General features: G+C 45.7%; 1 protein-coding gene across 1 annotated transcript; it reads right to left on the bottom strand.

Moving 5' to 3' along the window:
• Positions 1-2980: 2980 nt before the first annotated feature.
• On the bottom strand, positions 2981-42265 carry REEP1 (receptor accessory protein 1). Its single transcript, XM_010178506.1, has 8 exons — positions 42231-42265; positions 40017-40089; positions 37134-37210; positions 35192-35312; positions 33468-33581; positions 26023-26073; positions 20040-20208; positions 2981-3770 (listed from the first exon to the last, which is right to left on the bottom strand). Exons 1-8 carry the CDS (start codon positions 42263-42265, stop codon positions 3760-3762), a joined length of 651 nt encoding a protein of 216 aa, XP_010176808.1. The 3' UTR covers positions 2981-3759.
• Between the last annotated feature and the right edge of the window lie 21276 nt (positions 42266-63541).

Below are 63541 nucleotides of genomic sequence, written 5' to 3'. Positions count from 1 at the left end.
CACAGGTACGAGGGTTTCATCGCTATGTGCGAGCACCAGAGAGCAGCCAGAGGCAGCGGGTTGTTCACGTGAGGCTGGGGAGCAGCGCGTCTCTCCAAGCAGCTTTCTCCCGCTCCTTAGGAATAAATAACCCCATTTGCCTTTCCTTGTGTGCTGAGTTTGCACTTCCACAGTTGAGATTGGCGTGGGATTAATTCCAAGGTGACAGGGATACGCGTGAAGCCTGTCTTGTCTATTTTGGATGTGATCCTGATTCGGCAACTGGCGGCTGCTGTAACTGCGCTGGTGCTGGCCCCTGTGACAAGAGAGGGATGGGGGCTGCACTGAGCTGCTCAAGCTTATCCTCTTCATAACTGCGGTGAATTTATGGTAAATGGGGGAGATAATTCACAGGCCCATTTACCATGGACCACCTTCTGCTGCAGTTTCCTTCCCCGCAGCCTCAATTTTACTTTTCTCAAAATAATGCAACTCAGTCTGGTCAAAGGCTGTGTTTCCTAGGGCTGTTTCTTTCAGGGTTCCTCTCCAGCCCATCTCTGAGCAGTCAGGAGGTGCCTGCCCACCCTACGGGACTGACCGTAGAGGGCAGCTGCTCGAATGGCCCCTGTAACCGGGCTTCTCTTAACCCAGATCTGTTGCTATTTTAAAACAGCAGCTGAAAGATTGCTTGCTTTTAGGAGGAGTCAGCTGCAAGCAGCTGGCTTGTACCCTTAGAGCCTGAGCTGTGAGGACCGCAGGACCTGCAAGGAGCAGCTGAGAGAACTGAGACTTGCTCAGTCTGGAGGAAGCTGAGGAGAAACTCTATTGCTCTCTACAACTGCCTGAAAGGAGGGGGTAGTGAGGCGAGTGTTGGCCGTTTCTCCCAATTAACAAGGAATAGGGTAAGAGGAAATGGCCTCAAGTTGCACCAGGGGAAGTTTAGATTGGGTATGTGGAAAAATTTCTTCACTAAAAGGGTTATCAAGCACTGGAAAAGGCTGCCCAGGGAAGTGGTGGAGTCCCCATCCCTGGAGGTATTTAAAAGACTTTTGGATGTGGCACTCCAGGACATGGTTTAGTGGTGCCTTGGCAGTGTTAGGTTAATGGTTGGACTCGATGATCTTAAGGGTCTTTTCCAGCCCAAGCGATTCAGTGACTCTCAGCTGAGCACTGCTCCCCATCGGCACACACCGTCCACGTCCTCTCCTCGCTTAGGTCCTGCAAGCTCTGGTTTGCCAGGAGGGGTCAGCAGCAGCGCAGGAAGGCGACTCACGAATCGGGCTTGTTCCTCGGCAGGGGCTCAAGAGAAAAGCTGCAAGGAAAGCCTCGGTGTGTGGAGTTTGTTCTGGAGGAATTCAAGTAGCCGAGGAGTGAAATGGCAGCACCTGTAAACGACCTCTGCGTGGAAGATGAGGGACCAAAAGCAAATGACCGTTGTCTGCTGCATACAGAACACTACAGCACTCGGTGTACGGGGTCGGGCAGTCACATTTCTCATCTGTCTATACACAAATACACAGCTCGGTTGATGAATTGATACGTTTTTGCCAGAGATATGAAAAGGTTTATTTTTTTCTCATTTATACAGTGAATGTTTTGAGAGATCTAAGGCAACTCCCTTGTCAACAATTTCACCTCAGCACTTAAGAAATGCTAAACAGTCGAGTTTACAGTAAAACAGCAGATTAGACGCACATTTAATAATTGTAGTGAGAATCAATGTTAACGCAGCATGTCTGAGAGTAGAATTTGTCAGATGTTGTGTAGCTCTATGTTGTTGGGTTTTTTTGGCATAATTGAGTGCAAACTTGTCAGCTTCTTTTTTATCTTACGGCAGCCCATTGCATAGCAGGGAAACACAGCTTGCTTGCAACAGGGTTTTATTTTCTGCTAACACTGCAGGCAGTTTTTCTACTTCTTTTTAATGTTTGCCAAAAGAAATCAAATAAACTCTAAAGCTGCTTAAAAATAAACCACGCAAGCTTAGCTCCTCAAAGCTTTTGCTGAGTATCTTCCAAGGACTGACTCTTCTGTTATTTAGACAGGTTTGTTGGGTTGGTTTTTTTCTCAATTTACTTTCTGAAGACTTTTTCCTTCTTACCCATTGCAAAATACGATTGCATTAGCACACGTAAAGGAGATAAAGTTCTCAGGTAGTGAGGCCAAAATACTGTGGCAGGCACAGGAAGTACCTGCTTGCATTTCCCACTTCCTAGCCAGGGCAGATGAACATTTGTGCGTGCGCGTAACTTATTCCTCTCTTCCCCAGATATGTGGGAAGCTCCGGGGGAAACCTCAGGGATCCGTCAGACAGGGACAGCTGGGATGTCGATGCATGTCCGGCAAGGAAAAGGTTTCCAAGGCCACTTGAGTTATCTCTGAGCCTGACGCACTCCAGCCGGCTCTTGGCATCCTGGGCTGCTGCACCTGGACTACACTGACACCTTGACCACTGCTCATCGTCGAGCCCGTGTACTGATCCGTGAGTGACGGCGCGCTCTACGTAATGCTAAAGGGTTTTCTAGTCTATGTGACAGGTCTGAGAGCAAACACAAAGGGCCACGTAATTAACTTATGTGCGAATCTCACATGCTCAACACTCACAAGAGACACCAACTTGAAGCACAAATACACAAACCCTACCACGTCTTCCTCTTCTTTTGTATTTCTCATTTATATATGGATACAAATACACCACTCCATCTGGTTCTTGTGGTTCTAACCAAACTCCATGCTACAGGTGAAACTCCAGGCTTCAAAAAGCAGCTCAGACCCAGCGCTCTGCTCTGCTCGTGCAACAGCAGCACCTCACCAGGAAAGCAGAGCGCTGGGACTGATGCCGTGGCAGGCAGGGGAGAAAGCTGCGTTTTCCCCTGGAAATGCATCACTAAAGCGATTCTAACTCCTGTGGCTGCAGTCAGTAGAAGCCTGGCTTGCTCACAGTTTAAAACTGGCAGCAGAACATTTGCCACAAGCGATCCGGTCTAGTTCTCCTAGCCACCATCATTTTCCACACAATACTCTCCTGGCTCAGGCTGATGAAAATTAAGACTCCCCCTTCATTACATGGTTGAAACCATTTATTTTCTCTCGCATGTCTCTTCCTCGTCCTCTGTAAGTGGTTCTGTCCCTATGGTTCTTAGCACAATGATTTTCTCAGAACACACGACTGACTTGCAGAAAGAGAAACGGAGTTGCAGCTCAGCTTTCGCTATAAATCTTGGACATTTTGTACAAAGTACTTTGACATTTGTTACATCATTCAGAGTCTTGAGGAGGAAGGGAGGAAAGAGAAATCCATGGCTTCTGCAAATCCACTTCATTAATGATAAAGCCATAAGTAAACACACTGTCGATGTATCATCATGAGCAACCGACTATTTTTGTTTCCGCTGTGCATTCGCAGAGCTAGAGCTATGCAGACACGAAGGGGAACTGTACTTGTACAGCCTTACGGGATTTGTGTGTGTGGGCGCACACTGCAAACGAAACAAGGACGCTTCACCTGCAGGGGTCTGCCAGACCCTCCTACCCACGTCACGGACACACGTGAAGCGTGTGACAGAGGGATACAGAGAGAGGAGAGAGAAAGGCCATGTCTACGCTGCTGTACATCAAAGCACATCCATCCCACCGCTGTTTCCTACGTTATTACCCAGTAGCTCTTTAAGGCAGAAGAGAGACATTCTGTGGATCTTGGTGCTATTGGCTCATTGCACTCACATTGTTTCAGTGGCAGAGGACGAGGTACTTTTCTTCCTGATGCGAGGTCTAAGGGTCCTAGGCGGTGCCTGCAGAAAAGCAAGAGCAAACTTCAGTGGCATAATAGGAAACATCTTTGTCCTTCCTTAAAATTCATCCATCTTTGTGGCACCTCTGTGGTAATGATCTCGTTTCAGCCATGAAGTAAAGGAGAAGGCTAAAAGATCAGCCCTTCTCTTGGGAGACGGGCCAGCCACTATCCGCTGAAATTATTTTAGAAGCCAACTACTGCAATTCTGCCTTGCAGTCAGTGGATGCAGAGAGCTTTAAACAGGAGCTCTGGATGCCCAGGAGGAGCCAGACCAATATAATGAAATTGGTTTACTGTGATTAACCCCGCTCTCCAGACTGAGACAGAAATTAGTCAGACCAGCAACCAACCAACCAAAACTTAATCTGCAGTGGGTACTTCTCTCAGAAGAGCTGTGGCACAGCATTGTGTCTTGTGAGCGTCTCAAAAAGAACAGGTTACCAGATGTTGTGGAGAAGCACAAATTCCCAGTGTGGAGGCCTGATAATCTTTTCTACTCCATTTACATAAATATCCAAAGCTTTATTTTCTTTACAGCATCAACCTATTTACCTATCAGACTATGACAGGACCTTACCATTCATCAGGACACCATCATTTCTAGTTTGCAGGCCTCTTCAACACAAGACTGTGCTGTTCCTGCATTCCCATGATGCAGCAAGCTATAAATATTCACACAGATAAGGAACTGCAGTGCAGTGAGGTTTCATTTAGACTCCATCTAAATGTCCATCTCTTCCAGCTTGCCCATAAACCAAGGGGTTTTTTTTCCAGATATGGGACTAATCCAACACCCTCATCCCATCTTCCAAGCCTGAAGCTTTACCCCAAGTCTCCACATACCCCATCTCCCATGGAGGTTTTATTTCCTCCACAACAAAAAGTTGCTAAAGTTGCTTTTGGCAAACCGCAGTGTGAGATCTGCGTTTCCTTTAGTTCTTTTGTTTCCATGAAGCAACTTAAAGCCCACTTGTTAATGCAGTGCCTGATGCAAAAACCTACTGAAGTCATGAAGGGAGAACTGCCACTGGTTTTGGTGGGGTTTGGAGAGGTGTGAACTCAAGCTCTGAGAGCCCTGAACTGTGGGGGCTCTGTCTGTGGGTGCTGTTCTCACCGTAGCTATCCTGCCTTGGGGGTGAGAGTTGATTTTCCTCTACAGACATGAAAAATCAACTAGCAGTTGACATCCAAATTCCTTTCACCCCAATACTTCCACATTAGCACATGGTTTTGGTCCAAGTTTTGCAATTCAGATCCAACTCTGAAGCCCTGTGTAACTATTATCTCCAGGGGCACTAATTCACACTTCTTTCAGGAAATCCATGCATGCAGAAAAGTGAGCGAACCCATAGCAAGACCCACCCCTGAAAGAGCAGAGATTTATTGTTTGGACTCAGTGTTTTTAGACCAAAGAGGGATGCTCATTCAGTTGAAGATGCAAGGAATGTCATGGGAGGAGCCTTGACAATAAGGAAGTACCTCAAGGGGTTGATCCTTCTTTTTGGGCCTTTTGTTCATGGATGCACAATCCAATGAATCGTTCTCTTCATCATCTGAGAACACAGAGTCTTTTGGTTCACAGTTTGCCTCAGGTGGCTTTTCATATTTATTGTCCACAGCTGTTTAACACGGCCATTTGCAGTCTGAAGGTGAAGACAGAGGATGAGGAGGAAATGATGAGGGTTTGGGTCACACTCTGCCAATCACTGCAAAGCCATGCATCTTCCAGGGATTAATAGGCAGAAGATTCACACACCACACTCTGGTAATAGCAGCTGTGGGGTTAGAAATCAAAAGGGTCTTATTTATGAAGCCATTATAAGCTCAATTTGGATTATTTTACATAGAATTGAGACTAAATTCGCTGCCTTGGATGCTCCAAAGGTTGACTCTAGAAAGAGATATTTTATTTGTTTGGCTGAGGGATAAACAAAATAGCTGATTTTGTGAATCGCTGAGTCCATCCATAGTTCTTGCACCTACAGCCTTCAGAAGGAACGTCCTCTAGAAGACACCAAGTGAGTGCTGAAGCCCTCTGGACACTATGGGGAGAGCTGCCTGGGATGCAGAAATGTGAAGCACGGCAGCCCCAACTGACTCGAAGCTGAGAGAGCTCAAGCCTCCCACCCAGTCTGAGATCCACTGAGGTCAACCAAAAGCTTCATCAGGCAGTGAACGGACCCTCAGTAAGTGGGAGCGTTGCTGCAAGACCAGGGTGGGGAAAAGTCTCTCTTCGGTCACTTTAGAGTAAATCTCATGGAGCATTAACTCCACTGATGGATCTGAAGGCAGATTATGGCTCTGTGACTATAGACCACTAACACCTGCTTGGTTGTTCTTAATCTTTGTAACTTATGGTGAGATCTCTGTGGGACGGTTGTGTTGCACAACACGATCCACTTGCTGCCTTAAATCCAGACAGTGAAGCCAGATGGTGTTTTTAATGGCCAGTCCAAAGCAAGAGGTTCAGCAAGGGACACCCAGAGTGAAGAAGTTTTGTGCATCTCCAGTTTCTTATCAGCAAAGCTGGAGTTTTCTTTCTTTGACTAATACTTAGCCTTTTTTCATTCTGAAACATGCCGGGGTGAAAGCATTTGCTGTTTAGATGCATTAACCACAATTTTAGACTGTTGTATAAACTCACATAGAAATAATGCTCTGTGCTTCTTGTCTCAGCCTGACTGTAAGACTCTGCTGGACCAAAGAGGATTCTTAAATGTCTAATACTTATTAATCCATTTAAATGCTTAAAGCATGAAAGAACTGAATTCTCCAACAGCTCTTTCAGCTGGGTAATGGACAGACCAAAGGAAAGTGATTTGGCTACAGCAACACCACAGGTCACTGGGGCTCTCTCCGGTGCCAAATTCAAGTCAGCAGCTGAAGTCCTGTCCCTGTCCAGTCCTCAGTCCCTGTGTCAGCCCACAGGATGCGGCTGCTGCTGAGGGAGCAGTGCATACCCTCCTCTGGCCACTGACCCTGTGTTTCTACCCCTTCATCACCATCTGCACGGGCAGGCTGGAGGACACCATCACAGGTTTCCAGGAAGAGCTGAAGTCAACTTTTTCCCAGCTGTACTGAAAATGCTGATAGTCACATCGCAGAGAGGCCCGGGATAATGCTGAGCCATCTTTTTTCTATATACGACTGTGGTGTTAAGACTACTCTTGGAGAGAATTTAATGTTCTCTAGAACACTAAATCACTCTAGGAACATTTTATTTTAATTACTATTTTATCCTTCCATTTGGGAAGTGAGATATTCAGGAGAAGCTTAACTTAGATCATCTTGGATGTGGCAGTTGGTCCTTGCATCTCTCTAAGCCAATGAAAAATGGAGTCAAATTTAGTTTTAATGCTGTTTGTTCAGAGCTTGAGCAAAGCCTGAACCAAACATGCCCAAATCTGCAGGCTGGAGGCCAAGTGCTGCCCCAAGAGCAATTCACATGACTGCTCCCAGCTGCCCTCTGCCACAGTGGTCCTTCAGATGTGGACTGCAGGCTGGCTCAACCACACACCCAAACCATGTGCTGCCGTGAGGAGACAACAGCTTTGCCCATTAAAAAAGAGGACTTCAAAGAGGACAGGACAGAGAGTTGGAGAAGTTGGAGAACCAGAGTTAGAGCATTCAGTGACCAGCCTGTGGAGATGCTGAAGCTGAGAGCACACAGGACTAGGCACATGTGCCCTGCTCCTGTTCTCCTACAGCAGCCGCTCCGCTGCAAAAGGAAACAGAAGGAGCTGTCAGCCCTCATAACGCTCCTGGGAATCCCATGCTCTTCCAGTGTACGCTGCTTTCTCTGGTATTATTCTTTTATTCTTTCTCTTGAACTGGGTGCCAGGTGACACACATATCCAGGCAGCTCTGCCACCGGCGCTGCCCATCTCCATGGCAAGCACAGCCTCCATCAGGCTCTTTTGTTCTCCACATCAGCCCAAGTGTCACATCCATGTCTTGGAGTTGTGTCCACGAAGACCAAAGGAGTGCTCAGCCTCCAAGCTGGCACATTCTTCTTTGACCCCCACAGCAGAGAGGTCTGTAAAGTCCTGAAGCTGAGGCCCTCTTCTCCTCTGCTCTGTTTCATTGTGAATGAAGCACTGAAAAGCAGCCAAATAAGAACCTGTTTTGCTTCAGCCTCACTGAACTGGAAATGGGAAGAAGTGGATCCATCCCAGGCCTTTCCACTACATCTCTGGCCATTGACAAGAGCAGATCTTGAATACACAGGGTTGTTTTTTTTAAGAGGGAGGATTCCTTGCCCATCCTGCCTCAGGAAGGACATCTGTGTTGTGGGCAATCCCAACCTCATATTGATTTGGGGTGCCAGACTTTGTCCTATGTTTGTGGAAACATTACACTCTGGAGACAACTCATCTCTGAAGGGCTGCTGCTGCTTGAGTGCCAACCCTGAAGTTGATTATTTTTGTGAATAGAGTGATGACAGCATAAAAAAACTAATTTTCCTACACTGTGAGAGTGAGTCCTCTGCAGGAGAAAATGTAAAGCAGGGGATTAACCAGAATAATAAACACACAATGTGAGGAGATGGAGGCTTAAAGTGAATGGATGGGTCTGGGCACCAAGGTTTGTTTCTGAAGAAGGTGAAGACTGAGGAGCAAAACACGTTGTCAGGGCTGGCACAGGCTTCTGGAGGACAGCAGTTGGCCTCAGGTGACCTCCTGTGTGTTTTCAAGAGCCACCTTTAGGATCAGAGGCTGTGGGGCCTCAGGGCACTATCGGATGTCCCCAGAGTGGCAGAGCCAGCAGTGTGTGCTCCAGGGAGGCAGCTGACAGCCCCAGGGATGGTGTCACAGCCGGGTGGTGGCTGTGTGAAAGCACGGACCTTACGCCAGACGTCTCCCCTGCTGCTCTCGTCTTTGGGAAGCTCTCACACTCCATCTTGGAGCAGGCTGTGTTTTGGGTGTCTCCACCTCTTACATTTATGGCTCCACACCTTTGCGTGGAGGGGCAGAATCGCTGTAGAAATGGGAAATCAGCTGTGGTGCCAGGGCTGATGCTGCTGCTGCCTCTTGCAAACATCTTTTTAGTAGCCAGACCAGATCACACTCCTCTCTTCACTAAGGCAAGACAGAATCTAACCTAGGAAAGGGACTCCTTAATTCCAGTTCCTATCGTCCCATCCTAATTCCTTCAAAGGGAACCCATGCAACCAACACATTGGGTGGGAAGCCCTGAAGCTGGGCATATTCCAAGTTAAAGTAGACAGGGTTGGGATCTCAGCTATTAAATGTACCACAGGGAACAACCCAGCACAGACAAGGGAACATAGGGCCAGAGCATCGTCATCTTTAATCTCTGGGATTCTACATGGGCTAAAAATCTCACTTGCAAAACTCTTTCTACAGCAAGAAGTGGGATCCAGTTGCAGGCTGTTTTTTCAGCAGTTGCTTTGATCCAGGCTCTAATCTCTGCTGCTCTTTAAATCCAGGGAAACTCCTATGGATTTTCATGAGTGCAACAGAGGTCAGGGCCTGGCCCACTCTAATTACAGAGGAGCAAAGGACTTTGATCTAGATCCTCTGAAAAATTTGGACACTTAAATATGGTTACAGTGGGAATCAGGCACCTCAAAACCTTAGGGAGAATCTGGACCCCCCTAATTTTCCCAGGCAATATTTCTGTCTCTGTAATTCTCTGGGAGCAATGGGGAAAACCACAGTCACAGATTACACGAACCAGGAGCAAGATATTGTATTATTGTAATGGAAGATAAAGTCACTGCAGAGCTAAGCCTTTCCAGGGGATAATTCATATAAGAAGGTTTGCACACCACTTAATAAGAGCAAGAGAGCAGATATTTATTACACGATGGCGATCAGCTTCTTTTCCCTGCAACAAAGACAAATTTGCCATCATTTCCACAAGCCATTGACCCAAGTCATGTACTTCCCCAGCAGTTTCCGTTGCCAAACCAAGGAGTTAGGAGCAGCCAACTCCACCAGCACACACTGCCCAGAAGCCAAAAAACAGAGGCAGAAATCCTTTCCGAAGCTGAAATCAAGTGCAACCAAAGCAAACAAGTCTGATCACATCAAGAAAGTCACCCGTTAATGAAAGCACATCCCACAAAGGATTAAGTTGTTAAGTGCAAGTCTATGCCAAACGCCTCAGAAGAAAACTCATGCAATCTGTAACACTTACATCAGAGTCCCATAATATTTACATAGAGAAAAGGAAAGAATAAACTGTTAGGGGAAAACATTTGGGTGTAGAAGGGGAAAGAACATTGTTTCAGAGCACAGACATCTTCACCTTTGCTTTCAGAATATCTGTGGTTCAACTGGAGTTTATTGAACAACAATTAATGTTTTACCTTTCTACTGGTAAAATGCAAATAAACTTAAAGGACCTGCTGATTTTCTATGAAAATTTTTACTTTCCCTGAAATAACCAAAATAACGATGAAAGTGTTCTTAAATACCCAGAGAAACTCCCAAACTGCCATTCAGAGGTACTGTTGCAAAGCGATGCAAATCATCCTTGTAAGAATCCGATGCAACATTTCGTGAAGGGAAGTTTTAAGGAACAAAACACCCAGAGCAATGGGAAGTTGTCGTTTGTTCTTTCAGCTCAATGAGAGAAAGGTTAAAAAAAACCAATGTGTCGATCCCCAGCACAAGAGCTGGGAGCAAATCTGGCTACAAACAAAAATGAAACCACCTACACCATTTAATTGAGTTAGTTCAGAGACACATGAACAGCCCCCTTGATGCAAGGCCAATTAGTTTTTCAAGAGTACTTCCCACCGTAATAATCTCTTGTGCCATTTGTAGCACGCCACAGCGAAGGGGTTGGTTACATCTAACATACCAGTAAGGTGATTTGGTTCAAACACAATTAAGTGCATGTCCCATTAAGGTCCTCGCTAAGCTGTACTGCAGATTGTGTGTGATCTGCCACCTTTTCTTCAGGGTGACGATCACATGGAGGAAAATATCCAACATTATTTTAGTAGAAACACTCCAGGAGGTGGCTTTATGCTGCATCACCCCGTGGATGGCTGACTGTCCCCGCCGAGCTGTAGTTTTTAAGGCATATATAACTGTATCAGTCACTGCCATGGAGCACAGCTCTGCGGTGAACACTCGTACCCAGTCTCATTCGTCACGAATATTTGCACATTTCTTACATTGCCTAAGGCTCCTGATCAGCATTTTAGTTTTAAATTCCCCCTTAAATACACACAGCTGCAACAGTTCTCCTGACACACAGCTAATTCTTCAAATATCTGCCAGATATATTTATTCTCTGCAAGGATTAAAATCATTCCTCCCTCTCAACCACGCCACAGATCTTTGCAACAGCACCTAAGAGACGTTAGTTGAGAGAATACCACCAAACATAATATTTGTTACGTCTTAAATGCCAGTTCCAAGCAAGCTTGTTTAATACTGACCAATGCTTAAGCATTTACCAGGCACTGCCAAAAGACAAACAGATATCTCTGGAGATTTTCACCCTGTCCTTTCTGAAGGGGAAAAAAGAGCTCTTATGTAATTGTACCACTGCTCTCTGATGCTGCAGCCTGACTTTCCACAGGCCACGAACACAAAAGAGATAAACCAGAAGCTTGTGTAAAGACCTGGAGAGGGTTTTGCCAGCAAAAAAGGTCTGTAACTGAACAAGGGCTGGCACAGAAGATGTCAAGACGACACGCTGGAGTATACGTAGAAGAATATGCCTGCGTTTAGTGAAGCTGCCCAGAGCAGCGGAGGATGAATGTCCTGAATTGTGTCAACACTTTGTCATGTGCAGACTGTGAGGCCGCTGGAGTGAGCCCACTGGGCAGAAAGGACCTGAAGCAAACAGCTTCAGCAGCAGAGGAGCCCACCACTACTGAGAGTGATGGATCTGCTCCCAAAAAGTGGTGCTCATGCTGCACCCAGCCTGGCCTTCAGTCCCTGCATAAATGCACGCTCCATGGCACCTGCAGGTCACGTCCTCATGAAAGCACCATGTTTTGGGCCAAACTACTTTTATCTTGTCTCAGGATATTGTTTAGGGAGCAGGATGGGCAGGAGAGCCTGTGCTCTCCTAAAAGCTGTGGGGGTTTTTATGAGTCAGCCAGCAAGAGAAACAATAATAGAGTTTCACCAGCAGGAGCATTCAGGCAACTCCTCCTGCTAAAACAGCTGCACCATGGTTCTAAACCGGCCTTGAATAACTCCTGAGGTAAGGCTTGACTATCTGCCCATTTAGATTATGAACTCTTTGGAAATGAGCACTGTTAACGACTGTATGCTGAAACTGGCTATACAGAAGTTTGCACCAAGGAAAGACAAGTGCCAATAGTTTAGGACAATAGTTAGTTCTAGCTAAAAAAAATCAGCTTCTTTCTTCCCTCTGCTTTCCGTGGCATTGAGAAGACGTGTTCACATTACGCAGTCAGCTCTCCCAGCTACCAAAGCTGCACTTACAAAGGAGCATTTTACACGACAGGCCGTTGTCTGAGAGTGCATTAATGCATCTATTGCCTTGGAGACAGAGAAAAGGCAGCCTGTGGAGGCAGAATGAACCTTATATATGAGACAGAGCCTCAGCATATCCCTATTGACAGAGTCCAAGGGAGTGGATTATGTCAGAGGGGGGAGAAACAGTAAGACAAGCCAATCTGAAAGACAGGGCACACAATTAAACCAGATCAACAGGACTTCAGGCCCAATTTGTAAACATATTAAATGACTTTCCTAAGATTAAACACTTCAAATGACTTTCCTAAGATTAACTCACGACTATTTAAGCACTTAAGGAGTCAGTGATTCTTTTTATAAATAACACTTTGAAGTCAAATCCATAAAATCGGTTTAGGCTAAAGTTAGAAGGGTGCTAATAAATTGCACTGTGAATATGAGTGTTTCATGATACTTACACAGAGACCGCCTTAAACAGGCTTCATTCTCCTGCACAGTGCCACACACACCCCAAATGTGCTAGTGCAAAGAACCAGAAGAGGACAACAGGGAGGGTGACAAACCAAATATGAGGCAGTGTCAGGCTGGGATCACCAGCCTCCAAGCAGTAACGCTGCACAGGGCTGCATGGAAGGGACACAGCCAGCAGCACGGTGGCAGCACTGCGATCCTTCATCCCTTTGCTGCCGTCCCCAGGTTGATTACAGTGCACAAAATAAACAGAAAGCACATGAGATGAGAAGGAGTTACAAAGGTCTTTTGCTTCCACCAATGTGAGATGCTGCCAGGCTGGATTTCTTCTTTCTCCCTAGACAAGCTGCTTGGCAGTCCCATCCTCTGGCATGTCCAAATCAGAGGCCTCCCTCTCCTTTCATCTGCCATTGGGACAAAACGCAGAAGTGACACAGCTCAGCTCTTAGCAACTGAGCTAACTGGCATGGCATTGAAAAACCATTGGCAGCTAAAGCATTCACTACGCTCCTCGGTTTGTAAACACAATAAATGCTGGGGACAGTGGGGATGTTTTTCAAAAATGGCTCTAGCACAGACTGAAGGGTCTGCTGAAGATCTGTTCAACCCTATTCTGTTGTAGCAGATTCTGCTATTGGGCTTTGCTGTTTACCCTGCTCATCCCAAACGCGAGCGTCCTCTCCACCAACAGAGAAACATGTGCCAATCCTTAGGGAATGGAGCAAAACATGGCTGAGACTGCGGGAGGTTTGCTCTTGCTGCTTTCCTAGTGGTTTTACACTAGTGTTGGGGGATTGAGGAGTTTCACTAGTGCAGCAAGGACAGTGGCACATCGTCCAGAACAGAAAAGACTGAGGCTTTTCTCCAGAGAAACACTCCCCAGCCTTGGGTAAGAGGTCAGTAAGGTGAGAAGCATGGCAATACTTGCCATCCGCACACACAGCTCACTCGCAGCCTGGCCTTCCCCTGGTTTGTTCCCCTGGTGTTAGGAAACCCAAGTGAGTCAGAGCAGCAGGAGCAAGCCAGGCTGGGGAACGCAGCCATGCTCAAAAGGGACGCGTGGGTATCGGGGCGCAGGAAATCCAGCACTCACCTCTGAGGAGTCGGCACACAGAGCAACACGTGCACACTGAAAGAGGAGCCGAGCATTAGAAACTCATCAGGCTAAGCTACTCTCAGAAAACGCTTGGCATCATTTTGAGGCGGACTTCACGGCCCCCGTGGGCACAGAGGAACCATCACCTCTGTTCACCAGCGCGGAGCACAGACCCAGGAAGGCGCCTTACCCCAGGCTGTGTGCCTAATGGGTGTTAAGGCTGGGATTATGCTCCCTGGCTCTGCTCTCAGGTCAGTAAACAGAAATAACTCCTGACCAGAGGAGCCGGGAGCGTGGATAAGCAATGGGTAACACGGTGCAAAAGGTTGAGTGATAATAAACACGAGGTGCAATACTGGGACCTGTATTGCTGCATGCCTGGATTTTTTTCAGTAGATTTAGACTTCTACAAGCACTGATGCAGCCATTCACATGGCTTCTGAAGGAAAACTATCAACAGATCCCTCATCTTCCTAAATCAGTAACGTGCTGAGGAGTCCTGCAGGAATTGCATTTTACAGAATTGCCATAAGAAGGAAAGCAACCCAGGCAAATGCATTGCACCCTTCGGTGCAAATGCAGGTGATTCACAGCTGTTCATAAAAGTGCGACCTTTACAGCTTCATCTTGCAAATAATTTCCAGTTTGAGCCTTCCAATTTACTCCTCACAGTGGCATCAGTGACTCCAGGTTCAAAAGCTTCTGAAGAAAAAAAGGTCTGAGCTCTGTGTGATTTCCTTGGTCACAATTACCCAGCACTGCAGGCACTAAGGTTCTTCCATAGTTTCATAGTCATTTTAAACCAGTATAAACCAGTGCTGCTGCTGAAAGCAGATGTCCCACTGCCCCTCACCTTCCCTGTGCTGTTGCCAATGTCTGTGGTGCTGCTCTCTACTGACTTCAGAATCTAACCCAGGTCAAGAGCACCTGGAAGCAAGGAACAGCATCTAACTTGATACAGCTCCCAGGCAGAGGTCAGCATATATAAACAAGATTTAAACACGTCCAGGGGAAATGATGGTATGGGCAGAAGCAAGTAGCTGGGTCATACCTTTCAACAGGAGTGCTGGCTCATATCAGCTGGATGCTGCCATGAAACTACGGCCTTTGTATAAAAGAGATTAATCTCAACCAACCTCCACAAATCTGCTGTGGGTTTAGCCTCTGATGTTACACAGAAGGCAGCTGAACACAGTTTTATGAAGGTTTTTTTCTCTGAGAGCTCATACAACACATACAAACGGGTTGTTTTCACACGTTTCTGGAGTTTTTCTAGTTGGCGGGGTCTAAACTATCCCAACATATCCTGAATGTTGATATTCCCCCGCCTTTGTTCTGTTCTGCAAAGCCCTCAGCGTTCAAGTGCAAAACCAAGAAACAGCCTTGAGTCTCTTCTGCACAAAGCAGAGAGTATCAGAAATCACACTGTGCATTTCTGCTTTGAAATCATTCCCGCCGAGAATGATCTCAACTCAGGGTAAGCTTAAGCAGAAAGGACACTTGGTCTGGGCAATACAGAGGGTGGTTCTGTAGTATGTGATCCTCTGGCCCAGACATCGTCAGCTCTGGACACTGCTCATCCCATGGGATTGAGCTATGTGACACAGTGGCCAATGTCCTGCTCCTCAAGTCACGTGTGTCACTCACCAGCCATTGCAGGGGAACACGCTTTATCTGCACTGTCGAGGATGTTTTTATGGCAATAATGTAAGGTTAAGAAGTGCAAAAGCCCCCCACTGTTAATAAAGACACATCTGTATGTGGATTGTCACTGGATGTTTACCAGAACAACAAAATTGCCTTGAAAAATATTTGGAAATGTTGTTCTGGAGCTTCCAGTTTCCCACACGACATTTACAGTTCCCAAAGGAAAGGGGCAGCTCTGCCTGTGGAAGAAGCACAGGTCAGAACATGTATCAAAGCTAAAATATCACAGGCTATCATCAGGGTAGGGTGCCAGGGCACTAAATCAAGAAACGCTGAACTAAGAGCAAAGCCAGAGATCGGATAAAGAGGACAGGTGGTGGGTCTGCTACGTGGAGGAAGGGCAATCATCGCGTTTCCTCAGCGTGTGTCAAAGGAAGGTGTGAGGATTGCTTCACTGGAGCAGTGGCAACACCTCAAGTAACGTGCTGTGTGCGGGGTCAGCAGTCACACACAAATCATGGTGAAAGCAGCCTTTGCCTCTTCATGTTGTCTGTGTGTGGCTTTTGACCATTTCGACCTTTTCTGAACACCTGCGTACAGCAGGCACCATTGAAAAGACAGCAAAGACAGCAAAAGGTAGAGGGAAAGCAGGGGTAATTTCCCTTGCCTCATAGGCAACTCCTGCATATTCAATTTCTTGGCCTCATAAGACGCTCTTCAGCAGACAAAAATAAACCTTTGCTGTGTCTGCATGTGGCTGTTACTAACTAAATGCCAAGCTCTTCACACGATGCTTTGTGTCAAGAGGGGACTGAGAGAGTCACAAATCCATCTAATCAGCACCGGTCACATTATAAAAATAACAACAATGAAAATGAAACAAGCTGAGTGGTTATTTAATGTAGCTTGAGTACAGCGTGGTCTCACAGCCAGCTCTTAGACACAGCCAAAGCTCACGAGAGTCAGGAGAGCCTTTTCACAGATTTCAGTGGGCTTGGAAGCACAACCAAGACCTGTGAAACCAGAGCCTGAACCACTCCTGGTGTTCACAGGGGCACAGGAGGGTTTCATACCAATAAACCCAAGTGTCATCTGTGCAGGGAAGACAACAGATCTCTCTGCACCTCTGTGTCTTTCCAAATCACTTTCCTTCAGCTATTTTATCTGCTTTTAAACACAGTCACACAAGAGGATTGGGACTGAGCAACACCAAGTTCCACACCAGATGTGGCTGCGTTTCCATTGCTCAGGGAATGGGATGCATCAAACTCCTGTAACCTTGACCCAAAGAGCCATCTCTTGTCTTTGCCTCACAGCGAGGGTGCATTTCCATGCACCATTTGTTCAGTTGAGAAGGTGGCTTGAGGAGCTTCTAGTTCCTGGCCACTTGATCTCATGAGGCCTGATCTCCCTGACCGTCTACCAAAATGGTTATTTTGGAAGCTCCCAGTAAGGCAGATCAGCAAATCTGTTTGAGGTAAAAATAATCCCTCAAAAATAGTAAAATAAAGTACTTTTCATCTGGATCGAACACTAATTTAACGTAGGTCCCACAAGTCCCTTTTGTGCATCCCCGAGAGCCATAGAGTGAAACAAAGGGAGCTATAAAAGCACTCCCACAGGCAATCTGTGTATGTACTCCTTCACCAAAGACTGTGACCCCCAGGGACTGAGTGATGCTCACACGCACTCCCAGGTATGGGGACATCAGTCCTGAAGCAAAAAGGGTTACAACAACTTCAGTAGTGCTTGGCTTTTCTACTTGTCAGGTTGGCTGTGGTGTGGCAATGTCCTCTTCCTTAGGCAAACCCCACGTGCAGCAGTTCTTCTCTACACATCCATTCAAAACAAAACCCAAATTCATGTTCCTGTCCCTGCCACAGTTACTGATCAGTTGTAAATTCAGGCAGTGGCTTTGAAAGCTGCGCTTGCAGAGGACTGTGGTAGGTTAGTGTAGCAGCAAGACAGAGCACTGTCACTGCCAACAGGACCCTGCTTGCAAAACCAGGATCAATCCACAGACAAGACTTCTTCACATATTACAATCACTGAAGAAAGGTGTACAGGAAAGTCACGTAAGAAATCTTCTAAGGTATTAACCTTAAAAAATCACAAGCATCTTCTACCAGATATGGCTTTCAGGACCTGGGCATGGGAAGTACAGTTTGTTCTGTTTTACAGGCACACTAAGGAACAACGTTATGCTCCAGGTCATACCAGTATTCAGCAATAAAGTGGGGTGTGAATTCATGTGTCCTAACTCACAGCCTTGCCTCCTAACCACCACACGGCTTCTTCTGCAGACACAGGACTCATTCCTTCAAGTCTTCCCTGAAAGTCTCTATACAGCAGGATTTCTACTCAGATCAAGGGTACAATGTTTGCAGTCCCAGCCAGGCTCTCTATTAATGTTCCTAAAGTCATTTTGTATATTCCAGCTACTGCTGTCAGGCTTCCTAACAGCTGCTTAAAAAGACCTTTTACAAGAAAGGTGAGGTCTTCAGCTGAGTCATCCTCATGTCAAACAGAGAGTTCAGGGTGTTCTTGCTGACTCCCTCTGATGTCAGACTGAGTCCCTTTACCTCTAAAGCAGGAGTATAAAGAGAAGTCTCATGTTTCTGTGAGACAGCAGGGACCGCTGACATGGATGTTTGTGTTATCTGAAGGTTTGGGGACAGGAAAAAAGAGCTGTGTGTCAGCTGTGACTGCTCATGCACATATTCATATACGTATGTATTACATTTTATACAGCATACTAGCAGGCAGTCGCAAATTCTGTCTGCCCCTTGCTTATGAGCAACACTTCAACTATACAAATATGGCAGGTGGAGTGATGGGACCATGGGCTTGGTGTGCCCAGAGCGGTGTCGTCTCACCCCAGATGCAACCCAGTGAAATCACCAAGTGGGATGGGACAGATAGAGACCTTGGAAGATATCGCAAATTTCTGTTGCTTTCATTAAAAGAATTAAACCCAACGTCTCAAATTATTCAGATGCAAAAATCTGTGATAAACACTACACTCAGTTGGAAAGGTTTATGAACAGTTCTATTTCCTACAGATTCATTTTGAGAGATCCCTGTACAGTACTGGTATGAAACCAGACCAAAATCAAAAACCTGTGTGTGTTCAGACAGGTGCTTGTGGCCAGGTGAGCTGAGTTTGCTGCCTTAAGAACAAAACTGCAGAGACTGCTCCACACAATATGGAATTAAGATAACTAAATAATGCTTTATTTGTCCCATTTGTTATTTTGGTCTAAATGATATGTGATTGTTTTGGGGTTTTTTTGGAGGAGGAGTTTTCTATTCTCTGTAAATACTTTACTTTCAGATGGATTACTTCAGGTGAAGTGTATACAAAGCCTTACATAAACACCAGAATAAAACTGCTGTGCACAAACATGAGCTATGCCAGTTTACCTGTAAAGAGAATTCAATCAACAGATGATATTAAAAAATAAATAAAAGGATAAGTCAGCGAGCTATAATTCTCAAAATTTGTACAGGGCTTGAAGGACACTCCTTAGGAGGGACGAGACAAGACATTTCTAATACATTCCATAACTAAAAGCAAACTAGATGGGGTAGCAGTCTACACAGGCTTGAAACACGGGGAATGCTTGCACAGACCTCAACACACAGAAGCTGAAACTGCTAAATTTCAAACTCGCCAGCATATGTTTCACAAGCTACCAAGAGCAACACACTTTTGCTGTGGCTTCTTATCACAGCAGTCAAGTTGCATGATCTCTGGTGGTGTCTGGGAATCCCAGAAGCCATCTGGAACCCCCTGCTTGGGATAACCCTTCAAGTCTCAATTGTTGAGATCTATTTGCAAAGCTATCTCCAATCAAATGTTTTGGATCTGGGCTCACAAAGATTTCTTTAACGAAACTTGAAATACATTTTTGTAACTAAATCCTCAGTAATGAATTTTATTCCCACTGTGATGTTTCTTCCCGTTGTTCTTTTAGAATTTGTAAACAAACCATTGTCCTTTGGAGAGACTTGTTTTCCATAATAGCGCTTCTGCAGCCATCCTTCATACCATAACCAGCTGTCGGATCTTGGTCTCTGCTTCTAGGAGTGCTTTATATGAGTTTTATTTCTCAATAGGCTTCATCAGTGATGAAGTTCTTGAACTACAACTGTCACGTGTTATAACAGCTACCGTCCAGTTCAGAAGTATGAGTGGGCCTAATTCAAACCAGATATACATTAGAATTCACATTTGGGTTTAGATGATAAGAGAGGATGTTTGGGGGTTTTTAGGATGATAACAACCCTTGCCCACTACTGCGCATTCCTATCTCTCTGTTTTGCCCCTCTCATTGAAAACCCACCAGCAGCACCCAGTCCAGAGCCTAACTTTTCAGGTCCAGTTGCAAGGATTGATCCTTGCTCCTGTTCTTAGCACCAGCTGAGAATAGCAACCATCAAACGATGATGCTGTTTTCTCTCTTCAGTGCCAAGAGACTCAACAGCACGCCCGTGTCCTGTGGATTCTGGTATGTGCTGCCTGCAAGGTCTGCTTCTATATATTCCTGCCATCTGCATGACTTCACTCAGTTATGTGATGTTCCAGACAACACAACACTGAAATAACGCTGGCACTTACCTGAGCTGCCAGTGCCTTCCGATACACTTCTGGATGTTTTTGGCTGGCTCTGTTTGCTACTTGTTCGTACAGTGACTGAAGGAGGAACAGTGCTGCTGCTGTCTCCACGAATCGTCGAGAGATCCTGCATGCTAAAGCTCCTTAGTCTCTCAGACAGGGCCCCCTGTCCCTAGTTAAACAAGCAAGCAAATAACACACATAAAAGTTAGATTTCACAGTGCATTTTGAGCCCTCCTCCTCCCTAGCTCATTGAAATCCACCAGGACAATAGGAAGAGAAAAAATTGCATGGTTGAGTAACCTAGAGAGGATAAAAATGAGTTGTTAAAAGCATCATTTCCCTCTCTTTGCTCTTCCTTGGTGGTTCTATGCACAAAGTCACTCCAACTTTTGACAGTGAGCATCTCTGATTGCTCAATGCAGTCGTTTGAGCTCAGAGCAGCCTTGGCCACATCTAAAGGAGCAGGATGTAGGCACTTTTCTTCACTAGGATCTGAATCAAATGGGTGCTTGGCTTCACAAACACAATTAAATAGTCTGCATGAAAACTTTAAAGTTAATAATCTATGAAGATATTCACCCAGACATTCTCAGTCACAGACAGAATTTCCAGAGCACAGAACACTTGAAATTTTAAGGTAATAAAAAGTTACTCTTAAATGCAAAGAAATATCCCGGTGCTTTTTCATGCAGCTTACGGAAGATATTAACTCACACAGGATTTTTTGTTCCTTTTAGACCAGGTCTCAATCAAGCAACAAACACATTCCCTGGTGGAAGGAACATCGCTGTTCTTTGTAAAGGATGGGTTGGTTAAAAGACATCTTTCATTAAAACTACATCCCGTCAAAAAGTTGACTACAAGTACATCTCTTCCTGAATTCTGTAATCCTCATACTGTGCCACTACCACAGAGCAAGAATGTCAGAAAATGCAATCAATACAGAATCTGTCTATCCTTATCTGCTACGTTAAGTGACATTCAAACCACAAATAGCATAACAGATAAGAAGTACATTTAGGTTTTAATATTTTGTTGGAGGGAGGAGGGTCTGAAAGATACCTCATAGCAAACAGTCTTGAAAAAATATTGAAATAAACATATAGAGCTCGATTCTAAAACTATTTCTGCTACTGTAAGTTAGGAAAAATCCAATGGATGCTTTGACTGAGGTGAAACCAGAAAGACGACAAACAACAGTAAATATTGCCCTGTTTAACAAATCAGCTACAACACATCGTAGCAATTCCCACATCACCTTCATTTAGATCTGTATTTGTCAAAGCAGGACACGAGCGGAAGCACAGCCTGAACACTGCCAGAGCGCTCTGGGTTGGGGCCGGAGCAGAATCCATCCCTGCTCCCTTCTGGGCAGCAGATTTGAGTTTCCTACCCACAAAATCAGGGTGCAAGCGAGGGGCCAATGGAGAGTATGCTCTGTGCTGGCCTGGCATGGAGAAGGGACCTGTCCTGATCACCTACAACCAAAGGCAAGACTGGACACATGCTAAAGAAATTAAGCAACACTGCCTGTCCCCTAATGCACTGGCATTGATACATTGGGAAGGCAATGCATTAATTTACCTACAGGTACTGATTTACCAACCTCACGTCAGAAATTTTGCATGCAGTCATAGAAAATCAGTTCCTTAGCACCTTACTTCTAGGGACTGTAAGTAGACAAAGCATCTGGTGCTTGTAACTACAGTCACTGTGACTGTAAAGACTGCACTTTCTACATCCAGCAAAACTGCTAGGTCAGAAATCTCCCAACTTTTCAGCCTGAAACTTTTCATACAAGAAAAATGGGTTTAAACTTCCTTCCTAACTCCGTAACGTAATGGTTCAGCTACAGGCAGTCTGTACATCCTGGACTACAGCACTTTTCTTGCAAACAGCACAATGGCATCTTCTTCAGTGCTGTCCCCAAAGCATCATCAGTAGAAATTTGCATCATCTAAGAAAAATAAAACTCAACTGTCTCCATACCCCCCTCTCTTGCTCCTCCCGCAGACTTACTTCGCTCTTTCTCATTTCCCATGTTCTACTTTTTAAAGTATTTTAAATGGATAGGGCTTTTTTGCTTGTTTACTAAGACAAGTTATTTTTTTCTGATTTTATGTGCCTGGCAGTGGAGTCCCTAGAGGTGATCTTCTGTTAAAAATCTCACCTCTGCCACCTCACTCTCCAACCTGCCAGAAGAGCTGATGCCTGAATTTTGTCTACTCTTGCAGTGGCTGAGCGACTCCTGGGACACATTCTCACTCCAAGAGGCATCTCGAGTTGTCCCTCTAAGATGTTTACTCTGCAGTCCATGGCTGCAGCTGTCACTGGGCTGGTGCACTGAAATGTCTGGTTAGCTGCCTGCGATCTTGGTTCTGGACGGGTTTTGTAGCTTGCAATGAATTCCTGCACAGCCACCCTTTTCTCAGTAACTGGTATAAAACGGACATAAAACATCCTACCCTGCAGTCTGACTACAACAGATCCCTAGTGAGAGCCAGCTGAGATCAACCAGACCACTAAATAATAATTTGTTGTTGCAGAATGACTGGACCAGCAAAGCCGGAGGGTCAGAATTGATGAGCTGCTGTAACCTGAGTGCTCTATTCCTCCTCCAGCACCGGCTCAAGTGTCAGAAATGGTCAAGCTTTTAACCTCCTCCCAGCTGCTCTGCTCAGCAGCAAACCCAAATCCCATTTCATTCCAGCCGGCGATTTATGTACGTGGACATGAGTCAGATTAGAGGTGAGATCCACGCATCAGACCAACCTGGCAGGGAAGATGACACTAACGCACCCTTTTGCATTGAAAATGAAGAAGATCTATTAATATTCCTGCCTTTCAACTTGTGATGTAGCAGCATAGAGTGATCAAAGGCCCCAGAGACGGCTTTGAAACAAGGGCCTGATATGTGCCTGTCACCTGTGGGTCCCTTACATTAGCACATAATATGTACAACACAGCCTTAAACACACGGTCACGGCAGCTCCACTAAACAATTTTGACTCTCCAGGAAAAAAAAAAAAAATTAAAATGTCTTTTTTTGATCTTTGCTTTAATTTCACCCAGGTTTATAACAGCAAAAATAAAGGTGGTTCATCATGCAAATAGCAAAATATTGCTGTTCGTACCAGTCTGTGTAAGCTTGTCCAAATCTCAGAAATGGCAGGGATACCAAAGGCTCAGGCTGAGTGAGGGCACTGAACACGTGTGAAATCCTGCTGATTTCCCTCCACTTCTTTCACATTTTTGCACCTTTGGTCTTTGTAGGGGTAGACTTGATTTAATTGTTCCTAGGGCACAACCTAACGCTCACAATCCTTTCCCAGTTGCCACATTTCTACCTGACCCCAAACAGAAACATGACAGAAATGATAATTACAACAGTATCAGGATGGTTCCAGAATAAAATGGAAGCTGTTGTCACCAACCTTAATTTCCCTCTCAGATAAGCAGCTGCTGTATATGAAACCACAAACATTTGAACAGCCAGCACTGTGAAGGTTTGGTATGTTTTAGCAATAAAGACTTTATCCAGCTGTAACATTTACTATTCCACAACAAGACTTACCATTTATTAATAGAAGAAAAACCAAGTTAATAGCTTGATTTCACAACAGAATAGATTTAGCACAGCGCCCATCTTGGGCCATGTTTGGTTAAAACAGTCACGTGGGAGATCAAGAGCAGCTGTTCTGGGGGATTTTGTTTACCACCTTGGCCATGATCACACAGATGCTCTTCCAACTGCTAGAGACATGGGAGATGTCCCAGGAATTTCAGCACACCCTGTGTCTACACAGACAGAAGATCCAGGTCCTCCTGAAGCTATGTGTATGCTGTTTTAACCTCCACACAAATCTGGGCTAGTTTGCTCCTGGAGAGAAAAACTTACTCTCCCCTGGCACAAGATTGCTCCCTAGACTCAACTCCAACCCTATCCAGCTTCTCCTAGGACACAGACTGCCCCCTACAAGTATGGTACTTCTGATGCAGTAGACAGGGATTTTGTTGGATGGTGAGATTTTGGTCAGCAGTGGGAGCAGGTGGCTCTGCTTCCTCCTCACTGTAGTGTTCCTGCTCCCAAATTCATCTGATCTTCTTGTCCCTAAGAAAGTTCACTCCATAGGTGAAAGCTCTTCAGGCTTTCTCCACCTCTTCTTCTCCCAGGACCCACCAACCTCAGCAGGCCCATACATGGGGCAGCGCTCTCTTTACAGGGGCAGAGAAGGACCAGGCTGGGGCAAGGCTTGGTGGTAATAAATAGGACAAAAGACAAATACTAAGAAGGACTCAGTAACATCATTCCCCAGTAACTGCTATGACTTGGTATCAACCTTATTTAGATTCATGACCCTACCAAAAGTATCAGGGCATTGCCCATCACGACAGGGACATTTAAGCTGCAAAAGCTCATCTGTGATTCTAAGGGAAGCTAAAGCTCCCATCCGTGTGGCACAGTAATTAAGCTAAAACTAATCTAGGCACATCTAACTGCTTCAGTCAAAATCACAACCGTAGCACAGGCAGACCTTACTTACCTACATCCAGCACGTTCTCTCCTTATTTTTGCTTTAAAGAGCAGAATAAAACAGTATCAAAATACTGAGCTTTAAAAGCCAGCTAACCTGCACGCTGCCTTTCTCTAAACATTGTAGACATCACCACCTCCAGAAATGAACATTATCTCTGTGGGTCTAAAGCACAAACACTGATGCAACCAATATTTGCTTGGAAGGATCAGAAATCTTGATCCTTTCCAAAATCTTGATCCTTTCCAAAACCTGAAGTCAGTATTGTGACAGGCCCTGTAAAAGGCCCTCCATCAGAAATATCTGGAATTACTTTACCTCTCTATAATTAATCTCTCCATTCACATTTGAAGCAAAAATTTTTAAAGGGAGATGGATTTAGGAGTCTGGAAAAACTGGGTTTACATCCAGTGGAATTATTCATGAAAATACTCCATGTACATAGGTAGAACTACATGGGCTTAAAGCACATAATTTCAAAATCCGCAATTCATATAACAGACTCATTAAATATGATCCAAATATAAACAAATAACAGTGTCTAGATTGTTTCATTCCTTCAGTCTGGCAATCTGAAAGAATTCTGTAGACATTATTTAGGTTTCAAAACACTTGTAATACCTACAAACTTCATTCAGTAGCTGTGGAAACTACAACACAGCATGGCGAAGTGACACAAACCAGGAACCAAAAAATGTCAAGTCATAAAGAGAAGCTTTTAATACAATCAGTGTTAATAATAAAGGATGGCACCTTCTGGCCTTTTGCATCTTGGGATCAGTAGTTAATGGACAGGCAAGGGAACAGTGAGTCACACTCACCACACTTCCAGCACAATACTAAACCTGTTAACGCTCTTCTATTTTTTGTTGTAACGTTGGTTAGCAGATCTCCTCCACGCCAGCAGACACATCTGCATGCATGTTACAGCGCCCATCCCGCAGATATACATTCACTGCGAGGTGTAGGGCATGTTTCTAGGATGTCAGTTATCGCTGTCAGCGGGACCTCCCCAACCACCCCATCAGAAAATGCTTGCAGAGATGCATTTTCAATTCTGATCCAAGTCCTGACCTCGCTGCAAGCCCAACCATCCTGATGGGAACACACCAGCGGGAGAAAGGCTCCCTTTAGCCGTTAGCGAGAAAACAGCAGCAAACACAGCAGCTTGGCCAATGCAGTAGCAACAACCTGAGTTAGATGAATTTTCCACGTACAAAGCTCCCTGTCTGGCTGCTGGAGTCTCTCCGATTGCCAGCAGAGGACTTGGAAGGCATTTTGCTGATGGGATCAAAGGCAGCTTTTAAAGCTCAGCACGCAGGATCTACCCACTGGAAGTAGAGCAGACAGCAACTGGCCTCAGAGCAACCCCAGCTGAAAACAATTCAAACTGGTCTAATGAGGAGGCAGCCCTCAGTTAGGGTTAGTACAAGCACTCAGCAGATTACCTGCCCTTTTTTCTGGTCCCAATACAAATGTAAATGAAGCAGCTGAGAGACCTAGCAAGGGAAAAAAGAGAGCCATTGTGGCAACACACATCAAAGCTTTGAGAAAAAAGTCTGTCTGAAGCACAAGTAATCGAGGCGACACATGAGCATGACGCTGGGCACCGATGGGCAGGGGCTCACATAGACATAAAAAGCAGGGACACCTGCCTGTGGACTACACCTCTGAATGTAGGTTCTCCCTTCCTCAGCTTTCCCAGAGAGATGGAAAAACCACTGCATAACCCCAGCTGACAGGGTGTTACCTAGCAAGTGTGTTTAGAGAGTAGAGCAAATTACAAGCACAACGGGCTGCCACTCCGCTCCTTGTGCTTGATTGATGCTTCCGACTGGAGAAAACCCCAGTGTCTGGGCACCGCTGTAATCCAGACTTAAGATCATTAAGAACAGAGTGCATTTATGACTAATTTAGGCACAGGATTAAGTGAGGGACACGTGGCAGTCATTTTAGTCCTGGTGATGGACAGGTCTTCTGAGAAATAGGGTAACAGTCAGGAATTACTCAGAAATGAGTGGGAGCTTGCACGCAGAAGCGTTACCACGTCTGGCTGCAGGCAGGCCCTGCTAAGAGCAAAACCACCACCTTTATGCTCTGAGCAAAGCCTGACTGAAGGAGGAAACTGCTTCTGCCACCATATGAATGCAAATACCCTACAGGCAATATCCTTATGGCCAGGGCCTGCGTGCCGTGCCTAGCCCGGAACAGTTGTGTGGTTTGGAGATGTCAGACAGTACTACAGGCTCAAAGGGAAACCAAATGACGTTAATGTTGATGGTGGAAACTGAATTTCAACCACCCTTTTTGTTTGTGCAGTTCATTTCCTCTCCTGGGATCTGATTGTTATTGCCTCTCCCAGCCTGGTCTCTCTGTATAAATTTATTATTTGGTTTTACTGTCCTGTGCATTCAGTGGCCACTGTCTGATTCTTGGACATGCCAACAAAAGAGCCAGCAAGAGAGAGAAACTGGAAACAGCTACCTGGATCGTAGCTCAAACAGCACTGGGTTTTTATTGATTTGGGGAAAACAGATTCTCAAAGACTTAATAATGAAGAACACAGCATACCAAGACAGGAACAGTTCACAAACTACTGTGATCAGTGGCACACTGCCATATGCTTCAAGAAAGCCATTCGTTGTTCCTCTTTACTGGGGTAACATAGCTCAGTCTTGAAATCTTTGACTTTGGATTCTAAATGGGGATCCTTTAAAAGGAACCTACTTTCAAAAGTAGCACACTCAGCCCTTCAGAGATAATACTAAAGGGTCCCCAAGTTTCTGAAACTGCATATTCTAAATCACTCCTGACTTCTGCAACTCTTGGCCACATCACAGGCCAGGGTACACAGTGTGGCCATTACAGATGTGGGACAAAGCAGACTGGGCACAACTGTTCCCTGAGACATAAGCAAAGAAACACTCTTCCTTCAAGCAGTGGGATCTCATTGTTACTAAGAGGCTTTATCCAGCCCCGTAAAGGGAAGGATGCTCCCCGGGCCCTGCCTCCCTCTTTCCCAATTCAAGTAAAAGCTCAGTTCTCCACTGTCATGCCATGAAAGGCATCTCTCTCTCGCACAAGTTTGGGCTCCAAACTCCCACAGTAAATAGGTCTCAATACTCATGCAAAGTTAGGGATCAACATATTGACTTGCAGCCAGCTGCACTGGCTACATGAGCTGGATACCAGAAATGAAGGAAAAGATGGTGATTGACTAGAGAGGATAAAATCTAAATGATCACCAGTGCTTCCCTTACAGTGCCCTGGGTTTAAATACCAGAAAATACAATAGGCAACTTCCCAATAAATTTCTTGGGCTAAGGGACCCTGAAGTAGCAGGGCTGGAACCCCCAGGGGCGGTGAGCCCAAAGGCAGGAATGGAAGTGAGAAGGCCACACCAGAGAGAAGGTTGTGAGCTGAAGCAGGTTGGGAACTGCTGACACTGCACTCCTGAGTGTTAAGGAGGTGGATGCACACACTGAAACCCTCCCGCTTTCGTCTGCATGCCTGGTCCTTTTAACCGATAACCAGAGTGACTGCTAGCTCTGGCAGTACCACAAGCCATATTTCACCACGCATGAAAGACTCTTGGACTATTTCTCAGACTTATTAGGCACAAACGGGCTTTTCAACGACACCAGTCATGCATGCCTGCTCCCTCCACCTCATTTATCATCTCCTGCCAAGGCACTGTGCCCATTGCCAGCAGCACGCTGTGCCCCACTCCCCTTCCTTGGCTGGATCAAGGGGCACACCACGGGCAGCAGCTGCTGTGCAAACTGTCCCTGCCCTATACACAGGAGGGCAGAGGAAGGTACATTATGAGAACCCTCTGGGTTATGACGGGCTGTTGGCTGTGGGATGTTCCCTGCAGCTCTCCTTGGAAAAGGCTGCAGTTGATGCTGCAGCTTGGGGATGGTAAGTGGCTGGGAGCAGGATTTGTCTTGAGGGTGGGGAAAGACATTGGCCTGTTTGGCAGAATTGGTTTGTTCAGCATAAGGGATAAAGATACATGCAAACAGGATCTGGGAAATCCAGGTGCTTGAAGGAGAGGGTCAGAAAGGTGGGAGAGAGTGTAAAACTGGGGATGGGAAGGTTGTAGAGACAGAGCAGGCAATGGCAGGGCTGGGCCAGATTTTGGGAAGAGGAGCAGAGAGTGGAAGGGTTGGGGACTGGGGACGGAGCAAGGCAGAATGCGGTGGGAGGCTCAGCGTGACAGGCAGAGGATGAGAAAGTGCTGGGAGCACGGTGACAGCGATGGAGTACATATGAATGTGCTGGAGGAGCCATCGGTTACTTCTCACTGCAGCCACACACATCCCAGCTGCCGGCATTAGAAACCTGACTGGTGCCAGTGAAAATCCCATCTATGCCCAGGCCTCCATGTGACAGCTCCACTGCCTGGCCAAGGCCTTGCACCTGCCCCACTACCAGGGCCATAACAGCCTTCCTGCTGCTCCCCTTCTGCTGTGACCCAAAAGCAGGCTCCTTTGCTGATTCTGCTCTCCTCTCCTGACGTGAGCTGGAAAGAAGGTGGCGGTCAGTGCCCCTTCGGGAGCGGGAATGGCTGAATTATTTGGAACTAATTGAAAACACACAAAGAGCAACAGGATTTACTGCCCGGTCATCTAATCCCACCACTTAAGACTGACCCACTTGAAATCACAGTGTGTGACAGAATGACCAAGCAATGAGGACAGGATTACAGAGCCCCAAATGAGATTACCTCCTTGGTGGGGACACAAGCTGCTGTGGGCAGGGAAAAGATCAATGTTGAGCACCTAGCAGGGGTAATCAGAGCAGACATCCAATGCTCTGTCTGCTTAGTGAGCATCAAAAATAGACTCTCCAGAGAGAGAAAAAACACCCAGGTGAGTCAGGTGGGCAGACCCAGGGTACTTGGGACACTGGCAGCTCCTCAGCCTGTAAAATGAATTGGCACAGGTTTGTGCCAGCGTTAGCACAACGGTGGCTTCAACACAAAACAGAGCAGGGGAAGGGAGCAGGAGGAAGGGGAAGGGAGACGAGCCTGCACTTGGCTAACTCAAACTGCAGACTGTTTAAGATAGAAAGGGGAAAGGGCCAGGGGATCAAAGATAAGGAAGGTGTGGCTGTGCATGGCTTGCAGCATCTTAGCCCGTGGTAAATATCTAAGTAGCAGCCTGTCACATACAAATGGTAATCAGAGCCAGCTGCATTGCGCTGCCCGAGGGATAAAAAGAATGAAGAGATGGGTCTTAGCCCAAAGGTCTTGCCTTGAAAGACAAAAGATCATGGTGGATCCTGTGGAAAGAAGATAATTTACCACAGCTTAGAGAGAAAGTTGAGGACAGCGCTAGGCACAGTGGGAGGCCTGTCTGTAAGTACAGGAGCCTTTAGATTTAAGCTCATTTACTGAGAACAGGTTGCTACAGAGGACACTTTCAGCCCAACAGCTCACTGTGAATTTGCCACCAGAATATGCTGATTTGCAAAGTCTGAGGGTCCATTACTTAATACAAAAGCATCCTTTCTTTGCCAATTAATCCAAGTGAAGCAGGATATAAGACAGATCCTCACATTCACTTGCTGGTAAAAGCCACGTTTTCCACAGGAGCCGCAGGAGCTGAGTGCTTCTGAATATACGGTCATCTCTATAGGTTCCATTTTTAACATGATCCATTAAAGGCTGCAACACAATGAACCTGTCCAGGGCTCACATTCCCATCTACACTCAACACTTACCACAGGCTGGCTAGATACCCTTAAACCTTTGCATTGGGAAAGGCAGGATAAGCCTTAGAAATAACATTGTCTTTCCTCCCTCTCTGGAAATATCCCCCTAAGGACAGCACTGCAGTTTTGTCTGGCATCTGTCAGCTCAAAGTGTTTTCCAGATAATTAGTCATTTAAACTCCTCTCACGCAGGATAATCTAGCTCTGTCATACCTCCTTCTCAAGTGAGCAAGAAAGGGCGTTGACACACATTTAACAGCGGCTGAAAACCAGGGCAACAGAAGCTGTTACCACCCATACCTGCTTGGATCACTCCTCTCCTGGAAACAGCTCCCTCCACAGCAGCAGGGACTGCTAAATGGAGACATGTCCACACCCAACCCATCATACCTCACATCCTGAATACCTGAGGAACCTCAGCTCAGCCCTTCTGTACTGTAACACCGCAGGCTGTAAATCACAGCTGTTCAACCCTCCCTACCTAAAACACAGCAAATTCAGTCTGGGAAGGGGAGGGACAGACATTGCTGCAACCATTCCCAACCATTACACCATGAAGACCGTAAATGTATTAAGGGTGCGGTCCCCTAAGCAGCAAAGCTCATCTGCTTCCAACGACCAGGAAGGGAAGATCTTGCTTTCCCTTCCTTCTCACAATGCAGTTTCGTCCCTTCCCTCATGCTGGCTCAGGCTCTCCAGACACATTTGTGGGCTCAAAACCCAGTACTCCCTTTCCTTCTCTTTCTGGATTAGCTTTCTGATACATGAGATAACTTGAAGAGGTCCAAAGAGCTGGTGCACAGCAACCCCCTGGGAGCAGGAGCATTACCCCATTTTGGAGGAGAGCTGTCAGATCAGCTCATCCTGTCTCTTGGAGCTGCACCCTGAGGCACACAGAAGCAAGCAACTTGCTGGAGGCCACATGCCAAAGCAGTGAAGGAAGCCAGGAGTCCTATTTTTCCTCACATATTCAAAGTAATTTAAATGTCAAGGCTGAAGTAAAGACAAGAACAGTCCTAGCTTTGTTATAAAAATCAGTTAACCAATCAATCAAACCAGTAACAGCCTCTCAATCTTTTCAATAGATCATTTTCCACCTCCCCAGAGTACCGTGCAGGAAAGACTCTTCTAGTTCATTTACAAGTTGCAATATCTTAACTATTTTCTCTCAAGTTAGCCTGGCAAATGTGCCATACAACAATACCACACCAGTCACAGAGTTGCCTTCTTCCAGCACTGAATGGGGAGCTTCATTAACTCATGCAAAACAATGACTTCCTTGTACCCTGGAGACTCTTCTCCCTTCTACCCACTGTCACTGGAGCCACATTTCAAGGCAGTGAAATTCTTCAGAAAACCACAAGAAAAGCAGAAGAGTGGGGAGAAAACCTGTGGTGCTGACTGTTCATTCAGGCTGAAGAGCTGGTGAGGACACTGTTGCAGTCCCGAGATGAACAGGTTGGCATTGTGGGTCTGGGCTACTGCTGAGCTTCTCATATTCAGGAGCCACCCAAACAGGAGTCACAGTTTCTTTGGGATTCACACATGGTTTCTCACTCTGTCCTAAAAACAGCTCTAGCACAGAGAGTCTGTAGCACCCTGTAGGAAGGGGCTCAGAGCAAAGGCAGTGCTGCAGAACAGGCATTTATGTCCACGGTGCAACTTCCTCAGGCTTACACAGCAGCAGTAAAAGTGTTAAGTGTCACGGAGGCATCACACAAATGTTGTTTTGCTGGGCATAACTCACAGCTCTGCCTTAGCTTCACATTTATCCCAGGTTTCAGTCCAGATTAGATAGCAGTCCCTGGGTTAGCAGAGCCTCTCTACTGAAGAACAGGAGCTCAGGAGAAAATCTGAGCCAGGCCTGACAGTCACAGTCTGCGCAATGCTTGGCAGGGAAAACGAAGACAATTTTTGGCTTTTCTTTGGAACAGGATATAGCTTTCACATATCCATGTGATCCTATGTGTGTGGGGCACATTCCAGGGGCTCCCTACTTCTATAATATCTTGCATTCAACATGCTTTAGAGAATTTATGGCATTTGGCCTCCTAAGGCCATTACTATTTTTATTACGCATTTTTACATAAGGTAAGTCCAGGAGATACTAAAATAATGTGCCTGAAGTTGTAAGAAAAGCATTTGACAGAGGAAAATAATTTCCTTCAACTCCTAATCACATTTTTCCTAATACCAGTACCCACCTTGCCCATATATTTCTGCTGTCCTTTTGCAAGAAGCATCGTATCTGACTGCATGAAAGCTGTATCCTTTATACAAGTTCTGCCCCCAAAACATGAGGGTATTGTCACTGCACATCTACCCTCGGCCATGATAGTCTGTGGTCAGAGAACAGCACCACAAAATGCAGTTATCAAGTCCTTGCAGCTTTCCATGCAAGCAAAGAAGAGAGATAACAGCTATTTTCTGACTCTAAGTCAGGAACAGAGTACAGGATACGTCTCCTTAGATGAGACCACTCATCCAGTATCTACTCATTCTCAAAAAGCAACTAATGCCACTTCCCATTCAGTCTTACATAAAGACATCTCCAGAGAATTACATGCCAGGTATGTTATATGTAAGCCCTGCAGATGGATTTGTAGCCTTCATAAACTTCAGATCACATTTGCTTTCTGTTGGTACCCAACTTATAGGTCATTAGATCCTCCAGACTTCTCAATAATTCAGCGTAACAATTGAAAAACTGGGCTGCAGATGGCCTTTCCCTTCACCGCTAAAGGTGTTGACCCAAAAAAAACCCATTTCCCTGCCAGGGTATTAACTGTTCTCACCTAATGTCAGCATCTTCCATGGGAAGCATGCTCCTATTCTGACAGAGAAAATGAAGAGCCCAGGCTGTGATGAACAGCATTGTTAACGTTGTCACCTGGGCACTGAATGCCATGGGAAATATAAAATTCAGCAGAGTCCTGAGGCAGACCCCTATCTTAATCCTTCATTTCCAACCTCCTGTAGGTTCACTGGGTACCACACGTCCTATGTTCAGCCCAAGAAGCACCTGTGTGGCTGGTGAATGGGAGACTAGGAGGTGTGATCAAAATCAGCAAAAGAATCCCTACCCCACCACCTTTCCCCCTCCACACTGTGGCTGCTGGTGGTGATGGATGCAGATGAGATGCTAATGAGTCACCATCCTGACCCACACCTTTACCTTTGAAGCTGCCATGACGGCTGCCGTGGCTGCGACGTTGAGCCCCCGCTTCCCAAAGTGCACAAGGGCATCGTAGCTCCGGTCTTTTGCCTGGACGAGGCAGTCATCAATCTCCTGTCACAGCAGGCAGAACAAACAAACAAAAAAGCACAAGAAGGACAAGTTCAGAGCACGTTCAGCCTCAAACTCTCATCAGGGTCAGGTCATCTTGTATCGAGGCAGACGTTCTCCATTTCCTCCACCTTGGCTGGAGCCAACATTTGCAAAGTTTGCAATGTTCACAGTCAATGTTTGCAAAGAGAAAATGTTTGCAGGGGAGCAGTAACTCCCATTGCAGACTTTGGGAACTCTTTATTCTGTGAATAGAAGATTGGAACTCGAAGTTGGGATACACTTGCACAGTGCAACCACCACCAATAGGTCCTGGAAGCAAGACAGATACAAGCACCTGGGCAGAATGGATCAGGAATCATTTGCAATCTGTGCTCTGAAGACAAATTGAATTGCCTCATAGTTAAAAAGAATCATATCATGATACTGGGCAGCTGCAGATGTACTGCTCTGGTCCAGGACTGGTGGTCTCAGAAGTATCTGTGATACCTCTGCAAATCACGACAGTGATTTTCTTCAACATCCCCATGGAATCAGTAGGTCCAGACCTTCTGGACTTCGATGCTGCTCAATATTCAGTGAATTGGTTATGAAAGTTCCTGCCCTCACCCTCCCTCCCTCAAGACACAGGGGCCTGCATGATAATGGCTGACAATGACTTCCAATGCTCAGCTGCCGGATGCACTGGGTTAGTAGAGACTGGAGGCTGAGAGAAGCTGTTGGCTGTCACCTCCCTATTCGTAGCAGATAGGAGATGGTAACCCAAAATGCACAAGCACTACCTGTGAGAAGCATAAGCAGAACTTCCTAGCGAGCAGAGAGACAGGAGACTGACCCCACTGCCCTTCTTGGGCAGGACCAAGATACAACAGTTCATGCACTGCCTGTGGCTAAACTGAGATCTTTCACTTCCATAGTTGCCAATGTGGGACACAGTCATTCACTTCTGCACGTTGATATGTGACTGATCGCTGTTCTTGGCCCACGTATCCACATAAGCCAGGTGCATCTGCCTGACAATGTCCCATTCGCAGCCACAGGAACCTCCTAGGCAGCCAAATGATACAAACTGTAATGTTTCCCCCAAAATTAGCATCATGAATTTAAGTAAGACATTTCTCAACCCAAGACCTCAACACTGCTTCAGCAGGCTATACGTCTTCCAGCCAGGCAAGGGCTTGCTAAGCCCCTTTCAGACAGGCCTGGCTATTTGTCTCATTGCTGTGCCATTTTTTAGGCTGGAAACAAAGATAAGGAGCCCCAACTGCCAGACCCTGTTTCTCCAATTGTTATATCCAGCCACAACACAGCACTCCAGCTATATTCACCCAGTACGTGCAAAGCAGCTCAGGAGGTATTTTTATCCCCTTCCCTCCCAACTCCTCAAGTGCACAAAGATGAGTTAATATGTGTGAGTGCGCTGAGCAGATGCCAGTATTTAAAAACACAACAGCCACAAAGAACAAAAACACCAACCAAAAGGAGATGATGGAATGCTAGAAGAAGGGAATCAGCAACTTCCAGTCTTTCAATGAAAATGCATGATACAAAGACTGGAGTAAACACACTGTAGATGTGCTCCACCCAGAGAGGACCCAGGCACATGAGTTTACCTTTTCTTTTGAAGACAGCGTTGGATGAACAAATTTCCTGTACAGGAGGCTGGAGCCTTTTGTGTATGGAGACAGCAGCCAAGCTACAAAAGCTATTTTGAGTTCATAGTAGAATGGAAACCTAGAAGAAAAAGAGCTGTTAATGTCTGCTCCCAATTTAACCACTGTCCTTAATTATAGACGTTCAGCACAGGAAGGCACAGGCCAGTCTAGCTTAGGGCAGCTTTTGCTTACTGAAGAATCCACAGACCTAAAGACATTCCCTCACCTTTGCACACATCTGAACTAGGCATATGGGTAAATCTTTACTTGGGTATCAGAGCCATTATTTAACGGTCTGGAAGAGAATCTGCTCAGTGATAGGAAGAGCTTTCTACATGCAAAGAGCACAGATGCTGCCTTCATAGCATCCTCAGTCGTTATGAGGGAGCAAGGAACAAACCAGAAAATCAGTATTTAATTGATATATTTATGCACCTTCCATCTCTCTGCCTTTTGCTTGTTAGGTAACACTTATCTGCCTGGAACTGAAATACAAGGACCTTTGTTGTCCAAGCAACGTAAAGGTGCAGATCCAATCCGTGACTTTCAGGTAGCACTGGAAAATACGCAGGGCACTAACAACAGGACATGCATTAGCTGTAACAAGCAGCCAGGGACTTCTTGAGATTAGATTATCCAGACTCTTTTCTGGAGGACAAAGCCTAGAGCTCGGGGCTGGCCAGCTGCACCATATCCTCATGCAAGCAGCCGTGTTGCTGCCAGCACCGTGACGAACCAACACCACCCTTTGTAGGCAGGGGCAAGTGAGACCAGCAGAGAGATCCTGCGATGGTTGTGTACAGCCCAGCTGGACCCAGACAGACTCCTGCTGTGCTCACACAGCACTGTCTCCGAGCCAGCTGGGCCATACAGCATCCAGGTCAGACCCCATGGGCCTCTGCGATGCTCTGCTCTGAGCACGGATTTGCCAGGTTGGTCTTCCACCTCACTGAGGATCTCAGCACACCCGATTTCACAGGCTGGACAAGCTCTCTGTCTTTCATCCTGAGAGACCCACATAATACATCCTCCAAAAAAAACAAGCTCCAGATGAACACAGTGGAGGTAGATCTGCATGCAAATTAGACAGAGAGACAACAACGTCTTTTATCTCCTTTGCAACAGATCTGATATGTTGCCAAGTACCCTGATTCCCTTTGTTTGGAGGACTCACTAGAGGCATGCAGGGCGACACAGGAACAGGCTTTAGGTGAGGGCCATGCACTACAGTTAATTTTTCATCCTGAAGTCTAGTGATCTCATGAGTTTCCACTAGAAAGCCCTTGCTAAAAGGGGCAACCAAGAAACAAACATTTCCAGACTTGAGTATCAAAATTTAAGGAACTGACGCTGATAATTGGGCATTTATGTGCTCTCATCCTGACAGAGCCCACCAGGAATCCTGCCAGTGGCACCAGAGGGCTCCCATCAGGACGGACTGTCCCTGTCCTCCATCAAACCATAATTCCAGCAATGGACCTGGCAAAACATCCCAGGAACAACCACCCACACAGCAATCTACAAAGTCCTGTGCTGCAGGGCTGTTTCTGTCTGATCCCCAGGGTCTGTGCATTTACTGTAAAACACAGCTAGGTAAGTCTAGAACGATGCCTGTAGCTAAAACTGCTGTTGTTTACGTGATGATCTCTGCAAGCATCCAACTCAGCAATCAGGTGCGCCTCTCTGACAGGCAGGGGACTGGGACTCCTGTAATGATTTCTCACTAATGAGATATTACTCAGCAGTTCCATCCTTTTTCTTGCTTTTCCTGTGACAGCACTGAGAAGGGAAGCATGGCTGCTCCAGACAAACACCTCTATGCCCCCTTTTTTCCCCTCTTCTAAACATTTCCATTTTCTTTCCACCTCATGCCAAAGACTCTCTCCCATCCGGTGCTCACCAGCATAGAAAGATATCCGTGAATGTCTCTGCTGTCGTGAAGAGCGCAAATATGATCCAGTACATCATCCATTTGACCTGGTAAACAGAAACAAAAACAGCAGCCGGGTCATTTTTCCCCAAGGGCCTCGAACTATCTCATACAGGCAAAAGCGCACAGAATAACTCAGAAAAAAGGTTCTTTTTCTACCCCCTGTGTATTAAACAATTACTATGAACTTGAAGATGACAGAGCTCCCCCCACCTCAGCTCATAACACACACCAGATTTCCACACAAGCCCTTGGGAAGGAAGATTGTGGCCTTTAGGATTGGTGTCATGAAAATAAGATCAGCCCGACTGTCCCTACAGAGGAAGCTCCACTGGCCAGCAGAGGACCACAGTCCTATGAGGGCATTAAAAATCTCACTTGGCTCATTTTAACAGCAAAAGTCAACACTAGGGTGTTGGCTGAACTGTGATTAAGACAAAATGTAATTGCTTAAATAATATCTGCAGGCAGGGGAAACCAGCCAGGAAGAGATAAAGAGGTAACAGCTCATCCACTTGAGTGGTGGTGCCTTCTCACACCCACATCCTGAGCTCATTGCAGTGACAAGGGCAAGGCCATTAGCTTAAATCTCTTGCTTAGGTGAGAGCCTTTTACCTCACATTGGTAGTGAAAGCTTGGACTTCTTGGTGGGTCATTTATGGACAGATTCCTTTGTGGTAATAGAGACAGACACAGGGTCTTTGGGGACTCTGACTTGGACAGGGAAGCTGTATTATCTCCAGTAATTCAGCAATCTGGGGATTTTAACACTGAGCAGTAAATGGCATTTAAAAGCACAGCTTCTGATGTATGCAGTATTGGTTCTTCTTGGGCTGCAAAGAAGCAGTGTATTTGTCACACACCATCAGCACTTCCAGTGATGTGGTGCTCTTCTTCTGTGGTACCATCACTACAGAGATGATGTAAATAATAATTTCAAAGTGCTGGAGATGAGAGAGAAACCTTCTGTTCCCCTTCAGCATTTTTTTTTCCATTGTAAAACTTAAAAGTTCAAACAGCTTTAAGAATCTGTCTCTCCAAAGAAGAAATGGTAAGACAAAAGTCATTATTTAACTGAATATTGTTGTCTAATTAGCTATGTTTGAACATGGAGCTCCCTAAGCAGCTTTGCTGGAATGTCAGAAAGTGGATCTCACCAGCTCTGAAATGCCTTGCTCTGTCTTCTCCTGGATGCAGTGGGGACAGTGCCCGTAGTCTCTCTCCATCTCCCTGCAGGTACTGAAATTATTCCCTGACTGCCTGTCACCCAGCTCTGGAACTGCTCCCCTGGGATTTATATGTGTATCTATATGTATATTTATACTTAGTGTTACAGCAGTAGAATGGCCCTGCCAAATGCCTGAGAGCGTTGTCTTCCCAGGGCAGCTTCTGCCAGACTTTTTACATAACTGCGACTCTCTCAAAGCCCCACTGCCAGCACTGTTCTGTCAGTTAAGACACTACTGCCAGGAACACTTTGAAACACAAACCAAGACCTGGTGAGGATGGGTTTGGATCAGCCTAAGAAGGTTGGATTTGATTATCTTAGAGGTGTCTTTCAACCTTAATGATTCTGTGATTCTTTAAAACACCATTTATCCAAATTACTATTACCAAACAAACCAAAAATAAACTACAGTGATACAAGTTTCAACTAGCACGTGAAATTACTATTTTTAAAGTTTTTTTTAAATCAGATCCTAATGGATATATTGCCACAACTCGGGTGTTAAACTGAAAAAACAACTGTAAGTGCAGAGCAGGTCTTAGATCAGCCGTTCCCACATTTGGGTCATGACCCCATGTGTCTGATGTGAGTTCCTCTTTTGCAATTGAATTTCCAACAGGAATTGAACCCTTCAACAAAAAAATTTCCAGAAAAGGACTATGGAAATGTTAAGTGTCAGTGCCAGACACTGCTTGGAGATCCTAATGCATGTTTTCAGCATTTTCAAGCAGAGGGTGTACAAACCTTGGGAGGCTCAGCTATACAAGTGCTGCAGGGACATTTTGCCTTAAGTATCCAATGTGTTCTGTAACACTTACGATTCTCAAAATACCCAAAACCATTATCTGAAGGAGGAGACTGATAAAACAGAAAATCAGCAGCCACAGTGAGTCCCAGTTTGAGTCTGCACTAAGGACTTAATGGGACAGCCATCTGCGCTGTTACCCAGAGGGGAAAATGGGTTTGTTACCCCTGGGGTCTTGAGAGGATTGAAGAGTCAAGATCTGGAGGCTGAGCTGGGTTCAGTGAAGTTAACAGAGTTCAGGTTGTGAAGGGCATCACAAATCCTACAGGACCCCAGTAGCATCCCCATATACTTTTAGAAACTGAGGCCTGGGACCATTTTTCAGCAAAAGGACACGACAGCACCCCCAGCTGCCAGACCTGCCTGTAAATGGGTCGCTCCACAAGTAAGGATGTTTCTATCCGAGGATTCAGTCATATGTGCTTCGAGTTGCCTCCTCTGATCCTTGTTTTGAATGAGCAGCTAAAGCTTCAAGGCTTTTTGAAAAGGCTTTGATTTATGCTGCTCTTCAGAAACAAAGGAAAACACGCAAAGCTCTGGATGCCAAACACCTTTTAAGTCAGCCGTATATAGCTCACGCCACCAGAGAAATAGCACACATTTGTCAAGGAGCACGTCAGCTCTGCAGAGGAGCCAGAAGCACAAACCCGTCCTTATTTGAGACTTGTGCCTAGCAATCAGCCAGCCCACCCTCAGGCCAGCGTTCCCCCTGCACTTGGTGTGCGAGCTTTCCCAGAACACAGGCAACACCTTTACAGTGTGGTAAGGAGCAATCTTAGAAACCAAACCCTGCAGCACAGTCACAAACCTCATTACTCACATATTCTTTGATGTCCTTCGATTTCACGGCTTTGTAAGAATAATATGCAGGGTAAAGAGTGCCAAATATAAGCCTGGAAAAAACAAACAAACAACAAATGGATTAAATTGATTTCCTGTCACAGAAAAGAAGATATTTTTTTCCCTGTTAAATGCGTTTCTTGCACTAGCAGAAGGTGTTAAGATTTGATTTAAGCTTGAGTGCATTAAGTACAGTACAGGAGTGATTTTTGCATCACTGAATTCAGAGAAACTATTGCCAGGGACATGAATGAAGAGCAGAGATTCAGGTTGGCTTTCCTCTGCATTGGTTTTCACAGCTGTACCCTGTGAGTTACACAAAAAACAAAACAAAACAAACATGAAAAAGAACCACCACGCTTTTAAAAGGAAATTTAAAATCTGATTTCAAAATAATCTACTGCGACACCAGGAGTGCAGGAATGTTGCTTTCAGAGGCAGGACAAAATGAGAATCCTTCGTCTAAAATCCCTTCCACCTCTATTCAACACTGAAAAGCTGGCAGAGGATAAAGCTGCATCCACCTTCTACTGACGCAAGGGTCTGAATGCTGGGGTGTTATCCTACATTAAATCTGCTAAAGGGAAGAGCTCTACAAAGATCAGCAAAGTCCATTTGAGCTCATCAAAGGGGGAGGAATTTGCCCACCAAGATATGGCAACAGGATCAGGCCTAAAAATCCCAGCCCTGCTGTTCTTTCAGACATTTCATTTTCAGGTCTGAAAGGGATGCTGTCAGCTTCAAGATTTCATGTAAGAAAGAAGGAAGGATTTGTAAGTTAAAAATAGCACTACTGAGAAAAAAGCACTGAGAGATTTTTATACTCGCTCCTCTCCGCATCACTGCATAGCAGCTTATTCACTTGGATTATTCTGGACACAAGCATAGGCTTGTCAAAACCACTTTGCCCTGCCCAGGTTTCAGTCAGTTTTATTCAATGCAGTAGGATGATGCTGCAAGTTTGAATTTAATAGATTGCAGGGGAATGTTTATTGGCTTGCAATACCCCTCTTTCCAATGAAGCTTTAGCTTTAAATTCATTCAGCTGCTTCTGTTGCTCTTGGGACTGGAAATGATCAATGTTTCAATCCCTAATTGTGGAGCCGCATGGACCTGCAGTCGTCTTTTCCATCCTGCCAGTAGAGACTGCGTGCCAGGGGACTCATCGTTACTGCTGAGTCCATTACGTGCGTAAGACATTAAAAATTAACGCGCTGGGATAGAGTGCACCATCACGCTTCCCGTAGCTCAAGAAGGTATTTGTGAAAGAATGGGGTGAGCCAGCACACGTCTTGATTTCCAAGGCAGTGACCGAAGACAAAAATTTGTTCGCTATTCATCGTGCTTACTGTAGCATAGCTTAGCAAAACCTGAGCACAATGCAGGCTTCAGAAAAGCAGCTATTGAGTGAAGAGATTCAATATTTTACAGAGGTTTCACACTGGCTGCTAAAAGCTTTGCTGGAAACAGCTCTGAGCCTATTTCACCCACAGGGGCTGTGCTATACGCAGGGATTAGATACAAACACTCAGATTCTGGGAAATTAAATGCGTTTCTCTCCTGTGCAATACCTTAACAAACAGCAACACCAGCTAAGGGGAGGAAGAGCACACAGACAATGGCTTGATCCTGTTCTCACTGAAGTAATAACAGCTATTCCTTCCGAGTTCAATGGTAACAGGACCTAATCCAAAGAAGGGAGTGCTCACAAAGGGAAGAAAGCACCACAATATTCAGAAATGAACAGCCAAGCACATGAATAATATTTTTGGCTCTGCTTATAAAAAGCACTGCATTTCTGTCCTTCCTTCTTGGCCCGGGCTGGCTGCTATCTCACGCTTTTATTTCCTGCAAATAATCACCGAATGATTAATATCCATTTCCTCAGTTTGTGCTGGTAACAGAAAGTAACGGGATTCTGAAGAAGCAAACAGTTTACAGGATCACTAGAAAAGAATTAGTTGCAGACAATAAACACTTGAAAAAAATTCCTATGAGGGAAGGAAACTGCAATAGTTTTGCATATGCAGAGCAAGAGATGGTTATTAAGGTGATGTGCTCTCCCTAAATTGGAGATTGAGAGTTTCCCTGATTTGCCTTGTAGCATGCTGTGTGCATATATGGACATCTATTACTGCTATGATTTACTCGACCAAAAACTGTTTTAGGGAATGTTGGATCCCAGTGTTGTCACAGAATCGCTGGGTTGGAAAAGACCTCTGAGATCATCATGTCCAACCGTTGCTCTCTACTCCCTAAACCATATCCTTAAGTACCTCATCTACCCGCTCTTTAAATACATCCAGGGATGGCGACTCCACCACCTCCCTGGGCAGCCTGTTCCAGCTTCTGACGACCCTCTCAGTAAAGAACTTCCTCCTTATCTCTAACCTGAACCTCCCTTGGCACAGCTTGGTGCCGTTTCCCCTTGTTCTAGCCTCCATCACCTGGGAGAAGAGACCAGCACCCACCTCTCTACAACCTCCCTTGAGGTAGTTGTAGGTGGTGATGAGGTCTCCCCTCAGCCTTCTCTTCTCCAGGCTAAACAACCCCAGTTCCCTCAGCCGCTCCTCATAAGGCTTGTCATTGCTGTAGCTTACTGCGTGGCTTGGAGTTGCTCAGGGTACCTCTGGGTGCACTCTACTAACAGAAGATAAGAAGCATTCAGGCATTTCTGGGGTTTGGAGACAAATACCTGCACATTGGCATATTCCCAAAAGCCTCTTCAAGTTACTGTCTTCAGTGGGCTTTTAATCCGGCGTGAGCACATTGATTTCATTCAAACATACACCTCAATTCTCTCTCTCTTCCCTCAGTTCCTCTCCCCTGCTGAAGCCAACACTTCTCTCTTCCCCCTCTTTCAAGCTTCCTGTGTAATTGCAGTTATGGTTGATTCCTGCCTTCCTCCATCCCTATGCTCAGACTGATGCTAAATCACTCCTCCTGCACACCATACACAAAATCAAGGCTTATTCTCTGTCCCTCTGCCCAGGCAATTAAGTCATTCCTTGCCTAAGTGTCCTTTCCAGCCCACTTTGCGTGCACCCGTGTTTAAACCTCTCTCCCCTGCCTCTCTTACATCCACACCCAGAGAAGCTACTTACACAGAAGTAATATTCTTATCTTTGCCTTCCAGTGCCTGAAAAATGCTGCTCCCAACTACCATTGGTTTGTTTTTTTATCACATCCCACCTCAGTCCCTTCTCTCCTGTAATGGCTGCAGTGCCACCAGCTTCTTCCTCTGCTGCTCCTTGAATGTCTTCTCCACACCCTGGAGCTCCTGTGCTCCTTGCTTCTGCGCTGGGTATCAGCCCATCACCTCCAGAACTGCCCCTGACGGTTATCCTGACAATTCGAGAGGCAGCAGCCCAAGCCACACAAGTTCCAACCATGCCATTCCCCAGTCCCTTCTCATCTCCCTAATCATCTTCTGCAACACTCCAGATCTACCTGATGTTCCCCGAACCACACCACAGGACTTTCAGCTTTCCTCACACATCCCCACAATCGCAGCACGGACCCTCAGTTCCCTCCCGCAGCTTCCAGCTGACCTGGGACTACACGTGCAATGACTCCTTCCCTGGTACCTGCACTGTAGTTGCCAGCTGGCAAACTAAATTAACAACCTACCCATGGAGACAACACTGCAGCTTTTACCTCCTGGCGGGCACTACTATGAGCCAATCTCCTATCCAGCAGCTAATTCTTATGAATAACATAGAAACTTAATAGTTGAGACCTCTTTTTTGGTCTCATTTTGGCCGCAATCACTTTGCAGATCCAAAGGCTAGCAGCAGTGGAAAAACAGACTGCTTAAACCTCATTTCCTTAGGAAGCCAGGCTACAAAGAGAGAGTCAACCCTCTCCCCACCCATTTCCATCTTTCAAAGCTTCTTTCAACGAGCTGTGTACCCAGGAAAGCCTTGGCTCTTTTACCCTCGGAGCAAAAGCAGAAGCAAACATCCTGAGCAGCAAACCAGGGACTCTCAGAGCTTGATGTAGTGTCTGCTACGTTTGAAGCTACAGAGATTTGTCCCTACAGGCTGGGCTAAAACAAACACATACCCTCAGGGTAGAGGGAAAGGCAAGGAAGTAGTGACATTTATCAGCGAGTTAGGAGAAGCTCACTTGCAGCACTAAACAAATAACCACAACAGTCTAACAACTCTCACACTGCTCTGTGCTGGAGGTCGACATCAATTACAATCGCCTTGGAAAAGGACAAAACAGCAGCTGGAAAGAAATCACTGAGGAGTCAACTAATTGTACAACAGGAGGCAAAAACCTAAGTAAAAGGTTAGTCTGCCTAAAGAATAGGATAAGGATTAATGCTGGAAATCTTATAATCCTATTAGGCACAGCAGCAGCAATCCCCAACATGGACTGCTGTCTGCGCTTCTGGTCATTTTTCGTCAAAAGGGACACAGTGGAGGCAGAAAGGGAAAGGAGAAGGGCAATGAAAGCGTGTGGAAGCACTGGGAAACGTCCACAGGAGCCACTGTAAATGCTGCAATTGGTTCTGTAGCAGCAAAGACAAATAACCGAGGTTATTTGCTTCTACATCGCATAGGGTTTGGGGTTTGGTTTTGGTTTCCATTATTCACGTTTACCGCTAAATGAGATAGGAAAGGTTTCCATACTGTGGGGTTTCCTGATTATCAGGGGAATATTAAAGCAACTGAACTGTTGGCTCCTCCTGAGCAATCTCTGTCTAATTCCAGGGGAGCAGCTGCACCAGCACCAAACCTCCTCCTTCTGGCTCCATTTCCCAGTAAAACCACAGCCAGCAATGGCTACGACATCCTTCTACTCCTCCAGATATGCTGGTGCAGTGATCTGACCATCACAGAGCACGGGCTAACCCAGATGTGACCATATCCCTAATAGCATCAAGGTTATAGCCCGAGGATCAGCATCAGACCTGGCACCAGGACCTGGGAGGCCCCCACACGATGTTCTGATGATTTGGTGATGCCGTTTTCCTCACGAGGGGCCTTGTCCTGCAGCCACTTACCTGCAAAATTAACTCTCACATTCTGTACAGCAGCCACTGAAATAAATGGAAAGTCTCTCATCAACTGGTCAGTATTGACCAGGACTCAGGTTACCTCCAGAAATGCCTGCATATCCATTCTCTTGAGTATTTTTAACCACACAGGTACTTTCTGGATGGTAACCCACTGCTACAAATATACCAGCATGGTGCTGTCCCCATCCCAAGCCATCTGAGTTTTGCTCATCCAGTTCCAACACCACCAGTGGTGTTTGGCCTGCCCAAACATTTAGAACATTGTACTGCTACAACACAAATAGAACAGCCTTAATTTTGCCCATAAATAACTCATGTTTCTGTATCATCAGCACCCAGCAGCCAAGATGACAAACTTCTGCTCAAACACAGGGAGGGACACATTTAGGAATCGCCAAATTATCTCCTATTTTCCTCCACACGTTCACTGGTTCGTGTGCGCTTACGCACGGAGCGGCAGCTGAGCTGTCATCGTGCCAGCATTCCTCGCTGAAACCACCAAGAAGGGTGCCAGTAGGTTTGCAGTCCTTATTATCAGTCCTAATTAATGTTCACACACTGCCACAGATAAAAATAAAAGGCACTGCCTTTGCACCAAAGGTTTAAATCCAACAGCTGGGGATGTGAAAATAAGCAGCGCACAAGGTCAGGGAAAGGGTTAATGTGAGACCCTTGACAGCCCAAATGCCTGATAACCAAGAAGGGACTGGGGTGGAGGAAGCACCAGCTGCAGAGGAGGTGGCTTTGGGCTGGTATTCCCTGGGAGATCACAGAATCACAGAATCACTCGGTTGGAAAAGCCTTCTGAGATCATCATGTCCAACCGCTCCTGTCTACCCACTAAACCATATCCTTAAGTACCTCATCTACCCGCTCTTTAAATACATCCAGGGATGGTGACTCCACCACCTCCCTTGGGCAGCCTGTTCCAGCTTCTGATGACCCTCTCAGTAAAGAACTTCCTCCTTATCTCTAACCTGAACCTCCCTTGGCACAGCTTGGTGCCGTTTCCCCTTGTTCTATCCCCCATCACCTGGGAGAAGAGACCAGCACCCACCTCTCTACAACCTCCCTTGAGGTAGTTGGAGGTGGTGATGAGGTCTCCCCTCAGCCTTCTCTTCTCCAGGCTAAACACCCCCAGTTCCCTCAGCCGCTCCTCATCAGGCTTGTTCTCCAGAGCCCTCACCATCCTTGTGGCTCTTCTCTGAACACGCTCCAGAATCTCCACATCCTTCTTCTAGTGAGGGGCCCAGAACTGAACACAGGACTCGAGGTGCGGCCTCACCAGTGCCAAGTACAGATGGCTCCTGCAGACTTTTTGTGGTCATTTCGCAGCAGAATAGGTCCTGGATGGTGACTCTGGGCAGTCCAGAACTTGGCTGTTCATCCTCAGGGTGGCAGCTGATGCCACCCCCACCTCGAGCTCCAGGAGATGTGGATGCCCATCCATGCCAACAGCCTCTGAGAATACCAAAGGCATGTGGTGCCTCAGTGACAAAACCACCCCCTAAGGAAAGCCCTGGGCCTTGACAACCCTGAGACTGATCAGGCTCACTTCAAACTCCATCTGCAACTCGAACCAAACATCCTCACGAGGTTGGTTCAGTGCTGCCAAGGACACTCACGTAGCTGTGCCCGTGTCACTTGGCCGGTCGCACACCACCTCCACGGGTACTAACAGGGTGTAAAGCTCCACTGGAACAGTCACCCAGCACAGCCCTCTGCTTTCAGAAACACTCCTGCTTGGTAGGTGACCTGCTTAGCTCCTCTGGGCTGCTGGGACCTTGTCCTCATGAGCACTTCTGAAGCACTGTGCACACCTTCAGCACCAAGGGAAGAGAGAGCAGGCCCAGAAAAACTCAGTGTCTAACACAGAGATGCTCCGATTTCCATCCAGATCCTACTCTGATTTATCAGCAAGGCTTCTACAAACTGCAAACCCCGTCTGGGTTGACGTAACCTAACAGCAGGTGAAACTTAATCGCTCCTCGGTGTAACTGCAGGGTAACGGGACACCCGACTGTCCTTCCAGCAGAAATAGCAGAGGCAAGGGTTGTCCTTGATGCTTCTAATTTAAGCAGTCTTGATCCTCCCAAAGCAACACATACTCCTCTCCAGTTGACGCCACCTTGGTTTTTTTCACCCCAGCCAGGGCACTCCTCCCATGGGAGCTGGGAGACGGCCAGGCACAAAGAGGTGAAGAGACATGGCGAGGGGGACGGGGGGAGGAAGTGGCCTTGGCCACCCTGGAGCTGTCACACAACTATTGCATTTACTCCCATTGAAATCCTACATCCAGGCTTGTCTAAAGAAGGCCAACATGATCTCCTTTTCCCCACTTCTTGTTACAGGCAGAAGACAGAAATTCTAAAATAACACCACTAGTGATTGAGAGACCTTGTAAAATACTGGGATTAAGGTAATGCACCTGATGACTCCTGAAACCACCAGCAGCGAAGGGTCTCACAGGGTTGATATTTACACTGATGCCCTTGAGTATCTTATTTAGAGCCCAAACAAGATAAAACAGGTCCTTCACCCTTCCCAGGTTTAGTGTTCCAGGCTGTTCTCAAACTCAAGCAGGACTGCATCAGTTTACACACAAGCTAACGCTTCAGGGTTCTCTTTACAGTCCTTCAGAACAGAAAAGGTCCATGCAGCTGCTGTTAAAACACCCCATGGCTCTGCGGCTATTTTAGGAAGCAAATTTATTGCAGGTAGATGGCTTGCTAAGCTGCTCTGTTCTGCTTCACGCTGCATTCAGTGCCTGGCCCAGCATCGATGGGCTGCTGACAACCAAGGGAAATTTATCCTCGAAGATTGCTTCAAAGGAAGGTTCTGCATGGTGTAGGGGTGGTTTGGGGCTCCGACCCATGGGTGAGAAGCTGTGGGGCGATAGGAACGCTGTGCCTGGCACACGCCACGGGGCTGCGAGCAGCTGCCCGCAGGAGATAGAGTTTCGTGGGCCTTATCGGAGGCATTTGCCCCAGCGCTGCTCCTCCCCTCGCCGTGCTTCGGCTCAGCTGGAGAAAGCAGCCCACGGCGCTGAGCACAGCCCACCGCGTCACTCAGAGCCTTCTGGGGAGAGACAATAACTCACCAAACTGTGACACCAAGGGGAATAAAATCTGTGCCTTTCAGAGATGAAAACATTCCCTGCTATGTGACCGGGTCAGATCTTCACCGCTCCAAAAAGGCAGAGCTTAGCATCTGTGTGCCCCTGATGGTTTCCCTGTCCAGTACTGACCATATAGTTCCTGCTCTAAGAGCTCTGTCTTTTTCCAAGCCAAATAAATGGCAATTTGAAAATGAAATGGTATATTTTAGATGGGAAGGGCTGCTTTTCCTGACTCTGGAGAGGAGGATGTTTATGTGGAAAAAGGCTTTTTTAGAAGCACTGACATTATATTGCAGAGATGACAGATGGTTTAAAATCTGTATTGTGACTTAGCCTACAGATTTATGGTAGGCTCATGATACAAAAAGGAACAGAAAGAGATGTATAACCTAACCAAACTAATTTCTGGGCTAAAAAAGGTAGAAAAAAAATAGACTGCATATCAGCAAAGCAGCTCTGCATTATTTTCATATAAAACCACAAACATCATACCGCAACTATTACTTTGGAGTTGTTTTAACTGATGCTACATCAATCAATTTTTAGGAAGTATAAGGAGGTACAGGAATCCCAATTTAGAGCATAATCCTACATTCTGTGTATCCTAAAACTCAGTTCAGGTTATAGAAGTCTTTCACCACCAAACCACAAGTGCTACCACTGTCTGAGGAGTCGGTGAGAAACACAAAAGCTTCTGTTTGTCTATTCCTCACTGACAGACAGCTTTAGACTTCTGCTGTTGTGCTCACGGGACAGAAAAGGGGAATAAAAAATTAAATGAAACTATAACTCATCCAAATCCAATCAACTCTAACTCATTACTCCTTAGAGTAACGTTATTTCAGCTTCCCAGAGACAGAATATTACTACAAGTGCTTAACTAAGCACAAGGAATATTTTAGCTCACCGATGTAATTTAAAAACCAAACCAAAACACCTCTTTGGTCCAAATATTCAGCTAAAGCCATGACAAATGTTACCTTGCCAAGGAATCACTGTCGGTCCTGGGTTACCAACGGTTCAACCACTGACAAATTGAGCCGTCCCAAGGCTGCTCTGAGCAGGACCAGGTCTCAGAGGTCCCCTCAGGTCTCCACAGGCTCTTGGAGGAGGACGGAAACCCCAGTTAGGTCTCTATGCAAGCCAAGGAGAGCAGGAACAGGTACCAGGTACAGTCATGGGCAGCTTGGTGCAAAACAGCAGAGAAAATCTTACTGCTGTCTGGATATTTTATAAATAAGCCAGTAAATTAACATAAACAGCATAACTGACCTTAACTTCTCACATCTCTGAGGACTCTACAACACGAACCTGAAAAAACTAGAAGATCAAACACTTGGGACCAGCCACATTGAAAACGCATGGGCCCCAACTCAGTCACAAGCTCTGTGTTTCAGAGCTGGTATTTAATTCCCGGTTAAGTGAAAAAAGACAACCAACCCAACCTTTAAAATATCTCTTCTCATTTTGATAACACATTTCAAAGCAGGATTTCAAAGTGCAGTATTAACCTTAGTGACCTGAGTATCAAAGTCAATCACATTTCATTGAATTCTGATTATTTCTATTTCATTAGCGTTTTCTCTCTATTCTGAATGATGAGGACAGCGAGATCCTGTGATATCCGGTGATGTACAGGAAGCTCATGTCAGAGATATGAACAGTACCCAGTTCCCAACTCCAGTTTTAAAGCAAGACTGTAGGCAAACTAAGGCAAGAAGATTCTCCAGGTAATTTCAGAATATTCAGACGATCCCAATGCCTTCGTTAGTGCGGGTATCAGAATGCCACATGCTATATATAACAGCTGTGACATTGCAGGGAGTTCAGGCCATGCAAACCACAGCTCTCTTTATGGCCCACAGACACAGACTGGTATTTCTTCTGGGTACTGTACCAGCATTTTAGGGAGGGGCTGGGCACCTGCTTTTTTTACTGGGAACTGTGTGATTTTAGTTAAAAAAGGAAAGAAAGGAAAATGAAACAGTGTCGTACAGCTTGAAAAAGAGAGACTTCCAGTCTTTTCTCATATGCATTTGACAAGGATTTTGAGTATGAATTTAATTGAGTTCTTTCCTCCAGGGTCTTTCCTCATTTGATTCATCCTTTTTAATCCCCCCATTTTTGTATGGTTAATAACAGCATCTTAATGAAATGCATGGTGCAACTGAGATAAACAAGGAGGGAGAGATCCCCAGCTGGAGCTAAACTGATACAGAGCAGCCTCCAGTCTGACCTAGCCACAAAGGAGAGGAAATCAGAAGGAAGCAAGGCTCTGTACTGAAGGCACAGATCACCAATGAATAATCAGAGCTTCTGGCTACACCTCTGAATCCAGCTTCAACTACCAGCACAATTACTTATCTCTAATTAAAATAAATTAGAAGAAAAATGACCATTTAGTGGATAATCCTAAACCACAGTATTAGGATAAAAAACAGCAGGTAGGGGAGCCTACATAACACCCTGAAGTTCTCCTGAAAAACGCAGGGGACCACGGAGCCTCATCACTGGGGCTCAGTGGAGAAGAGCATTTCCTCCAGGGCTGACTCCACAGGAACCAGACTCACCCAGCACCCAAGGAGCAGCACCAATGCCCTGCCAGATTTAAGTCTCCAACCCCTTTTTTCCCTCATATCAACAAACAGAATCTTAGATATTAAAAAAAAACCCATCAACACTAAACCAAACCAAAGTAAACAGCTTTCTTCACCACACTCTGCCATCTGAGGAGAGAAAGAGCAAAACCTGTGAGTAGGTATCACTTGGTGTGCTACTGGAAACTGCTCAAGTGAAAGAATGGTAAATGTAATATAAGAAATAGAAATGTGTCTTTGAGACTAGAATAATGGAGTGATTTAGGTAGGAGGAGATCTCTACAAGTCTTTAATCTAAAACAGGACCAACTTTGAGTTTATATCAGTTTGCTCCAGGCAAATATTCAGTGTCTCCATCTCCAGATCCCCCTTCCAGGGTTTGCTTACACTTGCTTTGACGAATTTTTACTTTGTATCTAAACAGAATTTCCTTTGCTGCAACTTGCATCCATTGCCTCTCACCTTTTTACTGTGTGCCTCCACAAAAAGCCTGGCTCTATCTTCTCTGTAATAACCCACCAGGTTTTTGAAGACAGCACTAGGATCTCCCTTTCACTCACCTAACAGAGGGGAACCATCACTTTTCTCAACCTGCTGGCTAACCCTATTCCCAAACCAATCCTGCACCGGTATCTGGAAGAGAGCAGCACCGCACCCTTCCCATCATCAGAGGTGCAGAAGAGCCGGGGGCCTCCTCCCTGAATGAGGAGACTTTTCCTGGCTGCTTGGAGAACCTTCTTGCTCAGCCACACCACCCCCTTCACTTTGCAAGTGGTGTCTCCAAGGAGCTCAGCCGGGGTCATGGTATGACAGTAATAGATGTCAAACTACAGCAGAACTCTAAAGTTTCTCCTTTTAGCCTACTCCAAATGAGCTGCTGCATTTGTACAAACCTCACTTAGCCACCTGTAGAACCAAAGTTGACTGCCAAGAGAAATATGTGAAGAATGGCACTGCAGTGTTTTAACTCTGGAATGTAACACGGACTGGGTTGCTGTTAGCAAAGAGCTTTAAAAAACAAGGGTTAAGGAGATTAAATGAATATTTGCAAACACTTATTGCGTTGATTCTCTTGCTTAGCCACGTTTGGTGAGCTAGAGGAAGAACAGCTAGATTTCCCTTATCTCTCCAGCCACATATTCACAGCGAAAGCCTTTGTGTCGCTAACTGTGCAGTGTCACTGCGAAATGTAATGGTTTTATGGTAATGCTGGTGCATGAGCTGTTCTTACATAAAGTCTCAAGTAGGGAGGTTAGAGATTATCAGCTTATTTACCTCCATGCCAAACACCAGAGCCCATGGCATCTATCTGGAGATGAAAAGACACATCCTTTCTTTTCCTGGAGCTGGGAACTTCACGAAGAAAGTAAATCACACGTACACATGGCTAATAGTCATGCTACCATGATTTTTCAAAGGATCAGAAGCTGCAACGTCCAGCAAAGCCTTGATGGAGCTAAAACATATTTAAAGGGCTTCCTCAAATGACAATCTCCACCTCAGTGCCTAAATTCATTCTTTAGAAGCTGGAGAATCGTATTTTCAGGTTAAACGAAGAACAATTAAATGAGACTGATTCTAAGAAGAGCCATATTCAGCAATTTCAAAGAGTTCACCTACGTTAGTACAGGACAAATACAGTCCCCAGGATTCAGGAAGCTTTAATTTCTCTGACCAACTGATTCCAAGAGGCTTTTCAGGACTGTAACTGAGTGCATAGCAGGACCCTAGGCACAGAAATATCGGCGTTAAGTCTTAGCATCCTCAATTAATTCTCTCCAAGCCTTTGGGAAACAGTTACGTTCTTGTATCCCCGTTTTCCAGCTTGGTTTCTCATAGGCCCAGCTGAGCAACGCCCTGGTTGGACATTCATCACACAGCGTTGATGTGCAAAAGCCGCATCTGTCGTGGCTTTAACTCACTTGGGCTGGGCAGGATCTCTCACTGTTTCTGGCTTGGAGCACACCAGCACTCGGTGTGGGCGTACCAATGCACTCTCAGGAGGAGATGCTGTTGCTCAGCCTCCAAAATTCATGCCATTCCCTCAGTAACACTCGCGCGTTGCCCAGAACCACAGCCCAAGTGAAAAATTTCTGACTTGCGATTCACTCCGCGTGTGACAGATATAACTCATGCAGTGCGCCCAGGATTCTAAAATATCTTTGTTCTTTGCTCGACAACGAGTATACATGTACAAATGTACACACCAAGACAGAAATACTGGAAATTAGGCACATTTCCTGGGATGTTTCTTAAAATGCAAGGCTTCTCTTCTGAACTTCGGAATCTATTTACATCTCTTTAACTCTCCTACATCACGATTCATCCCACAGGTGAATATTCTTCTGCTACAAAAAGACAATTCTTTCTTTGCTCCTCTCAAATCATTTTAAATCATTAAGTACCTCCAGGGTTTGTATTTCTTGACGAACATCTGATTTCTTTGTTTAATCTCTGGTGTTTTCCCATCTTACCATAGCTGCTTCTTGAAGCTTAACTGGTGAAACACTTTCCTGTTACACCAAGGACTCGATTTCAGTCACTGTAGTGACTTCCTTTAGGAAGTGAACTTTGGGTCTTTTAGCTAAAGATAAGATAAAAGAAGGGGTTTCTTTTAGCATCCACAAATTTTCATAGCACAACTACTATTCATCTGCATTACAGTTTTTAACAACCAGCTATTACCTATTGTGCAGGAGAGAGCGCAGGTGTCTATTGAAGGGTCACAGGTACAGCATTTCATACCGAGAGCCTCTCGACATCAATTGGAAATCATAGATTTTTGGATAGAGGGATTTCAAGGGTAAAAATCTGTAGACACACCTGAGACAACAGGCGATTTTATATCTACAGGTTCCACGGACCCTGCTAGAAATTAAATGGTTTTCACCGCTGGAAATCAGCAGCTTGGTCGCAGCCCAGGCTGACTCAATGTGAGATCTGGAAAGAGAGGTTGCAATTTCCAGGCTATGCTTCTGCGTTTGCCTTGATCACCTCCATCATTACACTCAGATGATCTCACTCCGTGAGCCCAGCTCGGTACTGTAGCACTGCCAATTCTCACATTTCCTCATTTAATCTCATCAGGTGATTTCTTGGAAGCGATTACAGGAACATCTCGGTTCAAAATGAATTCTCAGACACAATGGTTTCTCAGAAAAGAGCACGCACACAATTCTGCAGGCTCAGAGTACAAATCAAAGGGTCTGATGCGCACACACACACACACACACGCATATGTATGGACATATTATAAAAGTCAAGATTTCAAATCCAGTCTCATAATTTGGTGAAGAGGTGAAGGGTTTTAACTCTGCTTTTTTAATGCCTCCAGACAGCAGTATCGCTACCATGCACTCAATCTTCCTTCTGACAGAAGATGTCATGTTCCCACTTGCATTCAATTTTGATCTCTCCCAGACTTCTCCTATCTTTCTGAATTTCAGGCTTTGGCTGAGAGCATTAGAGAGTAAAAGGGATAAGCCATGCCACTCTCTTTTATTCTGCATTTCCCCAAACACAAATGTGTTCAGATCAAAGCCTGTGACAGAGGCACAGCTCCATCCTAACACCGTGAGGAATATCTCTTTGTTTCGGGCCTGGATAAAAAGCCAGCGCACCGCACAATTCAGAACAGTAAAGGCTTTGCCTCTTCTCTTTCTTCTGGCTTAGTGACTTCACCTCTTCTCCCTTCTCACCTTCTCTTACACGCATACACCTTACAGCTGGCAGCTACTCAAGATATATAACGAAATATAAACTTGAGGCTTAGGAGCCAGATGGAGTCTTGACAGAAATAACTTTAGAGGAAAGCAAAGGGAAAGACAGGCAATGCTTCCAAGTCCACTACAGAGATTTTTAAGCAAGCAGCTGCTCGAGAAGCCAGCCTGTACTTTTTGTGGGAATGGCCACGCTGCCTGCTATCTTATGTATGCTTTTCCATCCCTTCTTGTTCGTTGTAATACTGCTGATTTAAAGCCCAGCGTTTGTTCTCCTTCCCAGGCAGCAGGATGACAGCGTTGCAAGCGCCACTCTCCAAAACAAGGCATTGCTATTTTGAAGTGAAACGGTTAATTGTTTCAAACTCAACATGAAGCTGCATAAAACGTGCCTTGAGAAGTGAGTCTTCACAGCCTTCACCCATTTATGGATTGATTGCCCAGAGTGAGGTTTCCTGGTTTCAAGAATATACCTAAAACACAATAGTGTTTGAATAGCGATCTGATTTGTTACAGCCCAGTATCTGCAAACCTCAGCAGAATAATAATTGAAAAAGAATGCTGAGCTATTCCAGTGGCTGTACAGCACAGCTGAGTGAAAAACCTCAGGACACACTATAGCAAAGAGAGGAAAAATATCTAATCTAGAGGTAAATCCTAGAGAGAGAGGGGCGTGGGGGAGGAGAGAAAGAGAGAAATTTGAGAGTGGGTTTACATGAGAGTAGCCATGAATCATACACAAACCTCAAGGGAAGCAGACTGGTTCAGTTTCCAGTACCGTGCAAAATCTGGCATAGTACTTATGTACTTAAAATGCACGCCCTGCTTCATGGACAGCAGGCAAGATCTTTCACTCTGCCTGTATGCAGTCTCTCAAGCAGCTCTGCTCATTCTGCAGAGATCCAGGAATAATCTGGAGAAGGATGCATAGCGGCTGTACCATCAGTCATGTGTGTCACGGCCCCTTGGGCCCTGGCGATGACTTTCAGTGAGCCCTGGGGATTCGAAGCTCTGGAAAGGCCACAAAGCAACACTGAAGGGGATTTAAGAGAGCCAGGATCAGGGATGCACGTGAAGAGCTAATGGCAGCAGGCCGTGCTTAGCTACAGTGCTGCAATGGTCAGCACCCTCTGTAACAGATCTTCACATAAGGCTACAGGGATGAAGCAGGGGATGACAGCTTCTCTCTGTGTGATACGATTAAAGTAGCTTTTAAAATAAACATGCTTGGGTGGTCTGCAGTAAGGCATGAGGATTCATTAGAATGAGTCTAAAGAGAAGGTGGTCATGGTCTTCATCCTCAGCTTTCAGTGGGCATTCACACTTACTACAGAGAAGCCCAAGGGTGAAGCTCACCAGAGAGCTCCACGTCTGAGGTCAGAGGTACCTCGATCATGGGCTTTGGGACAGCCCATTCGATTGGCTTCGGTTGCTGAAGTGCAAGTGAAGCCACTTCCCAATCTACGGATGAAGTTTCCAACATTAAAATAAAAGAAAAGACAAAATAACTGTTCTGACAGAGTCATGCATTTGAGAGCCCTCTATCCTCAATCTGTCACCACTCTGGGCTACAAACACAACCTTGGGATCCTGACCTGGGAAGATGTAAACCACGCACTGGTTTCAGCAGAGCTGCACCTGTTGACACAACTTGAAGCTCTGATATTACCTTAGGGATGAGAAAATTACTGAGGTTTGCATTGAATCAGCATTTTCCAGCTATTTATTCCCTCTGTCTGCAGAACATCCACCCTTGATCCTTCAGGTTTACCACAAGCCAGGACTGGAAATTTTTGTGGCAGTTAAAACTTGGCAATGCACCACTTAGCCTACTTCCACCGACAAAACAGAGATGCTGCAATTATTCCAGATATGGACTGATTTCCCCCACTCCCCCCCATATACTGTGGAGGGTTTTTTTGTTTGTTAGAAGGTTACATTAAGAACTTATCTATTAAATTCCACCTTTTCTGTTTGGATGATCATTTTTCATTTCGCAAGGAACTCTGTACCTCTGATCATGTGCCCGTAAGGATTTTTTTGAGCACACAAAAAGGTACATTAAACAGATTAGAGAAAATAGATTAAAGGGTTGGTGCAATTCCTGTTGGATCTAAGAATCTCCAAATCTTCTAAGTGAATGTGTGGCTACTTAATTATTTCTAAGCGTTCAGGTGCGAGGCCATCATTACAAATTCCCATCTAACAGTCGGCCGTTACACCATGTACAAGGAGAGCAAATTGCTACCCGAATATTGCTGACACAAGCTGTTTCTAATGCTGTGAGATGGGAGATTGCTAGCAGAGATAGAGGTATAAGCAGTAGTGCACAGAGATTCGAGTAGACCTGTTCAGGATTACCAGGGCAGTCTGGGTTACAGATATATGACAGTTACAGCTATATACATCTATAGATACGGATGTATCTATGACAGAGAGATGATATCCTGAGAAAGGCTCATTAGATCACAGTTTCTCCCTAAATCATTGGAGTCAGCGGGGGATTGGTTTGACTGATTGCGTTCTGACAGCTATGAAATGAGGTTAGCGCAAGATAACAAACGAGAAAATGCCAACGATATTTATGCAGGAAACTGTTTACTCTTATTTCATTGTCTGAGTTTTTAAGGTATCTGTTTTAAATAACAGCTTCCTCTCTGCATTTCATCCTACAAGAGAGGCCCTTTCTGTATATAGGACAGCAGAGTGTGTTGCCATGGAAATTATTATGATCTACTTAAACTCCACAAATCCAGCCTCATGGGGTATATTCCCCCAAGTATCTCAATTTAATTATTAATGTTCTTTCTAAATAGCAACACTTCTAAATAGCAAAGCCCTTTCTCCTTTGACCAAAATCCTTATTAGCAGAGTGAAAACAATAAACCTGGAAAGGGAAATCTTTAGTTCAGCTGCAAAAAGGTGCAGTTAAACCAAGGAAGATGCAAACAGCCTCCAAGCTGCTGCAAACGTGCTTCAACTCAGACCTGGATGGATCGGCTGGAAGGGAGAAATCCTCATTCAGTGCCTGTGTCCATTATGTCCCTGGTGTCTCTGCTGTGATTTGCAGCCAAAAATACCAGCTAGGATAGTGGGGGGTTTGCACATGTCTAGTGGAATGTAAACACCGACTGTCAATTCATTTCCATAGAGCTGCCACTCTGGTGCTCATTCTCCAGCTGTGCAAGCCCAGCGAAACCATTCAATCTTTGAAATATATATCATGAAATATCTCACTAAACCCAAAGCCTTGTAGCCTTAGGGCAGCTCCAGGATCTATCTTTTTCCTTCAAGTGTCACCATGAATTCTGCAGGTAGATTTTAGGTGTTATTCAGGCTGGTCTAACATGGGATCATTTCTTGTGGGTCACACAATATGGGTGGTTCATACGTCTAAGTTTAGACATGCACAGACACACGTCCACCCAAATCCCCAGCAAAAGAGGCAGCAGGACAAGCAGAATCCTTCTACGAGCAGGATGAAGTTCAAGAGCCTCAAACTGCTCGTCCACAAAAGGGCTCAAGGCAGAGCATGGCCATAGCAGCCCTGCAGGAACTGCCCAAGGCAGAGCAGCAACCTCAGCACTGTGGCTGTTCAATGGCACCTGCAGTCTGGGTAAGCTGCTATCCCTGCAAGTATCAGGGTGTTTGTGGCAAAGACCTAAAGACAAAGGTAGCCGTGAAATGTTGCAATGACAGGAGAAGGTCTTCCTGTGATTGCTCTGCTCTTAATCTTGACAGCGCTTCGCATTTATCCTCCCCAGAAGGGTTTTCCTCATGAAAAGCCACCTAAGATTCCTGGTTTCACTCCTCCATGAGCACTTCTCAGGGACTGACAGGCAGGAGAGCTCTGCCACAAACGGGGTCAGTCTACACAAAACATCCCAAAGCACTTCTGACCATTGGCTTGGAAATTTCAGCTCAAAATTCGTATTTACATTGCTCTTCCAATTCTGCTCCAAAGGGTGTGCCTCATGTCCACATCAGGGTCTGTCACATGTAAAGGAAAACTGAGAATTTAGATGGGCAGAACTTATCACTAAGCCTATTTTACAGGTACTAAATTAAGAAAGAATACATAACCTGCCCTCTTCCCATGAGCAGTTTGCAGCACTGCTGAATCCACGCTCTTGGTATTCTCATACAAAATCTGCAGCACAAGTCCTTCCCTCCTCCCTCGTACGAGGCTGGTGACTGGTCACAAGCCTTCCTCCAAAACATGAGGCAAGAAATTGCTGCCAGTTTTTGGCTTTCCTCTAAAAATGCTTATTTAGAGGCTGGAAACAAGGACTAAAATAAATTAGCTCAACAGTATCAACTCAACAGAACAGAAGTGCTTCTCGAACAGGAGCTGCAACTGTTTGTTGGTGCTGCTAACTCTGAATTGCTTGCTGGACTCAAAGGCCGGCTACACACGTTGCCCTGGCATCCCTGGGACCCGTTCAAAAAGGCACAGCATTCCAGACATGAGGAGCATTCTTTCTAGCTCCTCAAACAGGCTCTTCAATGCTGTAAAATTTGCCATTTTGGAAAGCGAAAGATTAGAGTTGGCTCCATGAGAGAGAAGCGGGCAAGACGGACTGCAGCTTTACAGACAGGTTGATCGATTCCTTCTTTGGACTTGGGTGGTTGGTTATTTATTGGCAATTGGTGCTCTAGCAGTAAGGGACACAGCAAGTGGGCAGCATTTGAAGGAACGAACCTCTGCTGTGCGTGACACCAGGCCAGCATTCCCAGCTGTCCCCATGTCGCTCCCAGGAGTCAATCTCCAACTTGATACCTAATCCTCTGCCTCCATATAAATGTGTGTGTCTCCGAAACATAATCCTTGCTCTTCATTTCTGCTTACTGTACAACCAACTTCTCTCCTTCTTTGGTACATCCGTGCCCTTCTTCTGGCTATCTGGAAGCTTTTACCAACCTGCAGGTCGCTGCTTCAGCACTCACATCAAATTAAAATCCTCTGTCCTCCCCTTCTGGATCTCAATCCTCTTCAGACGTGCACAAGTCATGGAAAGATAAAACACACTTTTCATTTTGTCGCTTCTCCCAGTTCATTCTCACCACTCTGCTCACCATCTGTCTTGCCTAGATTTTGTCAGTTTAAATGAGGAGCTCCTTAGAGCTGGAATTTTGTCTTACTACATGCACATGAAATGCCAAAACAGAACATGAACAGTGTAGGGGTAATAGTGTCACAAAGAGATTACCCAGGAGCACAGGATCAGCCTCATAAATGATTCCACTAGAAAGCAGTTGCATTTATTCATGTAATATTTATTTTTATATTACTACAGAACTTAGGGGAACCAACTCGAGATTAAACCCCATTGTCTAGGGTGCTGTAAATTCAAAAATACTAAATGAGACTTCCTGCCCATGAGAGTTTACTGAATAGCATATGGGTGATAACAAAAGTATGTGACCTCTTCCTCTGCAAAAAGCAGTGATTAACTTCAAGAACACAGGTGATTTCAGTGCCATGTAAGGGTTTTGTTTGCAAAGAGCCTGGTTACATTGATGCAATCCTCCACCGAGCCATTGCATCTCACAAGACCTGTGTGAAATCTGCTGAGTGGCCCTGACCAAGCCAAGAGGCCAAGTCAACAAAAGGACTCAGCTCCCAGCTGCTTAATGAGGACACGGAAGAAATTCTGACATATAACATTTCTATGGTAATCCAAACAGGCCAATACTTCTGCAGCACTTGAGTCTTCACCTTCCTTTATGACTACCCTGAAAGTTCCCAAGATACCACCTCTGTCTGCTGAAAGCACGGAAGCAGAAAGGCAAATGCACTGCTTAGTACCAAGATGCGATTGCTCAAGGAGGAGGCACGATCACACGCCCTCCTTTGTCTTCCTTGAACCAAATATTTCCACTTCACCAAACAGCTCCCTGTGCAACACATTACCTTTAATGGATGCTCCTTAGAGATGTCCATCTGCCTCTATTCACTGCAATAAGAGCACAGAAGAGTCTTTCTCAGCCTTTCCTAATCACTGCACCACCTGACCCTTTGGAAGAAGTATACAGCTCATTTGACATCCCACTGTTGCTTAAGGATAGATGATAAGTGAGTCACATGGAACTGGTAAGACGCTGAAATGTTAATATATTACAGAATTGTAATTCAGTAGTTACAATTACAAAACTTGCAACTAAAAATGTAGTAAAAAGTGGTATCATCTGATTAAATCAGTTACTACATAACTGACAACTGCCTGCACGAGGGTTTCTGCTTTACAGCTCAAATGCTTTCAGAGTGCCTGATGTTTTGTGGTCTGCAAGCCACCTGTGGACCACAGCTTGTGTACAAATCTCTCTGCTGGGAGTAAGTAACAAACTGTAGGCAGTGTAATGCCTCAGTTAGCAGCCTGAGTTAGGCAGGCAGGCTGTCACATTCTGCAGTCTATGACACTGAACACAGCACTGAGGGTCTGAAAGGGAATGAGTCATTATTCAGAATATTTAGGCCTTTGGTTGGTTGACTGCTTCAGGTAGCGTCCATTTAGGTCTGTAGTCTTGTTCTACCCCCCCCTCCTATCACAAATCCATAAAACAAGCCACAAACACAACGCCCAATTCCCTTGATCAGATCCCCTTTCATTAATTTATTGATCAAGCAGCCTGGGGGAAATATATTATCTGTTACCACAGGTTTTCTGTGGAATACTGGACATATCACTTGACCTCTCTGTGCCTCAGTGCTCTTACCAGTAAAACTGCAGTAAAAATCATTCTGGTGACACAATACCAACGAAATCAATGCTTTGAAGTGCTTTAATACAGTGAAATGGAAAGGGTCCCACAAAGGCAAAATACTGCATGGAGGCAGCTGCAAAGACCAAGCCCCTGAGCTATATTCCCTAACTTGCAGTTTGGCAAAACATCCTTCCTTACCAAACCAGGACCAGCAACATCTGTGATGTGCACGCATGAAAACCTTCCCAACCGGGACTGAGAGCATTTCCAGCACATCTGTGCTCGTGCAGGAAAATCTGGGTTGACAAAGCAGCAGGCAGCGTTATCCCCTGCAGGGCCATCAGCGCATTTCACATGAAGGGCAAAGCAAATGTCGCACCTGCGCTGGATGCTCCTCTGTCAGGTACTGACACCACCAGGTTCTGCCTCCTCAGCAGAGCTGAAAAGGCTGCGGCAGGGATGCACATGGTGGATGCTGGGCTGAACTGGGAGCCACAGAGGCCACTTGCTCCTCATGCAAGGGAGAGCAGTAGCACAAGATCTGTTTCAGAGGGTGTGTGTGTTTGACACAGCTGCCAGGCAGAAAAGGACCTGGGGGTGTTGGTGGGCAGCAGGATGACCATGAGCCAGCAATGTGCCCTTGCGGCCAAGAAGGCCAATGGCATCCTGGGGTGTATCAGAAGGGGTGGTTGTAGGGCAGAGAGGTTCTCCTTCCCCTCTACTCTGCCCTGGTGAGACTACATCTGGAATATTGTGTTCAGTTCTGGGCCCTCAGCTCAAGAAGGGCAGGAACTGCTTGAAAGAGTCCAATGCAGAGCCACAAAGATGATGGAGGGAGTGGAGCATCTCCCTTACGAGGAGCGGCTGAGGGAGCTGGGTCTCTTTAGCTTGGAGAAGAGGAGACTGAGGGGAGACCTCATTAATGTTTATAAATTTGTAAAGGGTGAGTGTCAGGAGGAAGGAGCCAGGTTCTTCTCTCTGACGTGCAATGACAGGACAAGGGGCAATGGGAGCAAGCTGGAGCATAGGAGGAGCAGGCTGCCCAGAGAGGTTGTGGAGTCTCCTTCTCTGGAGCCATTCAAAACTTGCCTGGATGCATTCCTGTGTGACCTACTCTGGGTGATCCTGCTCTGGCAGGGGGGTTGGACTGGATGAGCTTCAGAGGCCCCTTCCAACTCCTAACATTCTGTGATTCAGTGACAGTTGTTCTATCACCCAATGACTCCTCCCCACCCAGGGATGTGAACTAGGAAAAGAAAAGGAGACTGGTGGGTTGAAATAGAAACAGATTCTATAAAATAATAATAATAAACCCCACAATTAATAGCAATATTAATATAAAGTACACAAAGTTCTACCCAGGTGATGTAGTGGTCGCAATGAGTGGAGGAGTAGGCCTTGGGAGCAGAACAAGTGAGACCCTGCAGGGACAGTGACCACTGAGGAAAGAGGACTGTCCCCAGCAAACTCCCCAGTTTATAGTGAGTGTAACATTTATGGTATGGAATGTTTCTGTTCCAAGAACCTAGCTTGGTTCTTCTGCCCTGGTTTTCGTTCCCCCCAGCTTCTGCATCTGGCTAGCTCAGAACTGCTAAAAATGTTGATCACTCCCAAAAACTGAAACAAAACATCTTATCAACTCTGTTTCCAGTAAATCGAGTATTGCAGTCTTTGCAGAAATGCAGCTTTCCTGGACAGAAAACTGATTCTATGATTCTACCCCAGCAAAACCAGACCAGAGGCACTACATCACCTTACCGTGTAGGCAATGTTTCTTAGTGAATTCTGCACGTATGGCAGGAGGTCCGCCCTTCCCACGGCCCAGCTTCAGAGCACGTAAAAAGGTCTCCTGCAACCTCACTCCACAGCCTCCGCCGAGAGCTCACGCCACACCAGGCCCACTGCTGCATTTTCAGATGATTTTGCATCCCTGGTGTTGAGGCGTGTACAGAGCAATAAACACGAGAATCCTTCACCTCCCCTGCCAGCACCAAGTAAATAACGTGGACTGTGCAGACAGACCTTCACGTACATGGAATGTATCAGCTGAAATGCCAATTCTGACGTATCAATAACCAGAAGCACGGGGCTGTGCCATGCCTTCATGAGAACAGCCCTTGGTCACCTGGCTCTGTCTGCCTCTGCTGAAGAGGATACAAGTTATCATTTTCATCACCTAATATCTATTATATGACTTTTTAAATTCTTTTTTTATTTTCATTCATAAATATCTTCAGTCTTCCTATACACATGAAAAACAGGAGGAGGAAGGATCTGCTAAGCGTCTCTAGAAATGAAATTCATTATGGATATAAGCAGTGTCTTTGGATTAAATCA

This window comes from Mesitornis unicolor, unplaced genomic scaffold (genome assembly GCF_000695765.1).
Source record: "Mesitornis unicolor isolate BGI_N332 unplaced genomic scaffold, ASM69576v1 scaffold5182, whole genome shotgun sequence".
NCBI lineage: Eukaryota > Metazoa > Chordata > Aves > Mesitornithiformes > Mesitornithidae > Mesitornis > Mesitornis unicolor.
The sequence above is the reverse complement of the archived record's forward strand: the minus strand, read 5'-3'. Positions and strand labels throughout refer to the sequence as shown.

Excerpts from the sequence above, each read along its gene's own strand:
- REEP1 (XM_010178506.1), bottom strand. The coding sequence starts at position 42,265 with ATGATCTCAGAGGTCTTTTCCAACCCAGCGATTCT. Across the intron at positions 37,211-40,016 it reads CGAAGGACATCAAAGAATAT|GTCAAATGGATGATGTACTG; the intron begins GTGAGTAATGAG and ends TCTGTTTACCAG. Across the intron at positions 20,209-26,022 it reads GGGACCAGAAAAAAGGGCAG|GGACAGGGGGCCCTGTCTGA; the intron begins GTAATCTGCTGA and ends TTGTTTAACTAG.